Raw genomic sequence first — 72,089 nt, forward strand, 5'->3', positions numbered from 1 at the left:
GTACTATAAATTTACTAAGCATATATTCAAGAAATATTTGTTGAATGCTTGGGGAACAAATGTTGGGAGAAAATTATACAAATGTGCATTACTTCAAAGATTTAAAGGAGCATCATATCTGTAATGTTGACAGTGTTAGACTATTTTTAAAACATATCTTCCAAGATTTTTGGATGATCTAGTAAGCTATTTCCCTTATGGTCAAGTGCATGTACTAGAAGAAATATGGCCAAGGTTAAATAAGAAGTCTTCAGCTCTACAGTCCAGTGAGTATGATGCATCAGGCAAAGGCTGGTGCTGGGATTTCAGTGACCTTGGCCTTCTGATAACTAAGGCAAGCTAACATGAAACTTTCCCTGCAGGAATTAATGTGTAAAAATGAAATTGTCACAAAGTGCTTATTTGTACCTGGGTCTTCAAAATTCATACATATTAATCTGAAAGTATTAATTAATTGCTTTAAAATTTCTATTGAGTACTTACAGCTCTACGTTCTATGAATGGTTAATTTCATGTGTCAACTTAGCAGGGCCATGAGGTGCACAAATATTTGGTTAAAAATTATTTCTAGATATGTCTGTGATGGTGTTTCTTGATGATATTAATCTTTTAAAATTTCTCTGGTTATTTTATGATGAGATTAGCATTTGAATGGATAGACTATGCCAAGCAAATTGTTCTCCTTCATATAGATGGATTGCATCCAATCCATTGAAGGCCTGAAAGGAGTCAAAGGAGTAACAAAAAATGCTTTCTTTTGGCCTGTCTTGAATTGGGACATCAGTCTTCTCCCACCTTTGGACTCAAGCTCACACTGGAGTTTACACCATTGACTCTGTTGGTTTTTAGGCCTTTGGACTAGAATGATACCATTGGCTCTCCTGGGTCTCCAATTTGCCAGCTACAGATCTTAAACATCTCAGACTCTATAATTATGTCAGCCAATTCCTTATACTATATGTCTTGGTATTTGCAAGATGCTTTTCAAAACAGATCATATACTACTAACTATTATGGAGTAATCCTGAACTCTTTTCATATGTATTTATGGACTACAATTGTTTAACAATGGTCAACACTGCAAATAACACATGAGTAATGAGATACATTAAAATTGTTATTTTAACTGAATGAATAATCAAGAAAGTCCAAAGTCCTAAAGTTCATTTCAAGGTATATATAACAATTTTAGTTATCTTTGTTCAGAAGAACAGCATATCTGGATTTGAAGTTTTCTGTTGTTTATAGATTATCTCCTCTATGGAATGCCAAGATATACATTCTGAATCCAGCCGCTCAAAAACTGGTGTCCCGGAGATGCCTGGGTGGCTCAGTCAGTTAAGCATCCGACTCTTAATTTCAAGCTGAGGTCACGATCTCAGGATGGTGAGACTGAGCCTGTGTCAGGCCCCATGGTGGGCATGGAGCCTGCTTGAGGTTCTCTCTCTCCCTCTGCCCTTTCCCTGCTCATGTGTGTGCACACACATGCTCGCTCTCTTTAAAATAAAAAATAAAAGTTTTATCTTGGTATCCTGGACTGCTTTTGAGCCCGAGGTATCTCTCATTTGTATAGTTATCTCTGGCACTTCCAAAAATATTGGACACCATGCATGCACTCAGGAAATATTTCTTGAAGAAACAGACAAAGTCACTCTGTTATTAGACAAACATTGATGAGACTGTGTGCTTGGAAACTTGTATAAGGTAACTCCACTTTCAATGGAATTTAAATAATATCCTGCATTATGTTTCATTTCTGGTTAAACCAATAGCCCTACTAGGCTATTTTGTGTGCATGCCTATTGTAGTTCAATCACTTTATTCTTGATATAGAATCATATTTTTTTCTGGATTAAATTTTTTGCTACTAAAATGTTTTTTTTTAAATAACAACAACAACAACAAGTGAATTGCCTTCAGTGACTTAACTAGTAATTATGTTATTAGGCATAATTACTAGGCACCTTTATTTTAGATGCCTTGGTCCATTTTAGGGGCTTAGAGGCAGGTAGTAATTGATAAAAGAAAAATCAGCTCTCATTTCTGTCACTTATAAAGATAATTATCATTGTGAGCATTCACAATATGCCAGACAATGTCTTAGAAATATTTAATATGAAACATCATAGCTTTACTGTTGAGCACTGAGACCATACAAGACAACTTGTGCTTATGTACAATATCTGAAATTCTCACCCCAAATCATTTTAATTCTTATTCTTTTGATGATTAAATAGAAAAAAATCATAGGGGTTACTATAATGCTAAGATCATAGGGCCAGAAGTTGTTAAAAATAAGCTTGGAATATACATCCTTTTGTTGTTAAAACCCAATTTCATTGCATCATATGCAATGAAACTTCTTGTTTTGGCATTTGCTCCACTTGGATACTTTCATGCCTTCAACAGGATAGTCTGTGCTTGAATTACTGGCAGTTTTCTCATTGGAAAGCTCACCAAGATGCTGCCTTACTTGCATGGCTTTGATGTTAAATCTTTCTTTCATACCCTCTTATTTTGTTTGCTAAGCAATTAACAGATTGATCTTCTAGAAAAATATCAAAACACAAGAATATTTTTTTTAACTGCTGTGTGTTCCTCTTCCAAAGTTTTAAAGTAATTTCATCTCCATAGGCTGTTCAGGTCCATCTACTTAAATCTTTGTGTCAAAAGATTTAGAATATGCCTCAGAGGTTATACCCTTATATCTTTCTTCTGAAAAGAAAGACTGTGGCTTTGTTATTTCAAAGCAATATGCTTAATTATCTTGACCTCAGTTTCCTTTCTTGCATCAACCTCTCAGGCTATTTGAAAGGATATTAGGTAATTTACATGAATGCATTTTGCATATGACAGTCACTTAAGAAATATCACTTTGCCCTTTTTCCTTCTTTGTAGGACAGTTAGTTAACTGTCTTTGGTAGGCCTTCCTTTGTGTGAATATTTGGTTTAAAGGTGCAAGAGTATCAATATTTGTATTACTATATGGCACAGAATATTTGCTAAAAAATATTCATTTAATTTTGGAGGTAATCCTTGATGACAAGTGTCACAGCCTTCATTTTAAGGAGAAGGAGACTGTCACACAGTTCAGAAGTAACAGAGCTCAGGTTCAAAAGCACATCTGTCTGGCTCCAAAGGATTTATTTAACACACAAGATCACTCTATATGGAAAGGAGCCACAGTTTTTTAAGTGCCATACCATAATTAGCAAGTTTCTTATTTAATAAATCTTCTAGAACTATTTAAACTGAAAAGTTAGATTTTTTTCAACAAATTCTATTCATAAAGTCACATACATTGCCAGTGAAGTAGCCAGTATCTAAGGGCTGAATAGACTTCCTTCTTATCCATTAAGAACCAATAGTTTCTCTCATTAATATCAGTTCTTTGTTTAAAAAGATACATAAAAGATACATGACCTTAACTACTTATATTAATTAATTTCAGTGAGAAATATTTGTTACTTTGCAAATTCCAGATCCACTCACAAAGGAGAACTACTCTAATTAAAAAAGACCACTTAGTGGAGTACTATGTGGAGAAAAAGAAAGAATGAATGAGAAAGAATGAAATGAGAAAGACATGAGAAAGAATGAAATATGGCCCTTTTTAGCAACGTGGATGGAACTGGAAAGTGTGATGCTAAGTGAAATAAGCCATACAGAGAAAGACAGATACCATATGTTTTCACTCTTATGTGGATCCTGATAAACTTAACAGAAACCCATGGGGAAGGGGAAGGAAAAAAAAAGAGGTTAGAGTGGAAGAGAGCCAAAGAATAAGAGACTCTTAAAAACTGAGAACAAACTGAGGGTTGATGGGGGGTGGGAGGGAAGGGAGGGTGGGTGATGGGTATTGAGGAGGGCACCTTTTGGGATGAGGACTGGGTGTTGTATGGAAATCAATTTGACAATAAATTTCATATATTGAAAAAAAAGACCACTTAGGGGGTGCCTGGGTTGCTCAGTAAGTTAAGTGTCTGACTCTCAATTTTAGCTCAGGTCATGATCTCACAGTTTGTGGGTTCAAGGCCCATGCTGGGTCCGTGCTGGTGGTGCGGGTACTGCCTGATGCCCTAAGCATGAAGCCTGCTTGGGATTCTCTCTCTTTCCCTCTCTCTTTCATTTCTCTCTCCCATTCATATTATCCCTCCCTCTCAAAATAAATTTTAAAAATCTTAAAAAAACCAGTATATACCAGACGCTCTACATATATTGTTTTACTTAATGCTGAAATATTCATTTCCTCATTCAATAAATATTCAAGTACCTTCCTCATTTCCAGTCACTGTTCTAGATCATAGGGAGGCAATTATTAGCAAAAACAGACCTGGATTTGCCTTCATGTCACTAAAAATATAATAATAATAAAGACACTAATCAGATCTTTAGGCTGAAAAGTATAGAAAGCTTAGGAAAGAAATTGAAGACGACACAAAGAAATGGAAAAACAGTCCATGCTCATGGATTGGAAGAACAAAAATTGTTAAATGTCTATATGACCCAAAGCGATCTACACATTCATTCCAATCCCTACTAAAATAACACCAACATTCTTCACAGAGCTAGAACAAACAATTTGAAAAGCGGCAGGGAACCAAAAAAGACCCAGAAAACCCCAAAACCCCTGAATAATGTTGAAGAAGAAAACCAAAGCTGGAGGATCATAATTCCAGACTTCAAGGTGTATTACAAAGCTATAATTATCAAGACAGTATGGTACTGGCACAGACACAGACACATTGATCACTGGAACAGAATAGAGAACCAATGGAAAAAAGACAGTCTGGTTAGCAAATAGTGTTGAGAAAAATGGACAGTAACATTCAAAAGGACGAACCTGGACCACTTTCTTATACCATACACAAAAATAAACTCAAACTAGATGAAAAACCTAAATATAAAACAGGAAAACATCAAAATCCTATAGGATAAAACAGGCAAATACCTCTCTGATCTCAGCCACCGCAAATTCTTATTAGGCATGGCTCTCAAGGCAAGGGGAACAAAAGAAAAAATGAACTATTGGGACCTCATCAAGATAAAAACTGTATAGTGAAAGAAACAATCAACAAAAAAGGTGACTGATGGAATAGGAGAAGATATTTGTAAATGACATAATAGGTAAAGGGTTAGTATCCAAAATCCTATAAAGAATTTATCAAACTCAACACCCAAAAAACAAATAATCCAGAGAAGAAATAGGCAGAAGACACAGACACTTTTCTGAAGAAGACATCCAGATAGCAAAGAGACACATGAAAAGATGCTCAACATCACTCATCATCAGAGATATATAAATCAAAACCACAATGGGATACCACCTGACACCTGTCCGAATGGCTAAAGGCATTAACAACTCAAGGCAACAACAGATGTTGCTGAGGTTGTGGAGAAAGGGGATCACTTTTGCACTGCTGGTGGGAATGCAAACTGGTGCAGCCACTATGGGGAACAGTATGGAGGTTCTTCAGAAAATAAAAGTAGAACCACCCTATGACCCAGTAATTGCACTACTAGGTATTTATCCAAAGGACACAAAAATGCTTATTTGAAGGGGTGTGTGCGCGCGCGCGCACACACACACACATATATATATATGTATATATATGTCATATATATATTTCATATATATATGACATATATAATATTTATGCATTTGACTGTGATATATATGTACATATAATGTAATATGTATTTTAATATGTATTATATATGTATTAATATGTATATATGTATATATAATGTAATGTACTTTTACTGTGATATATATATAAGTATATATATATATATAATGTAATACTACTTGGCAATCAAAAAGAATGAAATCTTGCCATTTTCAACAATATGAATAGAACTAGATGGTATTGAGCTAAGTGCAATAAGTCAGGGAAAGACAAATGTCATATAACTTCACTCAGATGTGGAATTTAGGAACACAACATATGAACATAGGGGAAGTGAAAGAAAAATAAGATAAAAACAAAGAGGAAAATAAACCATAAAAGACTTTTTTAAATTAAAAAAAAAATAAAAACAATAATGTAGAGAGAAAGGGAGAGAGAGAATCCCAAGTAGGCTCCACACTTAACATGGAGACCAATGTAGGGCTTGACCTCACAGCTTTGAGATCATGACCCAAGCTGAACTCAAGAGTCAGACAATCAGCTGAGCCACCAGGCACCCTGATCAGAGACACTTAAACTATAGAAAACAAACTGAGGGTTGTTGGAGGGGTGTTGGGTGGGGGGATGGGCTAAATGGGCAATGCACATTAAGGAGGGCACTTGTTAGGATGAGCACTGGCTGTTATATGTCAGTGATGAATCACTAAGTCCTACTATTGAAACTGTTATTACACTATGTTAACTTGGATTTACATTAAAAAATAATAAAATAAAATATTTTTCTTTTAAAAACAAAAGATACTCCCCAATGTTTATAGCAGCACTATCAACAATAGCCAAAGTATGGAAAGAGTATAAATGTCTATCGACGGATCAAAGGATAAAGAAAATGTGGTGTACATATAAAATGGATTATTACCCAGCAATCAAAAAGAATGAAATCTTGCCATTTGCAACCACGTGGATGGAACTGGAGGGTATTAGGCTAAGTGAAATTAGTCAGTAAGAGAAAGACAAAAATCATATGACTTCACTCATATGAGGACTTTAAGAGACGAAACAGATGAACGTAAGGGAAGGGAAACAAAAAATAACATAAAAATGGGGGGGGGACAAAACATAAGAGACTTTTACATACAGAGAATGAACAGAGGGTTACTGGAGGGGGTGTAGGAGGGGGGATGGGCTAAATGGGGGAGGGGCATTAAGGAATCTACTCCTGAAATCATTGCTGCACTATATGCTAACTAATTTGGATGTAAGTTACTAAAAAATAAAAATAAAAAATAAAACAAGTTAAAAAAATTAGCAAATTTAATTAACTGAAGAACAGAGGGAGAAAAAGGAAAAAAGAAAACTTTCAGAGAGTGGGACAAGAATGGGAAAAGTCTGTGGTAAGAGGAAACAAGTTGAGCTAAACAGCAGGGAGAGGGTGGAGGGAACATTGAGGGTTGGTATGATGCAGGGAGAAAAAATCTGTTCTCTTGGATCAGAAAGGGCTTCTTTGTGGAAATGCCATTTAAATTGAGAAGTGGCATTTAATGACACCTTTTTCCTATTTTCCTTTTTTAAAAAATATATCTGTCGGAACACCACTGAAATCTTATTTCAACACACTGTGTAAGCAAACTGTGCAGTGAAAAAACCATAGGACTAATGTAATAAAAATGTGGATGTTCATAAACTCCTTAATAATACAGTGTTCCAAGTAAAATCCATGGGATTTATGTGACATTAGGTATTTTTAGAAAGCTCAGACCAACAAATGGCAAGACTTAGAAAAAGAAAGAAAGAAAAAAAAAGCCTTAAAAATAAATTCCATAGGCTACCAAGGCTGTCTGCTGGATGTTTCACTGGTCAGGAATACATATATTCTAACGGCAAATGATGGGAAAGAAAATTTCCCATTCACCTAATGCATGTCCAATACGAACTTAATTACTTTCATCAGTACAGTAGAGGAAAAAATTGAGCAGGAAGGGAAAACACCAATGTGCTTCAACCTGATAAATCTATCCCCAAGCCTCTTTCTCTCTGGTGGAGTATTGTTTAAGTGGCTAGTTTTAGTATATCATGTTGCGATATTTATATTGATATAGGTGAATCCAAAATATGAAGTGATACAAGTGGCATTTAACTTTCAAATTTTCAATTTGTTGGGACTGAGGATGTTTACAGGCTTTCTCCTCACGTACTCTCTGTAGTTCAGGTTTGGCTCCTGGACAGGAAGTTGTTCTGTACTGATATGACAGAAAAAAGTATATGTGTGTAGTTGGGGAGTTAAATGGTCATCTGGTATATGAAGAATGGCATCCACAGTCTCTGGAACATGTCTTGGAATTGAAAAAAGATGACTATCAAATCCTGAGTTCTAGCTTCTTTCTTTATAAATAAATGCTTTACAGTATAAAGATAATAACCATAGAACTGCTGAGAAAGAGAGAAAACAAGTCATCCACACCTAATTAGTCATACCATCTAGTCACAACCAAAAGAAATAATAACAACAGCAGCAACAGCAGCAATAATAATAACTGAAATTCATTGGGTACTACCATGGGCCTACTGTTTCAAGTAAATTATTTCTAATCATTATACTAACCTCCCATACTATAACCAATATCCTCCTTTTACACTTGAGGAAAACTGCTCAGAGGGATTAAATTACTTGTCAGATATATCACAGAGCCACTGAGGGCAGAAAACCAAGATTTAAAATAAGAAATACTTTATTTAGGCTTTTACTGTGGCATGTGGCTTTTCAGTCATTTTTCCCAAATATGTACTTTTTATTTGCATGTTTGTTCTATTCAGTTTTATTTCAAGCTTGTCATTACATGACACATTAATTTTCACTCCTAATTTCTTAAATCATCTATTTTATTACCTATGTTATTACAAGATTGCTATCATTATCAATATACATTAAAAAACCCAAGTATATGTACTTTATTATGTCTAACCAATAATTTATATCTTGACCATTTTGCTTGTTTTCCTTTTGTTTCTATATCATAAAAAATGATACAATATTTTTATATAAAGCTTTTTCTGCATTTTGGATTATTTATTTCAGATGGCTTTCTAGACCAAAAAAAAAATGACTCACTCAAAGGTATTAGACTTGTTTTTTAAATATTTAAAATCTAAGGCCTAAATCATAAGAAATATGCATATGACAAAATTAATACTCATATTGATTAAACTCTGTAGTTCCAGGTTTTCCCAATTCATCTACCAATTAGGCTATAGAAATTTACTTGACCAAAATAGATACGCATTTTAAAAACTCAATAGTATTAATCTGTGCTGGGCCTATAAGGGTTATCCTGTTGAAGTCTTTAAAGTCAAAGGTACTCATCATTCATGAATCTAAAGAAATGACCTATGTATTAAGTAGTCTGTAAGAAAAGATATTCTATGTTCATTTGCATTTCCACTGACCCATTTCTTTCTGCTTAATAACATTTTAAATTACTTGAATTAATACGGGAGAAAAAAATGAACTACTTAGCTGAAGTCAGTAAAATGATCAGATCTATTGCTATTACATAGTGTAAATAAATGCTTTGTCCTTAAGTATGTTTACCTTAAATAATAACTAATTTTAATACCTATTTAAAGTAGACAAATATAAAGCATATCAAACTACAAGCATTGTTTAATTTTAAATGTTTTTTCAAGAACAATAGACTGTATATGCAGAGGTATATGTACCTGTGTATGAATTCTCCCTTAAAATTTTTTTTAATGTTTATTTATTTTTGAGAGAGAAGCAGAGCATGAGTGGGGGGAGAGGCTAACAGAGAGAGGGAGACACAGAAACTGAAGCAGGCTCCAGGCTCTGAGTTGTAGGCACAGAGCCTGACACAGGGCTCGAACTCACGGACCTGAGCCAAAGTTGGAGGCTTAACAGACTGAGCCACCCAGGCATCCCTAAATTTTCCCTTTAGATCAGATTCTTGTCTTCTGAAGACAAATATGACTGTAATAATCTTCCAACTAACACCTATTTATTCATTCAGAGCAGCATCTATTCTGTCCTAGCTACTGTGTCATTTTCTGGGAACTACTAAGATAAAAAATAAACTTACAATAACAACGATTATTTTTTTTTTTGTCAAATTTGTTATTTGTAGGAGGCATTCAACTGCGTTATTCCAACCTTCATATCATCAGCACGGTGCAATAATATGGCTACTGTTCTTCCAGGTGAAAAGAAATCAAACGGTCACCTGCCCGAGATAACATAGTAAGTGGGTAAATAAAGATATTCAAGCTACAACTACATGGTTGCAAGCGACAGAAGTGTAAACTTAACCACGGGAGAAGTTCATAAACATATGTATGGGTGGGAGTATCTATAACAAGCCATCCCAAAACTTAGTGGCTTAAAACAGCAAACATTTATTATTGCTCAAAAGACTGGTGGCAGTGGTCAGAAAGGCCCTGAGGCCAAAAGACACTATTGCTGGTAGACACAAGTCAGAAAGGCATGTGCCAGATCAGTAAATGCAGAACGGTTAGGGGAAAGTACAAGAAGCACATGTAATTCATAGGACTGATTACTCTTTCAATTGACTCATCCATTCAATACAGCGGATGGAGTGTCTTTTAGACGACTAGTAAAGGTTAAAAATAAAAACAAATGATCAAAAGAAAAACAAATTAGTGGTAGTATAAGATGAAAATTTGCTGTTAGGGATTCAAGAGAACAGCTGCATATGGCTTTGTAATTGAACACTGGATGCTTCTGAGGGCACAGAAGTCTTGGGTTCTCTAGCTCATTGTTAACACAGAGAGGAAATGGGCACCCTCATTCTTTGCCACTCCAGTAGAAAGTTTACCGTGAAGAGGATGCTTCTTAGGAAGCTCACAGATAACCAATGAAGAATGCTGGCTGCCTATCCACTTTAGAAACAATAACTGTGTATTTTCACTAGGTTACTTTGTCACTTCAAATGTTAATTTCCCCTGAGTTAATACTTCAGTGTATCTCTCATCAATATTACTTTCTATCTCTTTAAAAGTAATCATATTGTAAAGCTACTCAAAAGCTGTTAAAACAACTAGTAAAACATGTCAGAATAAATGCACGAGACCATTTTATTTTCTTGGCATTGTGTAACCAATTAAGTAGTATATTAAGTAGTTCTGAAATAGTTATCACAGAAAAAATATAGAGGAGATATCTTCTGAAGGGTATTAGGCCTGGAGTCCAATTTGCTAAATCTTCCTTTCAGAGGGAAAAGTGGAAGCAATTGCAATGGACGCAGCAGGGAGCAAAGTTTTGCAGAATTGTTCTTACTATTAAAGAAACAAGCCAACTAAATTGTTCTATTAAAACAAGAGGCCAGAAAGGTTGCATTCAATTTAGGACCTGGATTCTTAGGCATTTGGACCCATGGAAAAGGGAGTTTAAATTGCTTTTACTTGCCTTGTTTTATAGGTATGAGAAATTTTTCAAGGTTGCAATTGAAGTCAGAGGTAAAACCGCAGAATTGCACTTTGCTTCACCAGGGATTCCCTTTTGGGTGATTTTAGGGTCTCAAATTTTGTTAAGAAATGAAGACAGTGATATTAGCTACTTGGTGCTTAATATGTAGTTGACAAATAACATATTCACTCTTCTGGGAAGAAGTGATGTGTTCAAAAGTCAAGAAAAGTATAGGTACTACGTTGTGTAGCAGACTTCTAGAATTTATTCATCCAGCTTAACAGAAACTATATCCATCGAACAACTCTTCATCTCCACCACAAAAACAAAGGGACACAAAGGAAACTTGGAAGGTGCTGGGTATGTCTATCCCCTTGATTGTGGCGATCCTATCACAAGTGACTGCATATACCCAAACACATGAAATTTGTACCTATTAAATATATGCAGTTCTTTGTACATCAATTATGCTTGAATAGAGCTGTTTAAAAAGTCAAAAGATGGTACATATAGTATTGCAGGAAGAAAAAGTCACTCTTTATTGAGTATATCTACACATTCAAACAATGCCAAACAACCAAAAATACCAAGAGCCTACTAAGTGTCTCTCATTGTGACTGATTATATAAATGAAGTAAAAACAGGTATTGTTCCTGCCTTTATCATTCAAAACATTTTCTCTAGAGTTAGAAAACTAAAAGTAAGCAAATTTGATCTGTTAGCATCATTCTGTTCTGATATTTTGTTAATCTTTTCTAAGAAACTGGCATGAAAACTACCGCTCTTTCAATTTCCAAGTTAGACTCTGCCTCCTTCTTCTTCACTACACCATTAGAAGCAATCTCTGACTCATTTGAACTTGACATCTCCTTCATATTATTGGTATTTTACCAGTCTGTGTTGCTTTTCCAGATATATAATCTCCTAAGTGGCAGATAGCCATGCTTGATTTATGGATGGGATCCTTGCATGGGAGATAGCTTTATTTTGCTTTTGTTTTTTGTTTACACTCACAGTATCTTCCGCTTGAATTTAGGCTCCAAGACTTACCAATTGTATAAATCTCATGCAATTACTTTTTTATAAGCCTCAGTTTTTCAATTCGTAAAATGGAGATTATAATTTTGTATGATCCATTTTTATAAGTATAAAAGGAGATTATACCAAGAGTTATTTAAAAAGTATCTGGTAGGGGCGCCTGGGTGGCGCAGTCGGTTAAGCGTCCGACTTCAGCCAGGTCACGATCTCGCGGTCCGTGAGTTCGAGCCCCGCGTCAGGCTCTGGGCTGATGGCTCGGAGCCTGGAGCCTGTTTCCGATTCTGTGTCTCCCTCTCTCTCTGCCCCTCCCCCATTCATGCTCTGTCTCTCTCTGTCCCAAAAATAAAATAAAAAACGTTGAAAAAAAAAAATTAAAAAAAAAAAAAAAAAAGTATCTGGTAGGGGCGCCTGGGTGGCTCAGTCGGTTAAGTGGCTGACTTCGGCTCAGGTCATGATCTCGCGGTCCGTGAGTTCGAGCCCTGCATCGGGCTCTGTGCTGACAGCTCAGAGCCTGGAGCCTGTTTCAGATTCTGTGTCTCCCTCTCTCTGACCCTCCCCTGTTCATGCTCTGTCTCTCCCTGTCTCAAAAATAAATAAAACATTAAAAAATTTAAAAAAAATTAAAAAAAAATTAAAAGTATCTGGTACAGGCTATTCATTCAAAGAAAACTAGACTTTTATATTAACTTGAGAACAGTAATTATCAAGCAGCACTGTATTATATATGGAATGATAATATTAATCATCATGAAGTATGTGGGCCATATCTTAGAGTATATTTTGGAATGATCATATGCTATTTATGGTATTTTTGATGCTGAGACTTAGAACTGACACTAATGAATCAATGTTCCATGATTAATGACTAAAGTAACATTTCTTTCTAGGCCCACAATCCTTATTTCCTCTTTCCATTGCACTGGAACTCCAAACATACCATAATGTGTCAGTCCTGGAGCAAACACTATATCCTGATGCCTCCAAAATTTCCACTTAATGCTTTTCTCCTAGTCTCCTCTGCCCTTCTTTCCCTCTCCCTTATTGAAGTTCATTTAAATCTCACCCTCCCTCTGTTCTCGCTCACTCTGAAGAAGAAAATGCTTCCAGTGAGCATTCGTAAATTCTTGCTTATTAATAGAGGGTGCTTTCACACTTACCCTACATTAGGGTATTATTTACATAACAGTATTCTCCTATTAATCTTGAACTCACAGAGAAGAAGGAATGGCGTCTTACTGGCCCTGTTTCCCATATTGAGCCACACGGTGTATATATAAGGTGATCTACACTGCTCAATAAATTGAATGGATACCCAGTTCATAAAGGTGTCAGAACGTGTCTGAAAATGCAGCCACTGTGACATTTACCAGCTGGCATCTATTAGCATTTAAGCAATGGATGAAAAGGAACTACCTCTGCTAGTATCACTGTTGGGTGGAATCTCTCAAGGATTGTGTACTTGCTTAGTGGTGGTACTGTTCTGCCTTCCTTGCACACATTGCTGTACTACACGAACAGATGAATACCTGTCTGGTGCTTTCGAGCTCCAGTAGATTGTTTTTGATGACTAAACTAACATAGCTTGGAAGACCTTTTTATTGAATTTCTCAGACAGTTAGAAGACTTGCCAAGGGGATTTTTGTATGAGATCCAAGGCTTTTTATTATAGTGGTGATTTCTCACATGGTCCGGCGAGAGAAGACCTTTTTAATTTTTGCTCTGTAGAAGCCACTACACAAGAAATTAGGGGATGGGAGGTTGAATAATTTCTGCTGACTTTTTTTTTTTTTTTTTGCAGAATATGTTGGGACATTCCATGGTGTTTATTAAATGTCTATATGAGCTACATACCGTGCCATCCATTTGTAATTTAATTTTATCCTCATACCAACCAAAAAATAAATAATGTTATTACAGTTTTATAGAAGAACGAAGTGAACCAAGTAAGTTATTTGGGTAACATTTGTCAGATTCCAAAATGATGCTTTTGAGTTATCTGTGAGATTTTCTAAAAAGATTTAGTGAAGGTTACTGGGAAAAAAATAAATACCATGGATGAGTCATCTCTTTAATGATTTTGTACGCTAATGTACTTGTTTTCTTCTTAAGTGCATAGTCAATGCCCAATTTTAAGAATATATAAAATGCATTAATATGTAAAGATGAAAATGATAGCGTAAACCTACCATGTAAAACTAACTGAAGATGGCCCTTATTTTGTATGGTTTCAAAAGGAATAAATTTCAGATACAATAGCTTATTAAATAACACATTGGTTTCCCAAAACAAAGTTCAAATGTCAGTTACCATGGTATATTTCCTAAAAGCAATTGCAAAAAGTACAAACTTCCCTCTTAGTTCTTCTTTTCTTTTTGTAATGTTTTTATTACATTTTATTACATTTTATTTTTGAGAGAGAGTGCATGCACAAGTGGGGAGGAGCAGAGGATCTGAAGCAGACTCCTCACTGACAGCAGAGAGTACTACATGGGGCTCAAACTCACAAACCTTGAGTGGGAGTCAGGCGCTTAACCGACTGAGCCACCCAGGTGCTCCCCCTCTCAGTTCTTGAGCCCACAAATCACTATATAAATAAATGTGCATCATGATCAATGATCAATCACATTACTTCTTTCAAAGTCTGTCCATGATTGGACCCTACACATCCATTTTCATTTCATGCATAGAAAGCAAAGCATGAACTTGTGTTGCCTCCCTGTCTCCCAGTGATGAACCCATGCAACATTTCACAAAACTGGATAATTGAAATAGAGCTAGCCAACAAAGATGGATGTGCAGAAAACAAGCAGAAAATGAAAACAGCAGAAAGGAAACTAGATATGATTAGAACATGTGAAAAGAGTGCCAGAGAGTATCGTGTAAGGAAGTATGTAGTATATATACATAATAGGACAGAAAGGGGCATCTGGGGGGCTCAGTCATTTAAGCATCTGACTTTTGCTCAGGTCATGATCTCGTGGTCCATGAGTTCGAGCCCTGCGATGGGCTCTGTGCTGACAGCTTGGAGTCTGGAGCCTGCTTTGATTCCGTGTCTCTTTCTCTCTCTGCCCCTCCCCTGCTTGCGCTCTGTCTCTCTCTCAAAAATACACAAACATTAAATAAATAAAAAAATAGGACAGAAACACTTAATATACTGTACAAAATAACTTGCAGGGTTTGAATTGAATGTAAATGGAGTTAGAGAATAAATAGCTGACCTTGGGAACACTGGCAATGCCACCATTCAAGAGACTCTGGATGTGCAGCCTGAGAATGTAGTGAAGGTGAGGTTATTGACATAAATGAAGAAAGCGGTTGTAAAGGAAAAGATGAAGATGACCCAGAGGAAAGACACGGGCAAAAGCTTCACATTAAAGGAAACTTAAAGATATTTCATGACATTGAAAATACAAAAGACAAAGTGTTGGAATAAGATCCAAACTAAGGTTTAGGGTACACTCTGTACAGTATGTTATACAACGAGAAGACATTTTGCACCTTGAAACACTACTGACAAGTTATTTTTACCAAGAAATCAAATATTTAAGTGAATATATTTGTAATGCTTTAAGTATATTAAATAAATCTCATTTCTTATTATTTTATTTTTATTTCCCCATACCTCTGTAACAGACCAGAAGAGTTTTTTTTTTAAGTTCTGACAAAAATGTTTTAAAGATTACAGAACGATCATAATTTTTCCAGTTGGTTTTTAAGATCATGTTGCAGTTTCTACTTACATGGACATGGTTATGGTTATGTGCCACTGTGCAAATTGAGGTGAGGGCTGCCTTACTAGTCTTTTAATATGTTTCTGTGTATGTACTTTTTTCTGCCCATGTAATATTTGTGAATCATTGCTGCTTAGGAAATCTAGCCAAAGTCAAAAGTTGCAAGGAAGCTATACAATTTGAAGAATCTACTCTCATCAAAATACTTTGTCTCGAAGTTGTAAAGCATCTACTCAGTTCAAGAAACTGAATGTAGCAACTCCTTATAACATGGCAAGTAACTTACTCACTAAGAATAACTAAGCCTACCCTTTGTGAATCCACTAATAAATTTGTACTACATTTAGCAGTCATTTCACTTTGTTTTCTACCTTATATTGCAATAATCATATTAAATATATTTACATCCTATGTTAAATGTAATTAAGAGATGAGTTTCAGTGGATCGATAGCTATAAAGTTACGTATTTTAGATACTTCATCACACATTTTAAAATTAATACATTGCCATATTTCCAAATTTGGTGCCCATTGAACAGCTTGCAAGTCTTTGGTTTTCAACATATCTAATGGATAAAAACGACACAGGGCTAATTTAAAATAATGTGGTCCACGTGACTATTGAGCTCTTAATTTTATCCAAGAAGATTTAATTAGTGATGGCACAGTGTTTTAAGTTATGGCTATAGAATGCTAGCTTTGGTTTAAATGATCCAGATACAGGTCTCTCTGATGCTTAGGCTCTGCATCTAACCCAAAACTAAGCTGATTATAATATCATACAGCTATAATAGCTACATTTTTCCACCGTGAAAGTGTGGACCGTTTTAAATCTCCCTTGTTTTCTCTTGGTTCCAAACTAGAAGTAGATCTCTCTCTTTTCTCAGTGCTATGTGACGTTTCCTGTACAAAGCCACCAAGCAATGATTGGCATAGTTCGTAAATAATTAACAACTCCATGAAAATTTCATGTAAAGTATATGTGATTACATAAACAAGTTATTCTGCTTGGCCCACTAAATACTATTCCATGAGCATTTATTTTCAAAACAATCATTCTTTAATGTAGATATAGTATTGGCTGTATGATATATTACATGGATAAAGCTCTTTTTTGTTAGAGCTTTAGGTGGCTCAGATTTTAGCAACTTTAAAGATGGCAGCAGGCAACATTTATCTTTAAATATGCGTTCATATTTTGGATTATTTTCTAAAAGTGACATTACTAAGTATAAAATGAAGAGCATTTTTAAAGATTTTTATGTATATTATTAAATATTCCCTGGCAGGACAGTCCTCATTTACTTAGATTTTGAAAAGTTTCTGAATGAATTTATACACATAGGATCTGAATCCTTCAGGTCATAACAGCATAAGAGTTACAAAAATGATGTAGCACAATGTTGTTTATTCTTTCACCCTGCACATGGAATACAAACATGGGTAGTGAAAGACATTCAATAAAGGGTTATTTAAAAAGTATAATGTTATTTTACTTATATTTTTGTACCAAAGGCAGAAATAAGATTTCCATGTGATATGATTAGTTACATGTTATCTCATTTTTAGTGTCAAATTCAAGAGAAAAAATATAGTGTTTTGTCTTTGTTTGTATTAATAAAGGCAATAAACCAAGGACTATTGGTAGATTAACTCTCTCTCATAGATTCCTCCATCTATCAATCGAACTGGCTTATCTGCTGTTCATTAATATATAATCTTTATAGTTGCTAGGTTCAAAGAAATACCTATATATTAATACTTACTAATACCTATATATTACGTCATTGATCCCTGATTTGAGGCTCAGGATCAATACAAAAAAGACACTGAAAACAAAATAATCTTATAATAGCAATTGGAATTTAAAATACCTTGTATGAACACTTTGAAAACATGTTGTCTTGAAGCAAAGGTATTTTTTCCTAAGGTTTAATATATATTTTCTGACTATTTACTATGTATATAAAGCACAATTCTTTAAAATATTTTTTTCTTTTCAAAATTTTATGTACAAAATCTAACCAAAGATGTAAAAGATCTGTATGCTGAAAACTATAGAAAGCTTATGCAGGTAATTGAAGAAGATATAAAGAAATGGAAAGACATTCCCTGCTCATGGATTGGAAGAATAAATATTGTCAAAATGTCAATACTACCCAAAGCTATCTACACATTCAATGCAATCCCAATCAAAATTGCACCAGCATTCTTCTCGAAACTAGAACAAGCGATCCTAAAATTCATATGGAACCACAAAAGGCCCCGAATAGCCAAAGTAATTTTGAAGAAGAAGACCAAAGCAGGAGGCATCACAATCCCAGACTTTAGCCTCTACTACAAAGCTGTCATCATCAAGACAGCATGGTATTGGCATAAAAACAGACACACAGACCAATGGAATAGAATAGAAACCCCAGAACTAGACCCACAAACGTATGGCCAACTCATCTTTGACAAAGCAGGAAAGAACATCCAATGGAAAAAAAGACAGTCTCTTTAACAAATGGTGCTGGGAGAACTGGACAGCAACATGCAGAAGGTTAAAACTAGACCACTTTCTCACACCATTCACAAAAATAAACTCAAAATGGATAAAGGACCTGAATGTGAGACAGGAAACCATCAAAACCTTAGAGAAGAAAGCAGGAAAAGACCTCTCTGACCTCAGCCGTAGCAATCTCTTACTCGGCACATCCCCAAAGGCAAGGGAATTAAAAGCAAAAATGAATTACTCGGACCTTATGAAGATAAAAGCTTCTGCACAGCAAAGGAAACAATCAACAAAACTAAAAGGAAACCAACGGAATGGGAAAAGATATTTGCAAATGACATATCGGACAAAGGGCTAGTATCCAAAATCTATAAAGAGCTCACCAAACTCCACACCCGAAAAACAAATAACCCAGTGAAGAAATGGGCAGAAAACATGAATAGACACTTCTCTAAAGAAGACATCCGGATGGCCAACAGGCACATGAAAAGATGTTCAACGTCGCTCCTTATCAGGGAAATACAAATCAAAACCACACTCAGATATCACCTCACGCCAGTCAGAGTGGCCAAAATGAAGAAATCAGGAGACTATAGATGCTGGAGAGGATGTGGAGAAACGGGAACCCTCTTGCACTGTTGGTGGGAATGCAAATTGGTGCAGCCGCTCTGGAAAGCAGTGTGGAGGTTCCTCAGAAAATTAAAAGTAGACCTACCCTATGACCCAGCAATAGCACTGCTAGGAATTTATCCAAGGGATACAGGAGTACTGATGCATAGGGGCACTTGTACCCCAATGTTTATAGCAGCACTCTCAACAATAGCCAAATTATGAAAGAGCCTAAATGTCCATCAACTGATGAATGGATAAAGACATTGTGGTTTATATACACAATGGAATACTATGTGGCAATGAGAAAAAATGAAATATGGCCTTTTGTAGCAACGTGGATGGAACTGGAGAGTGTGATGCTAAGTGAAATAAGCCATACAGAGAAAGACAGATACCATATGGTTTCACTCTTATGTGGATCCTGAGAAACTTAACAGAAACCCCTGGGGGAGGGGAAGGGAAAAAAAAAAAAAGAGGTTAGAGTGGGAGAGAGCCAAAGCAAAAGAGACTGTTAAAAACTGAGAACAAACTGAGGGTTGATGGGGGGTTGGAAGGGAGGGAGGGCAGGGTGGGTGATGGGTATTGAGGAGGGCACCTTTTGGGATGAGCACTGGGTGTTGTATGGAAACCAATTTGACAGTAAATTTCATATATTAAAAAAATAAATAAAATTAAAAAAAAAACAAAATTTTATGTACATTATAGTTAATTAACATACAGTATAACATTAGTTTTAGGAGTAGAATTCAGTGATTGATCACTTATATACAACACTTAGTGCTCAACATAACTAGTACCCTCCTCAATACTCATCACACATCTAGCTCATTCCTCTACCCAGCTCGCTCCATGAATCCTCAGTTTGTTCTTTAAGAGTCTCTTATGGCTTGTTTCCCTCTCTCTCTTTTCTACCCCCTCCCACAAGTTCATCTGTTTTGTTTCTTAAATTCCGTATATGAATGAAATCATGTGGGATTTGTCTTTCTCTGACTGACTTATTCTGCATAGCATCATACACACTAGCTCCATCCATGTCACTGAAAGGGGCAAGATTTCATTCTTTTGATGACTGAGTAAAATTTCATTGTGTGTGTGTGTGTGTGTGTGTGTGTGTGTGCACCACATCTTAAAAAACGGGAATCTTGCACAGATTTCAACAAACATGATCTGAGACCTTCACTCACAAGGACATCCTGACTCAATATTATTATTAAAGCCCCTGAATTATCTGCAGATCTGTTTTTCCCCCTCTTTTAGTCCTTTTCTCAATGTTAAATAATTGCTAAGTATTGTGTGTGAAAACCGGAATGGCTCTATAACAAGCCTCTTATTGGATAGAAGAAGATAAATTTAAATACCTATTAGAGTTGAGTATCTAGCTCAATCAAAGTTGGGTGCAGAACTATAAAGTCTAGTTTAGTTCATACCTACCCTTACTTGCCCTTAAATAGTTCAGTGTCACACCTGAGTATTGAGGGTATTTATTAGGACTCACCACCCTCAGTAGGCTCTGAGGTCCATTTATACCTCTCTCCAACACTAGGTCATTGCTGAAACCACTGCTTAGTTTTCAACCTCGACGTGATTACTTCCTTTCCATCTCCTAAGTTTCTTGATTTGTGTGGAATAAATATGAATTAGCAAAGACTTCAGGGAAAAAGGCAAGAAGTGGGTTTATATGCCCTTAATAATCAGACTTTTTTGGGGGCACCTGGGTGGCTCAGTCGGTTAAGCATCCAACTTCAGCTCAGGTCATGATTTCACCGGTTGTGATTTCGAGCCCCGCATCGACTCTGTGCTGACAGCTCAGAGCCTGGAGCCTACTTTGGATTCGGATTCTGTGTCTCTCTCTCTCTTCCCCTCCCCTGCTCATGCTCTCTCTCTCTCTGTGTCTCTCAATAATAAATAAATGCTAAAAAATTTTTTAAAAAAATAATCAGACTTTTTTTAATATTAAAGTCATAAAAAATAAAATGGAAAATTTAACCAGAAAATTGTAATCCATTTTAAAATGGGAATCATAAAACTGAAAAAGTGTAACAGTTGAAAATAAGATTCAAATTGATAGATTTCCCAAAATAGAGGACACAACAGGTTTTATAAAATAGTTAACTTAAAGTTCTGGCAAAAGAATACATTCAGGTTAAATCACAAAGAGTAAAAGTGACAGAAAGCATGGAAAACAGTATAAGAGATGAAAACGTGATGGTTCAGGTACTAATACATGTAAATTGAATGAAAAAAGGCAGAAGGAGAAAGATTTGTGAAAAAGCAGTATTTGAAAAAATAATACATTACACTTTTTCAAAACCATTTGTAGATAAATGCAAACAATCCGTTTTAATAAATTTTCAGAAATCCAAGCATAGAGAAAAAAGTATAGGGACATAACTCTACTGAATATCAGCGACAAAAACACAAAGAACAAATACAACAAAAAGAAAACAGTAACAAATATGGTAGATATTAATCCAATTATATCAATTATCAATTTGATGTCAATAAAATGAATGTGCCCATTGAAGACAAAAGATTGTCAGAGCAGATGAAAAAATAAGATCAAACCATATTTTGTCTATAAGAAAAATATGCCATGCTAACCCTAATTAAAACAATTTAGGAATAGTTATATTAATCTCAGATGGAGCAGACTTCAAAGTAAGGAAATTTATTAGGGAAAAAAGAATGGCATTACATAATGATAAAGGGGTCACTTCTCCAACACAACATAACAATGAGTAATAAGTATGTGCCTAACAATAAAATGTCAGCCTACATTAGGCAAACAAAGGTACTACTGCAAGGAGAAATAGATGAATTCACGAATATCATTTTCGACTTCATCACAGATGGCAGGATGGTCTATGTAGAAAATCTCAAAGAATAAAACAATAATAACATCTTCTGGAACTAAGAAGTAATTAAAGCAAAGTTGCAGGATGTAAAATTAGTAAACAAGTGCCAGAAATTTCCCTATATACTAGCAATGAATAAGTGGAATTTAAATTTGAAAACATTTGAATTTGAAAACATATTTTTATTAACACCCTCCAAAATGAAATATTTCAGCATAAATAAAAAATGTATAATATCTACAGGAAGAAAACTTATAAAACTCTAATGAATGAAATTAAAAACCTAAAAAGATATTCTGTGTTCACAGATAGCAAGACCCAACATTGTGAAGATGTCAGTTCTTTCCAACTTGATCTATAGATTCAATGCATCCTAAACAAAATCCCAGTGAGTTATTTTGTAGATATTGATAAACTGATTGTAAAGTTTATATTCTGGGGCAAAAAACCCAGAATAGTCAATACAATATTGAAAGAGAAGAACAAAGTTGGAAGATTGACACTAACCTAACTTCAAGGCTTACTATTAAGCTAGAGGAATCAAGACAATGTGATATTGGTGAAAGACTAGACAACTAGATCAATGGAACAGAACAGAGAGCCCAGAAATAGACCCCCGTAAATACAATTTATTGATCAATGACAAAGGAGCAAAAATAATACCATGGAGCAAAGACAGACTTTTCAACAAGGTGTGTTGGAACAAAAGGATATATACATGCAACAAAACTAATCTAAGCAGAGACCTTAAACCCTTTATAAAAATTAATTCAAAACATGATACATGTGAATTTAAAATGAAAAAAATATACATAAGATCCTTAGATCATAGCAGAAGAGAAAATTTTCAATGACTTTCTGTATGGTAATGCCTTTTCAAATATAATATCAAGGACATGAACTGTGAAAGAAATAATAAACAAGACTTCAATAAATTACAAACTCTATTCTACAAAAGATGATGTCAAGAGAATGAGAATAGAAGCTTTGGACTTGGATAAAACAGTTGCAAAAGATACTTTTGGTAAGGGATGTTATTCAAAATATACGAAGAACTCTTCCAAAATTCAACAATAAAAAAATATGTAACCAATTGAAAAGTGGGTCAAAGACCTTATCAGACAGACACCTTACCAAAGAAGATATGCATATGACAAATAGATAAAAAATGTTCTACATCATATGTTATAAGGAAAATGCAAATTAAAATAATGAAATACCCATACATTTCTATTGCAATAGCCAAAATCTGAAACACTGACATCAAATGCTAGTGAGGATGTGGAGTAACAGGAACTCTCATACATTTGCTGGTGGGAATGCAAAATGGTGCAGACCCTTTGGAAGACAGTTTGCCAAGTACTTATAAAACTAAACATATTCTCATGATATGATCCATTAATAACACCCCTTAATATGTACTCGAAGGAATTGAAAGCTTATGCCCACGTGAAAACCAGCATATGTATGTTTATAGCAGCTTTATTCATAATTGCCAAAACTTGGAAACAAGCAACATGTCCTTCAGTAAATGAAGGGATGAATAAACTGTACAATGAAAGAGTATTCAGTACTAAAATGAAATGAGCTATCAAGCCAAGAAAAGACATGGAGGAATCATAAATGTGTATTAGTAAGTGAAAGAAGCCAATCTGAAAAAGCTACATTCTACAGGATTCCAACTACATGACACTCTGGAAAAGGCAAAATTTTGGAGACAGTGAAAGGATAAGAGGATATAAGGAGTTGGAGGATAGAAAGAGAAGGTGAATAATTAGAACACAGATGATTTAAGGGCCGTAAAAATATTCTGTATGTTATTAAATGATGGATATCATTTACATATTACATACATTAGGGTAAACCAACAGAATGTCAATACCAAGACTGAATCCTAATTTTGGATGGTAAGGATGTGTCTCTGGAGGTTCAACCCTGGTAACAAATGCACCATTTATTGTTGATAAAGGGAGTGAAGGGCTATGATGTACAGGGGAGTTTATGGAAGATCTCTGTACCTTTCTTTCACTTTAAGAAGATCATCACCAGGACCTATAAGGTTAAAAATTGGTAGAAATAAAGGACAAAAATTAATTCAAAAGAAAGGTTTCAATGAGGCTTAAATGTTCAAAATTCTTACATTTCCTGGTGAATGGTAAAAATACAAATTTATATTAGACCCTAGAGAGCCAACAATTCATAGTGTAATTTCCAGAAAATATAACATAAACTAGAGCAAAAGAATGCAAATTTAAGAAGCTAATAAGAATACTGAATAGTGCAATATAGATTTAGTTAATCAAAAAGAATGGAACAAAAAATAGTTAAGGTGGGACTGAAAAAAAAGTATTAGAAATATTTAAATCAAAACCTATCAGGGATGCCTGAGTGGCTCAGTCAGTTGAGTATCCAACTCGTGATTTCGGCTCAGGTCATGAACTTAGGGTTGTGGGATTAGAGTTCCGCATCAGGCTCCATGCCTTTCTCTTCCCCTCTGGTCCTCTCCCCTCCTTGCTCTCTCTCTCTCTCTCTCTCTCTCTAAAATAATAATTTTTAAAAGTTACTTAAAAAGCCAATAGGATAAATGTAAATTAATAAATGCTCCAATCAAAAAAAAAAAATAAAGGTTGTCAGGGAAATTTACTTCAAAAAAAATGACTACATGTTCCTCCCCAAAGTCATAATCTAAGTACAACGATGAAGAAAGATTAACAGTAAAACGGTTGACCTCTGGTTTCTGGTTCAAGGTGTCCTGAGCTCAGAGGCCATCACTCCTATTGTCACAGCAAGGAAAAACTTGAACAAAATGAAAATCAACAATTCTTCTTAGACTCATAAGAATACTGAGGTCACATTATTACAGACAAATTTAACATAGACCTGTTAGTTTATTTTATTTTCTAAAATGAGAATGTAGGACTTAATAATTTCTAATGACTCAGCTGAGCACTAAATACTGTGTGTGTGTGTGTGTGTGTGTGTGTGTGTGTGTGTGTGTGTGTGTTTGTGTGCATGTATACACACATAGATATACATACACAGGTGCACATATATATGTATATGTCAACACACACATTTGTGACATATAGTAGCTTCTAGAAGACAATCTTAAAATTTAAGTCATAAAAATAGAAAGAATAGTTTCCTAAAGTTCTATAAACATGAAGAAAACAAGAGCAATTTTAAATAGCATCTGCCTTAAAGCTTCAGTTCCCCTCACCAGCATAAAATTTTTAAAAAAGGAAAATATACATACATTGACATAAGTTACCCAAAAAAAAAGGATCTCTGTGGGAAAGACTATTTACAGTGGCTGCTTTTGAATGCAGGGAGTCATGAAGCTATTTATTTTTCCTTTTTCTTTTGTTCTTTTTAAAAGAGTTTTTAAGAAGCAATGATATTACTATATACACTTAACACCCATATGCACCCACAGTACTCAAAGTGGAGGAAAAACAATCTTTTCAGAATACCACAAAGCAGTTGAATATTAAAAGTAATTCATTTTTTTTTCAAATATGCTTGCTTTTAACTAATGATTTCCTTTATTTTTAAAAAGCTTTCTTTGGTGCAATGAATTTCAATTGTAGGTTGATGATCATTTCACTGAGTCAATTTTACTCTTCAGTAAGAAGCTACCCCTGTGACTCAATGAGTAGCCACATCTTTTGAGAATGATTTTGTTCTGAATCCTTTTTGGTAAATAGAATGTATATTCTGACTTTTTTTTTTCCTGTTACCATCTGGCCTTGGTGTAAGAAATCAATTCCACAGCAGCCACTGAACTTGGGTGCACTGAAAGGCATGTCCAAACTGTGCTTCTCTAAATATCTTTAGCACAACTGACCTTTTGTTCTTGCAGAAACAGGCTCAATTGGAACAAGAAGGAACCTGTCATGCCATTTTCCTGCTACAATATTCATTAGTTGGGGGCCATGATCTTGTGTGTCTCTACAGAAGATTCTTGTTAACAAGCCTCAAGTCAGCAATCTGCTCTTTCCCTGTGCCTCAGTAACATTTTTTTCAGGATAACTAATTCTTAAATGAGCCTTTTCTCATGGCACAATCTCCTAACACTTTTGGACACTGTTCCCTTCAACAGTTACACTTTGATGACAGAAAAGACTATACTCTTGTCGCATAACATTTAAACACTCACAGGCCCACCTTCACTGCTGACTCTGCCTTCTGGGTGCAGCAATTAGCACAAAGTAGAAGCTTAGTCACTAGAAACTTCTGCAGCTCTGGCTTTGATGTGTTTGTACAGGAAAATTAGGTCAAGGTCTCTTGGATCCACATCTTCTTGGATAAAGATTGTTTTTCTTTTTTTTTTACACTCACCAAATATTTGAAAAGTGGATTTAGGCTCTTCACAAATATGTAAAAGAGAATATCAAAGAATGAATTTCAGGTCTATACATACTTCAGTGAAAATAATATTTGCATTTGAGAATCATTATATATTTATATAATGGATTATATAATGCATATATATTTTACATCTATATATTTCTCTATATTACGTTTAAATAGGCTACATTGAAGGAAGGATGTAGGAACACATATGGTTTGAAGGAAGATGACTGATTAGGAATACATTTTAAGTTGTGAGGTTTTACAAGAGATTCAGCCCACTAAAGAAATAGTGACCAAAAGATCAATATGTTGAATATATAAGCATGATACTATATTTCTGGAATACATTTGATGAAAAAAATTATAAAGTGATATACTTTCTCAAATTTGTGCCACTGGAACTTGGGGTGTCTTAATGTATCCTTTTGGGAAGTAGAGTTTATGTCATATAAGGTTACATTAGTTGAAGAAGCATAATGGGACTAGATTTTCTCTATTTCTGATATCCTTCCTTTTCCCCATGTCCACATGTTGTCTAGCTCTTAATTTAGAAAGCTGACTGAGTGACAACAGAGAGGATAATGCCTTTGAAAGAAGATTTTTATTATTTGTAATTCCCAAGAGATATGGGCATGCCATCCATTGCAGGACCATAGAACGAGCACCATGATCTAGTCAGGAGGCAGAAGCAGGAACAAGAGGAAAGCCAAGGCCACACCCTATACTGATGTTCCCGCAGGAAAAGCAAGGCAGAACAGGGAAAATAGCTTAGCATTAGACAGTCTTAATAATGTATGTGGGATCTGGGCTACATGGGTGGTCCCTAATTGTCTGGTACCTCATCCTGGGTTGATTTAGAGGAGAGGAAATATTGATTTGGTGTGTGACAGTTAGATAGAAGGGTCTTACAGTGTATATACTTTGGGTTGGTTCATTTATATACAAAAGGCATACTCCCCTCAGCCCTTTTCTTTCCCTAAGAATTGGCTAGTCCTGGAGGTCTCTGGGTGGCTCATTCAGTTAAGCATGTAACTTTGGCTCAGGTCATGATCTGTGGCTCATGGGTTAAGCCCTGCATCAGGCTCTGTATTGAAAGCTCAGAGCCTGGAGCCTGCTTCAGATTCTGTGTCTCTCTCTCTGCCCCTCTCCTTCTTGCACTCTCTCTCTCTCTCTCTCTCTCTCTCTCAAAAATAAACATTAAAAATTTAAAAAAAATAAATGCTGCTAACATAATTGATTTTTATTATAATCTAGAGTTTTCTGGTATCAGAAAGAGACACATTTGTTGTTGATGGAGAACCAATTATAGTTAATATGGAATAATTGACCATTTTGGTTTATCTTCCATGACAGAGCCACAAACCTTGAGAAATTTCTCAAGAAAGGGATACCCTAGTTGTTGAGGAAATGGCAGAAAAAGAGGAGGGGAGCAGGGGAAAGGACAAGAAAAAGGGTCATCAGAAAGAAATGAGACTCGTAGACATCCATTATGAGTAGAGCTAATGCTCTTAAAAGTTATTCATGCTCTGTATCATCTCAAACCTTGAGTGCTCATAATTAGCTGTAAGCAAAAGTTTTCAACCTGAAGATGTACCACCCATTGGTACCTTTCTTTTTCTTTTTTTTTTTTAATTTTTTTTTAAAAAATTTCATTTTATTTTCCATTTTATTTTTTTAATTTACATCCAAATTAGTTAGCATATAGTGCAATTAATGATTTCAGAAGTAGATTCCTTAGTGCCCCTTACCCATTTAGCCCATCCCCTCTCCCACACCCCCTCCAGTAATCCTTTGTTTGTTCTCTGTATTTATGAGTCTCTTATGTTTTGTCCCCCTCCCTGTTTTTATATTATTTTTGTTTCCCTTCCTTTATGTTCATCTGTTTTGTCTCTTAAAGTCTTCATATGAATGAAGTCATATGGTACCTTTCTATGTGTTTGGTGTTCCTGTAGAATTAAGGAAACAGTCACATCTTAAAAAAACAAAACAAAACAAACAAACAAAAAAACCCGATTAGATTGTCACATATAGCCATATACAATAGTAATAAGTCCTCACGGAAAAGTCATAAGAGGTATTCACTTTGTTGGCTGAGTACTTTTAAAAAGAAGCAGTATTACTTTGGGAGAAGGAAAAGCTCTAATACCAACATCTTTAGATGTTCTGGAATTACTCAAGCTTGAACTGAGACAGTCGATAGAGCAACCTCTAAATTTCTACTTCTTTATCAGAGTTTTGACATTACTTCAGTACTTTTTATTTAATTTTTTTGTTTTTATTTTATTTTTGAGAGAGACAGAGTGCAAGCAGGGGAGGGACAGAGAGAGAGGGAGACACAGAATCTTAAGCAGGCTCTGAGCTGTCAGGAGCCATGAGATCATGACCTGAGCTGAAGTCGGATGCTTAACCAACTGAGCCACCCTGGAACCGCAGTAGCTTTTATGTATATGTATATATATGTGTGTGTATATACGTGCAAATATGTGTGTATATATATATATATATATATATATATATGTATATGCATGTACATATACACGTATATATATGTATATGTATGTATATATATACATATACACGTATATATGTATATGTATGTATATATGTACATATACACGTATATCACACACACATACACACACACACACACACACACACACACACACACACATAGTATGAGAATTTTTTTACCTCTTGGGGACAAAAGAAGGCATAGCTAAAAACCTGTGGGCTTTTGTGTCAAGAAAGAATAATTACTGCTTAAAAGTGTCCTACGCTAAAGGAAAAACTGTGAAAATGTCATTGTTGAGAACTAAAAAAAAAAAAAAAAAAAAAATGCAAGATCTCTTTCTCTTAAGAAAATGTCTTTAATTCAGCCAGTCCTGTTAATTTCCAAAGACAGTTAAATTCCATCAGAATCAGTAGTGCCGAGCAGCTGGTTAAGGGCAAAGTTAAGTGACTTACTACCTATAAAGGTCTACTTTTATTATGTCTCAAGAAAGCAATATAATATTTCTAATTTAATCAAAACAAATCAGAATGTGTTCTTCTTCATTAATATAAGCCAGGTCCTTCTGGGGTTACAGCTCTTTAAATGAATCTGGTACTTGGGTTTATGTATTAGAAATAAAAATCCTAAAATGCAAGGTGTTGTGTGTGTGTGTGTGTGTGTATGTATAAGAGATATATATAGGATATCTTACAGATATAAGGATATATAGGATAGCTCTTAAGGATATAAGAGCTATTAGCAATTGATGTAAATTTTTAGCTGAAAATACTTGGATTTTTTTCTAATGCCACATAATAACTATAATTTTACCTGATTGAAGGTAGTTTTGTGCTCACAAAATTTCAGCATAAAAGTAGAAACTAGACATGGGACAGAATCCAAAAACCAGCTACCTGCTGTTAAGGAAAAATTATACCTAGGAAGACATTTTATTCAACCTACCAATTACATGCAAAAGATTTGGGTCAGATACTTCCCATCTGAATTAAGTACCTGAATGTGACAGGCTGCATTCAGGCATAATATTATTCTTTAAAAAACAATAATAATAAAAATATCTTAAAGTGTCATAGCTTAAAACTTAAGATAGCAATGTCCAGGAAAATGAAGCAAAAGGATGGCTTTCCCAAGTGTTATTTCTATTTTTCTATCCTTTGTCCTTCCACAAAATTATGTCCCAACCTTCACCTGTAAAGCATATAGAATTGAAGTGAAAGGGAAACAACATGGGATCATTTAGTCATTCATGTATCACGGAGCACTCATCGTGTTCTAGATATATAATAATGCATTATCTCACTTCCACAATTTTTTCAAGGTAGTCTTTTTTTTTTTTTTTTAAATCAACCCCTCTTTTGAAGATGGGAGGAATTAAGTGTTTGAAGCACTAGTTCAAGGTCACAGTATTGTGTGGAATAGCAAGGATTTAACAAAATTTTGTTAGGCTCTAGATTTCCACTAGTGCTGCTAATGAGTTTCCATAAGTTCTTCTTTTGAAAAGAAAAAGGTGAAAACAAAAAAGAAGTCAGAGAAAGAATATGAGAGTAGAATATAACCTTGTGACTTTGTCATCTAATTTTCAGCCCGCACAGAATCCCTCAGTAATTCTAAAACAATTATTCTGTATTTAACTATAGTTAATGCCTAACCTGAAACCATCCTACTTGTAATTATTTTTACTTTAGTCTCTTTATTTCCTTAAAATAGCTGGGGGACTTTAAGCTACTGTTGATAGAATATTACATCTCAGTTTTCCTTCAAGCCCTAGACTTTATCATGGTCATTTTAAAAGAGATGTCACTGAGAAACGAAGTGGATACTTTTAATCTTTGTTTCTTATTCTCATCTGATGGCTGGCTTTATCAGCTGGCCTATATCCTGAGGGAATGGCCTGGTTAAGTACATCCCTGAGATATTTTATAACTTTGTCTACTCTTTGACTTCTCCATGCATTTGATGAAACATGGGCTTATAATCATGCCATCAACTCTATATGTTTTCCAGTAGAAGATAAAAATACTACACTTTAAAGGTGAGAGTCAGGAAGGGCGGTATACTGTGGATTTCCACTGCAGACAATGGAAGTTTTGAAGGGTGGGAGTCATCTTCCAATTCGGGATGTGCGGATGGATGTACACATTAATATCCTTAGTTTGTCATATGTAAAATGAGAATAATATAACCTACCTCATGGGATGGTTGGAGGATTGAATTAGTTAGTGAAGTAAAGGACTAAGAATAGTGCCTTTTACATGAGTGCTATGGAATTATTGAACATAATTGTAATTCAGGGTAAACAAAGGTCTGTGAATTCAGAGGTGTGTAGAGTATTAAAAAGGGGACAGGTAAGATTGGTTTCACCTTGTCATTTACAGAATGGTTGTTGAGAGGATAGGAGAGACTGGTTTTAATGATTCAAACTGAAAATGAATTAAGGAAAGCAAAATTTCAAGGATGGTGAACATTGGGAACAGGGAGTCAGTCTATGCTATTTTATGCATACGTGGTTTTAAAACAAAAAGCGCTGTGCCATTTCTGCTCTAATCCAATGTATCTGCATCAATTCCATGTTTCACAAACTCCACAACTCCACTGTGTAAAATTGTTCAATAATTTCCTATTTCTCTTAGAATAAAGATCAACATATTTAGTGTGGCCTACAAGTCGCTATGCAACTGACTTAACTCCCCAGCCTCATGTCTTAACATTCTCTGGGTTTCTGTGCTTTATCCATTGCTCTCTGTTTTTGACAAACACCATGTGACCTTCCTCCATACAGCCTTTGTGTCTGCTATTCACACTTTGAGGAAATCTTTTCTCCTTTTTGTCTAGTTACTTATTTTCATTATTCATATTTAAGATCTAATATCATCTCAAGAGGCAAGACTTCTCAGACACCTGAAATAAAGCTAAGGTCCTATGTGTTCTTATTAAACACTGACACTTTGTAGCAGTTACCATAATTAGAAATCATTGTTTGGGGTGATAATTTGAATAATAAGTTTCCCGTTTACTCTCTACGGTCCCTGAAGGCAAAAGACCCATAACTGTGTATCTGTGTTTGCTGAACATTATAATCTCATTATAGTGTTTTCCCATCATAGATGCCCCCAAAATAAATAACTATATATATGTAATATATAATATATATCATAGATATATAAAATATATATTTACTATTAAAATTTTATTTATTATTAAAAGTATATAATTAATTTCAATTCATTGACTGATGAATGTATAAAGAAGATGCGGTATGCAAATACAATGGAATACCAATCAGCGATAAAAAGAATGAAATTTTGCCATTAGCAACAACGTGGATGGTACTAGAGTGTATTATACTAAGCAAAATAAGTCAGAGAAAGACAAAATCATATGATTTCACTCATACGTGGAATTTAAGAAACACAACAGATAAAGGGAGGGAAAAAAACGAAAAAAAACGAGAGGGAGGCAAACAATAAGGAACTCTTAAATACAGAGAACTGAGGGTTGCAGGAGGGAAGATGGGTGGGTGGATGGGCTAAATGGGTGATGAGCATTAAGGAGGGCATTTGTTGGGATGAGCACTGATTGTTATATGTAAGTGATGAATCACTGGATTCTACACCTGAAACCAATACTACACTGTATGTTAACTAATTTGAATATAAATATTAAAAAAATATTTTATAACTAAAATTACATAATTATTAATTTTAAATTATTTAAAAAATCAAATTAATATCTATTCATATATTGTTAAAATTATGTATTATTAAAATTAAAACATTATATATAAGGTATATTATATATAATATATGTACATATATGAATTTATACAAATATATACCCATATATATATATATGAGTTTATACAAATATATACCCATATACCCATATACATATATATATATATATATATATATATATATATATATATATATATATGTTGTATGTATATACACATCAACCTTGAAACATGCAGGATTTATTATTTTTAAAATATTAACTCATGGGGCACCTGGGTGGCTCAGTCAGTTGAGCATCTGACTTTGGCTCAGGTCATGATCTCGCGGTCCATGAGTTTGAGCCTTGCATTGGGCTCTGTGCTGACAGCTCAGAGCCTGGAGCCTGCTTCAGATTCTGTGTCTTTCCCTCTCTCTGCTCCTCCCTCGCTTGCTCTCTGTCTGTCTCTCTCTCTCTCTCTCTCTCTCTCTCTCTCTCTCTCAAAAATAAACAATAAAACAACAACAAAAAGTGGAGATTCCACTCATGGCTGCCTCTGCAGTTTTGGATGCTGTACTTTCTCACCTTCAATTCTAGGTGCTCTAATTGGCACTGCAGCCCTGAAAGCACTCAACCAGGGAAATTCATCTAAAGGTGGTCATGACTTTGTTGTTGGCTTTTTCAAAATAACTAAATCCTGCCTCTTCATGGTATCTACTTTTGTCCAAAGATAAGCTTTAATATACAAATGAAATTACCAAGAGTGGAATAAATTAAATAAGGGGTTGAAATAATTTGTATGGTATCAGACTTTCCACTAAAAAAAAAAAAAAAACAAATAAGTTATTAGAATAACTCTGTGTCATATCTCTAAGAGCTCTGGTTACTTAAATTTAGTACTGAAAAGTTGATTACACTTTATTCATGAAAGTTCAGTGAGGCTGTTTTGGGTGCTTAATACATATTCAAATACCTATTTCAAAATGGATTAACATTTTTAAAATAATAAATCCTACATGCTGAAAGGTTGATATGTATACACCCAAAGTTTGATATATGTTTGTGTGTGTGTATATGCATATATATTACCTGTATATTATATATAACACATATGTAATTAATATATAAATATATATGTAATATATAAATATATTTAATATAAATATATGTGTAATATATATGCATATATATGTAAAATCCAGTGGATAAAACATCTTTTATAACAAAAAATGAATATCCAACAATAGATTGGATATACTCCTTCAATAGAAATTGTTACAATCACTCTCCCCAGAGCAAAGCATACGTAAGGCAAAATACTTTACAACTGCAAACATTTAAAAAGTTTGTACTTGGGACTAATCACCTATGATCATTCTATTAAGTCCTCTTAATTTGACTATGACAAAGTCTTAAACTGCAATGTCCAACAAGGTAGCCACTACTCACATGTGACTATAAAGTGCTTGAATTGCCAATAGTGTGCCTGAAAAGTTGCATTTCTCATTTTATTTTTATTTTAATTATTTTAAATTTGCATTTAAAGGTGAAGCAGGGTGACTTCTGGTTCCACTGAAACATTCATTGGAATACTGACATAACTTTATCGCTCTATCACAACTGCATTTCACTTTATACAAAGCAACACATAAGATACTCCTCCATTTGGATGTGCATGTTAAATGGTTATGTGATTTCAAGTATTACCCCAAACATATTACTGATCTGGTTGGTGTCAACAGAATGATTCAGTTCAAATGCCTTTTTCTATGTATTAATCTACTATGCTGTAATGTGTTTACTAGAATGCTTTATGCAAACAATATGAGCTACGAACACGCTAATGCAATTGTTGCTGGTAATTAAATTGAAATACTTATAATAAATAAAATATCTCTCGTACAAAATAAGTAAGTATGAACAAATTTCTGCACTAAACACAAAAGCAAACAAATGATGCAGAGTTGAATGTAGATGCAGCAGAGTGGCTTCCATACATCAAGGAGAGTGAAAGGGAAAAAGGAAACTGGAAGTAGGTATGTTCAAAAATTTCATATTGGATGATGAATGTGATTATCTGTGGCAGAGAAAAAGGGAGGTTCCATTTGTTTATTGTATAAAAATATATTTTTAAAGAATAAGTATTACAAGATGTTTCTTTTTAATTAAGAAAAAAAAGAGGGGCATCTGGGTGGCTTAGCTGGTTGAGCGTCTGACTTCAGCTCAGGTCATGATCTCACAGCTCATGAGTTCAAGCCCCACAGTGGGCTCTGTGCTGACAGCTTGGAGCCTGGAGCCTGCTTCAGATTCTGTGTCTCTGTTTCTCTCTGTCCCTAACTCACTCACATTCTGTCTCTGTCTCTCTCAAAAATAAATAAACATTAAAAAAAATAAACAAAAATAAATTAAAAAAAAAAAAAAAAAAGAATTGACATTTTCTTCCAGTTTGGTATACTTCATGTTAAGGAGATTGGAAATTGCCACTATCTCCTGACAACAAATAAATAGATGAACAACAAGTAAATAGATGAACAGGCTAAAAAATCAAGAACTCTTCTCAGATCCATGAGAAAAATAAGGACACAGGCAAATCGTTGCTCCCAAAATTGGAGAGATGGACAGGTGAATGCAGGGAGTCATGGCTTACCCGAGCAGAGACAAAAGAGCAGAAACCTCCATAGGAATCAGTGCAGAGGTAGAAAAACTTGAACTGTAATTGATGAATTGCTGGAGGCTCAATACAGACTGTCTGAGAGTTAAATATTCCAGGAGAACCTGGTCATAGTGGAACTTTCATATTTTTGTGAGTTTTATATGGTTTTATCAGTCTGGTTCTCACAGTAAGTATAAGAGAGAGAAAAAAAAAAAAACAGGCTTCCAGAAAGGTAAAAGGAAAAGAAATTTTTAAATATGCCAGAACAACCTGTTTTTCTTAACAAGGGCTGCCCTCAAGAGAAAGCAGTTAACCTGAGCCTAAGATGCTTGGGGAAATGGGAAATACCCAACTCCATTCGCCACTAGCGTTCCAAATGGAAGGGAATAACGCAACTCCAGCCCACTCCAGCCCACTTTATGCATCCTGACCCATCTCTGGAAGAAAAACTCCACCAAGAAACATTTGCAAAGTTTGCAGTCTAGAGGCATAGGCTCACAAAAAGACTGAGACCTAATCATAAGATGACATAATGCTTATTTTTCCCCCATATCTGACCACTACACTATTACAGGCATATTGATGTCAGTTCCTTTTACCTATTATGTCATCTTCAGCTATGAAGAAAAAGTCACAAGGCATACCAAAAGGAAAAAGGTACAATTTCAAAGACAGGGCAAACATGAGAGAGATGTGGAATTATCAGACCAAGAATTTAAAACAACTATGATTAATATGCTAAGGGCTCTAGTGGATAAAGTAGAAAGAAAGCAAAAGCAGATGAACAATGTAAGCAGAGCTGGTAATCCTAAGAAAGAAACAAAAAGAAATACTGGGAACAGGGGGAAGTGCAATAAAAATGAATAAGACATTTGATGGGCCCATCAGTAGACTGGAACTGGCAGAGGAATGAATCTCTGAGCTTGAGAAAGACCACAACAGAAACTCCCAAAATTGGAAAGCAAAAAGAACAAAGGTTGAAAAAAAAAAAAAAAAAAAAAAAAAAAAAACAACAGAAGATCCAAAGCCTGTGGAATAATTACAAAAGGTGTAGCATACACACAATGGTAATACAAGAAAGAGAAGAAAAAGAGAAAAGGACGCTAAAAATATTTGAAACAAAATGACTGAGAATTTCCTCCAAATTAATGTCAGATACTAAACCACAGATCCAGAAATTTCAGAGAATACCAAGCCTGATAAATGCCAAAAAATACTACACCTAGGCATATCATTTTCAAAATCCAGAAAATCGAAGGTAAAGAAAAAATGTTTTTTTTTTTAATTTTTAACTTTATTTATGAGAGAGAGAGATACAGAGAGAGAAAGAGAGAGAGAGAGAGACAGCATGAGAGGGGGAGGGGCAAAGTGAGAGGGAGACACAGAACCTGAAGGAGGCTCCAGGCTCTGAGCTGTCAGCACAGAGCCTGACGTGGGGCTTGAACTCACAAACCGGGAGATCATGACCTGAGCCAAAGTCAGATGCTTAACTGACTGACCCAACCAGGCACCCCAAGAAAAAATATTTTTAAAAAAGCCAGGGAGAAAAAAATGAAATGAAACAAAACAAAACACCTTATCTATAGAGGAACGAAGAATTGTATGCAACTTCTCACAAACCATGCAAGTAAAAAGAATGTAGAATAAAATAGTCAAAGTGTTGACAGAAACTGAATCATGAGCCTCGAATTCTGTACTCTATACAATTATCCTTCCAAAGTGTAGGAGAAATACTCTCTCAGACGAATACCAAAGAAAGAAATTTGTTGCCAGTATATCTGCCTTACAAGAGACATTAAAGAATTTCTTTAAAAAATTTTTTTTTTAATTTTTACTTATTTTTGAGAGAGAGAGACAGAGTGAGAGCAGGGAAGGGGCAGAGAGAGAGGGAGACTCAGAATCTGAAGCAGGCTCCAAGATCCTAGGTGTCAGCACACAGCCCAATATGTGGCTCAAACCAACGAACCACGATCATGACCTGAGCTGAAGGTGGACATTGAACCCAATGAGCCACCCAGTTTCCCCTAAAGAATTTCTTAAGGGAGAACGAAACCAATAGATGTCAGAAGCTTCTTTCTACGTAAAGAAAGAAAGAACAAAAGAAGAAATAAGTGAAAGTAATAAAATAAAAACTTCTATTTTTATCTTCAGAAATTGTTCTTATCCATAAAAGTTTGTTCAAAATACTAGAAGAAACAATGTTTGATTATATATTTTTTGCATGTATCCTGTGTGTGTGTGTGTGTGTGTGTGTGTGTGTGTTAGTCATACTACCCACAGAAGAGTATAGAGTTATTTTAGAGAGAACTTAAGTTAGTAATAAATGTATAATGCCAATTCTACAGCAACCATTTAAAAAGAAAAATATAAGTGTAACTGATATGCTAAAGCAAGATTTAAAAATGAAATATAAAATGCTCATTTAAAACCACAAAATTCAGGGGTGCCTGGGTGGCTCAGTTGGGTAAGCATCGGACTTCAGCTCAGGTCATGATTAGCAGTTTGTGGGTTCAGCCCCATGTTGGGCTCTATGCTGACAGCTCAGAGCCTGGAGCCTGCTTCAGATTTTGTCTCCCTCTCTCTCTCTGCCTCATCCCCACTTGTGTTCTGTCTCTTTCTCTCTCTCTCTCAAAAATAAATAAACATTAAAAAATTTAAAAAAACCCACAAAATGCATAAAAAGAGTAGAAGATACAGATAGTAATAAAGAAAGAGGGCAACAAAAAGACAGAAACAAATATAGTGATTATCAACCTAACTATACTGATCATTTTGAATGTCAATAAAATAAAACACCAATTAACAGATGGAGATTGTCAGATTGGGTCAGAAAATAAGACCCAACTATGCTGCCTATAAGAAACATGCTTTAAACAAAGACATATAAATTGAAAGTAAATGGATGGGCTTAGAATATACTATGCTAACCAAAATCAAAAGAAAGCAAGAATAGTTATATTAAAATAGTTTGAGCAGACCTCAAAGCAAGGAAAATTAATAGGGATATAAAAGGGTATTACATCATGACAAAGGGACCAATTTTCAAAAAAAAAAAGAAGAAGAAGAAGAAGAATCCTTAATATTTAAACGGCTAACAAGAGAATGTCACTCTACATGAAGGAAAAACTGACCAAATGGTAAAGACAAATAGACTACCCCATCACTACAGCTGGAGTCTTCAACATCACTCTGTCAGAAATGGACAGATGCACCAAGCAAAAACACGGTAAGGAGAGAGTTGATCTCAATAACACCATTAATCAGATATATAATGGATACCTACGCTACTTTATTCAACAGCAGAATACACATTTTTGTAAAACTATATACAATTTTCACCAAGATAGAACATATTCTGGGCTATAAAACACATCTTAACAAATGTTTAAAAATACAAGTGATACTGGGGCGCCTGGGTGGCTCAGTCGGTTGAGCAGCCAACTTCGTCTCAGGTCATGATCTCACAGTTTGTGAGTTCGAGCCCCACATCAGGCTCTGTGCTCACAGCACGGAGCCTGGAGCCTGCTTAAGATTCTGTCTCCTCTCTCTACCCCTCCCGTGCTCATGCTTTCTCTCTCTCTCTCAAAAGTAAATAAACATTAAAAAAATATTAAAAAAATAAAAAATAAAAAATAAATAAAAATACAAGTGATACCACATCTGCTTTCAGACCACAATGGAAATAAACTAGAAATCAATAACCAATAAATAACCAATAATCAATAAACCAATAATCAATAGTAAAAAAGTTGTAAAATACCTGGAGATTAAGCAATCCACTTCTAAATAACACATGTCTCAAAGAATAAATCTCATAAATTTAAAAAATATTTGAACTAAATAAAAATGAAAACACATCAAAATTTGTGGGAAGCAGTAAAAGCATTGGTTATAGGAAATTTTTAGCACTGAATACATATAGTAGAAAATAAGCAAGATCTAAAGTCAATCATCTAAGTTTACACTTTAGGAAACTAGAAAAATAAGAAGAAAAGAAATAATAAAAATTAGAGTAAAAATTAATAATATGGAAAACAGGAAATCAATAATCAACAAAAGCAAATGCTGTTGCTGAAAAGATCAATAAAATTGATTAGCTTTTAGCTAGGCTAACTATGAAAATAGAGAAAAGACACAAATTACTAGTATCAGAAATGAAAAGGCAGCACTACAAGATACCATGGAAATTAAGGATGACAAAGGAATATTGTGAATGACTCTGTGCCCACGTATTTCATAACCTAGGTGATGAAATTTGTGAAAAGACACACTATGCCAAAACTAACACAAGAAGAAATATGTGATATGAATAGACCTATAACTATTAAATAAAATGAATCAGTTATGAATAATCTTCCAAAACAGAAACATTAGGCTAAGATGCATTCACTGCTGAATTCCAACAAACTTTTAAGGAAGAAATTATAACAGTTCACCACAATATCTTTGAGGGAACAGAAGCATAGAATCATAACATATTTTATGAGGCCAAGATTACCGATATCAAAACCATAAAAATATTACAAGACAATTAGAGATAAATATTACTCATTGAACATAAATGCAAAAGGTTCAAAAATATTAGCAAAATTAGTCTAATAATGTATAAAATAATTATATGCCATGACTAAGTGGAATTTATTTCAGGTATGTAAGACTGGCTCAACAAGAAAACAATGCAATCATTACATCAAAGGGCTAAAGAAGAAAACTCACACAATCATATCAATAGAAGAAAAAAATAAATTGAAAAAATCCAACATCTATTCACAATAAAAACTCTCCATATAATAGAAACAAGGAGAAATTTCTCCATTTGATAAATAATAACTACAAAAAGTGCTAAAGCTAACATCACACTTAATGGTGATAAACTAGAACCTTTTCCATGAGGATCAGAAACAAGGCAAGAATGTGATCTCTCACCACTCCTTTTCAACTTGTACTTGAAATCCCAGCCAATGTAATAAGAAAAGGAAATATATTGTATACAGACTGGACAGGAGAAAAAATTTAAAATAATGTCTTTGTTCACAAAAAAACAGTTTATATAGAGAATAAGAAAGAATTGACAAAAATACTCCTAGAACTAACAAATAATTATAGCAAGGTTTCAGGATACAAAGTTAGTAGACAAATGCCAATAATTTTCCTCTATACAAGCCATGAACAAGTAAATTTGAAATTAAAAAGAAAACACTATTAATTAAGCACTCAAAATATGACATACTTAGGTACAAATCTATTACATACTTAGGTATAATAATAAAATAAAAATCTCAGCTTTTTAAAAAAAGTTTCTGTGAAAATGAATGTTGTTCCAACTATATCAAGAAAAAAAAAACAAGCAGAATAATTCTAATTTAAATTAGAAAACTGAAGTTTCCTTTATTAAAGTTTCATTCCACTGTATGGTACTTATTGATAATACATGTGCTCAGTTTTCTAAAAGAGACTTTATGAAAAGCTTCACAGATACAATTGTTCATGTGTTTCAGCATATATATTCAATGAAAACAAATAATTTAATGGTCTCATGTTCTTTACTGATCCTCATTGGTTTAAATGTTAAAGATACTCACAAAGATTTACCACACTGTTAATTCAAATTCAATACTTTTTTTAAAATTATATTTATTTTTATTTTTATGTTTTTACTTTTTTAAATATGAAATTTATTGTCAAATTGGTTTCCATACAGCACCCAGTGCTCCCCCCAACAGGTGCCCTCCTCAATACCCATCACCCACCCTCTCCTCCCCCCCCCCCCCCCCCCCATCAACCCTGTTTGTTTTCAGTATTTAAGAGTATCTTATGGTTTGGCTCCCTCCCTCTCTAACCTTTTTTTTTTTTTTTTTCCCTTCCCCTCCCCCATGGTCTTCTGTTAAGTTTCTCAGGATCCACATAAGAGTGAAAACATATGGTACCTGTCTTTCTCTGTATGACTTATTTCACTTAGCATCACACTCTCCAGTTCCATCCATGTTGCTACAAAAGGCCATATTTCATTCTTTCTCATTGCCACATAGTATTCCATTGTGTGTATAAACCACAATTTATATCCATTCATCAGTTGATGGACATTTAGGCTCTTTCCATAATTTGGCTCTTGTTGAAAGTATTGCTATAAACATTGGGGTACAAGTGTCCCTATGCATCAGCACTCCTGTATCCCTTGGGTAAATTCCTAGCAGTGCTATTGCTAGGTCATAGGGTAGATCTATTTTTAATTTTTTGAGGAACCTCCACACTGTGTTCCAGAGCAGCTGCGCTGGTTTGCATTCCCACCAATAGTGCAAGAGGGTTCCCTTTTCTCCACATCCTCGCCAGCATCTATAGTCTCCTGATTTGTTCATTTTAGCCACTCTGACTGGCGTGAGGTGGTATCTCAGTGTAGTTTTGATTTGTATTTCCCTGATGAAGAGTGACGTTGAGCATCTTTTCATGTTCCTGTTGGCCATCCGAATGTCTTCTTTAGAGAAGTGTCTATTCATGTTTTCTGCCCATTTCGTCACTGGATTATTTGTTTTTCGGGTGTGGAGTTTGGTGAGCTCTTTATAGACCCCTTAGATACTGGGAGTTTGTCCAATATGTCATTTGCAAATATCTTTTCCCATTCTGTTGGTTGCCTTTTAGTTTTGTTGATTGTTTCCTTTGCTGTGCAGAAGCTTTTTATCTTCATGAGGTCCCAATAGTTCATTTTTGCTTTTAATTCCCTTGCCTTTGGGGATGTTTCAAGTAAGAAATTGCTGCGGCTGAGGTCAGAGAGGTTTTTTCCTGCTTTTTCCTCTAGGGTTTTGATGGTTTCCTGTCTCACATTCAGGTCCTTTATCCATTTTGAGTTTATTTTTGTGAATGGCATAAGAAAGTGGTCTAGTTTCATCCTTCTGCATGTTGCTGTCCAGTTCTCCCAGTACCATTTGTTAAAGAGATTGTCTTTTTCCATTAGATATTCTTTCCTTCTTTGTCAAATATTAGTTGGCCATACTTTTGTGGGTCTAGTTCTGGGGTTTCTATTCTATTCCATTGATCTATGTGTCTGTTTTTGTGACAATACCATGCTGTCATGATGATTACACCTTTGTAGTAGAGACTGAAGTCTGGGATTGGGATGCCTCCCACTTTGGTCTTCTTCTATAAATGTCTATGTGCCGAATACAGGAGCCCCCAAATATATAAAACAATTACTCACAAACATAAGCAACCTTATTGATAAGAATGTGGTAACTGCAGGGGACTTTAATACTCTACTTACAACAATGGATACATCATCTAGATACAGGATCAATAAAGAAACAAGAGCCCTGAAGGATACATTGTATAAGATGGACTTGACAGATATATTTAGAACTCTGCATCCCAAAGCAACAGAATATACTTTCTTCTTGAGTGCACACGGAATATTCTCCAATATAGATCACACACTGGGTCACAAAACAGCCCTTCATAAATATAAAAGAATTGAGATCATACCATTCACACTTTCAGACCACAAGGCTATGAAGCTTGAAATCACCCACAGGAAAAAGTCTGGAAAACCTCCAAAAGCATGGAGGTTAAAGAACACCCTACTAAAGAATGAATGGGTCAACCAGGCAATTAGAGAAGAAATTTAAAAATATATGGAAACATACAAAAATGAAAATACAACAATCCAAATGCTTTGGGATGCAGTGAAGGGAGTCCTGAGAGGAAAATACATTGCAATACAGGCCTATCTCAAGAAACAAGAAAAATCCCAAATACAAAATCTAACAGCACACCTAAAGGAAATAGAAGCAGAACAGCAAAGACACCCCAAACCCAGCAGAAGAAGAGTAACAATAAAGATCAGAGCGGAAATAAACAATATAGAGTCTAAAAAAACTGTAGAGCACATCAATGAAACCAAGAGTTAGTTTTTTGAAAAAATAAACAAAATTGATATACCTCTAGCCAGGCTTCTCAAAAAGAAAAGGGACATGACCCAATTAGATAAAATCACGAATTAAAATGGAATTATTACAACCAATACCTCAGAGATACAAGCAATTATCAGGGAATACTATGAAAAATTATATGCCAACAAACTGGACAACCTGGAAGAAATGGACAAATTCCTAAGTACCCACACACTTCCAAAACTCAAACAGGAAGAAATAGAAAACTTGAAGAGACCCATAACCAGCGAAGAAATTGAACAAGTTATCAAAAATCTCCCAACAAATAAGAGTCCAGGACCAGATGGCTTCCCTGGGGAATTCTACTAGACATTTAAAGCACAGATAATACCTATCCTTGTCAAGCTGTTCCAAAAAATAGAAAGGGAAGGAAAACTTCCAGAGTCATTCTATGAAGCCAGCATTCCTTTGATTCCTAAACCAGACAAAGACTCAGCAAAAAAAGAGAACTACAGGACAATATCCCTGATGAATATCGATGTAAAAGTTATCAACAAGATACTAGCAAATCTAATTCAACAGCATATAAAAAGAATTACACACCATGATCAAGTGGGATTCATTCCTGGGCTGCAGAGCTGGTTCAACTTTCGCAAGTCAATCGGTGTGATACACCACATTAGTAAAAGAAAAGATAAGAACCATATGATCCTGTCAATTGATGCAGAAAAAGCATTTGACAAAATTCAGCATCCTTTCTTAATAAAAACCCTCGAGAAAGTCAGGATAGAAGGAACATACTTAAACATCATAAAACCCATTTATGAAAAGCCCACAGCTAATATCATCCTCAATGGGGAAAAACTGAGAGCTTTTTCCCTGAGATCAGGAACACGACAGGGATGTCCACTCAAACCTCTGTTGTTTAACATAGTGTTGGAAGTGCTAGCATCAGCAATCAGACAACAAAAGGAAATCAAAGGCATCAAAATTGGCATTGATGAAGTCAAGCTTTCACTTTTTGCAGATGACATGATATCATACATGGAAAACTAGACAGACTCCACCAAAAGTCTGCTAGAACTGATACATGAATTCAGCAAAGTTGCAGGACACGAAAGCAATGTACAGAAATCAGTTGCATTATTATACACTAATAATGAAGCAACAGAAAGACAAATAAAGAAACTGATCCCATTCACAATTGCACCAAGAAGCATAAAATACCTAGGAATGAACCTAATCAAAAAGGTAAAAGATCTGTATGCTGAAAACTATAGAAAGCTTATGAAAGAAATTGAAGAAGATATAAAGAAATGGGAAAACATTCCGTGCTCATGTATTGGAAGAATGAACATTGTTAAAATGTCAATACTACCCAAAGCTATCTACACATTCAATGCAATCCCAATCAAAATTGCACCAGCATTCTTCTCAAAGCTAGAACAAGCAAACCTAAAATTTGTATGGAACCACAAAAGACCCCAAATAGCCAATACTTTCTTTAAATAAAGGAATGTTTGCTAAATATCCAATAATCAAATATAAAAGTTGCAGAATGAATTATGAATTATGTTATCTCATCAATATTAAACTACATATGAAAGAACTAAATTAGAAGATCCACAAAGGGCGGGGGGAGTTAATCTGTGACAGCTACACAGGTAAGGGAATTAATGTTGAAATTGTAAGTTTTCATATAATAAATCATTCACTATGTTTTATGACATTTTCTAAAATAAGTCAATATGCAGAAGATTTTAATTACAAACGATAGCGCCATGCAAACTGGTCATACAACACACACAAAAAATGAAGAAAACTTTTTGATAATGATAAATTTAGTGTTTTCATTTTAGAAAACACCCCTTTGAATTTGATGTTTAAAATAATGAGTTGACTCAAGTGTTAGTCAATTTAGTTAACGTGGACAGAGGTAGTTTTAAAATTAATATGGTTTTGCTTCAAAGTAAAATCGATCCTTCTAAAAATGATGAACCAGTTTTGTCAATGTTTATATGAGTATTAAAAGAAAATAATTTTGGAGAACTCAATTCAGATATTGGAAAACTATTAAGTATGGTTGGAACACTGGAGCGTGTGAATTTACCTTATCAACTGTGAATGTTATGAAATCTAAATATAGATGAAGTGTTTTCAATGAAAATTTAGCATCTTGAGATGTGCACAATTTTAAAACACATACTGCATATTCAAGAACTAAAAGGAACAAAAATATTGTATATACTTTTACATATTTATTGCATAATTCAAATAATTATTGGATATTCTGGGCTAGATGCAGTATATTGTTATAATTAGTTGCATATGTTTCTTTTTACCTCTTTATGTGGCTACTAATTTTTTTAATTACTTACGCATCTTGCATTATTATTTTTATTGCTCAGCTACCATCTAGACACTATTCAAAACATCTGACTAAAATATGACAATTCATACCTAAATCATTATTTGGCAATTTACACATTAAAATAATTTGTTCATTTGTAAATATTAGTTTCATTTTAGATCAAATTTATCTACAATTCCACCAAGATTACCAGATTGCAAATTCCATTTTGCAATTTTATTTTTTTTTCCTTTTTAAAATATTGATCCTGATTATTTAACCCTTCATTTCATCTGTTACAACTGGGCGGGGGGGAAGACATTTAAAAATATAAAGGGGATGCAGTAGACGTAGAATTTGTGTATACATATATAAAATTGTCAACAAGTGGCTCAAGTGACACACATCTTGTTCACTTCTTCTAACATCACAGCTAGCTGAAGCCATTCAGTGTATCTTTAAATAACCAAAGTGAATCAGGTATGTGATTATTTCTTTGTATGATAATGGACTTTGAAACTGGCTAGATCTTCCCTTTTTGGGTTTAGTTTGAGAATCATTTTCTTTTCACAAGAATAGGAGATTTGATTCTCATCATCACCATCATTCAACTTTTATTAAAGAATTATCAAGTTATTTCTATGTGTTGGGCTTAGTGCAAGTACTTTAAAGGAATTTTCTCATTGAATTTTTACAACTCTAGGAAGTAAGCTCTCTTATTACTCTCATGATACAGATAAGAAAACAGGTTGGAAAATGTTGAGTCATTTGTATAATAACCAAGAAGCTGAGAATATCAGTGGTGGTATATGTCGACTTACTAAAGGAAAAAAGTGCCCATAGATGGTACTATCTGTAATTTTTCATCCACACTCTTAGCACTAATGTTTGCTTTTTAAGATAACTATGCCAAATTTTTTTCACCTGCCACCTAGCAAAAGATACCAAAAATGAAAATATGTTACAAAAAGAATTATCCATCTGTGACTTTAATCTTATATGGAGTAATAAGGCAAATGCCTTTAAGGAAGGTGGAGCTGAATTCTGCCACTTTGCTCTTCACCGGATCCAAGGAAGATATAGTACATTTTGCTGTGTTACTCTTCTGAGCTCCCTGCCTTAGCTGGAATGTTTCTTCATTGCTAGCAAACATCAATGGATCAGAGATGGCAATTAAGTCAGCATTCATTTGCCATTCTTGACCCAATATGACAGGTCCATCAAAAAATTCTGGGACCATTTAGAAGAAAGGAAAGAATAATGTAAAAGTAGTAAAGCAGTAGGAAAAGTCAACACATATCTTGCAAGGCAAGAGACCACTGCAAGGTTTCATGACACTCTTTTTTCTTCTTAGAACCTTGACAGATGAAAAAAGACATGACAGGGCAAGAGTCAATAGCCCAATGCACTACAGAGTCTAAAATACTGAGGTATCCTAGCAACACAAAGGATTTCTCTTCAGTTTTGGTGAGAGGGTGTTAAAGGCTAAAGCCACGGCATATATGTTGCTTGCCCCCTGGCCCATATGCACTCTGTCTACAATTATGAGAAATGGCTGTCCTGAGAGTAAAATTCAACTGCCTTTGTCCTTCTCCAGGGAAGTCAACAGTAGAAAGGCTACTTCAATACCTCTCATATACTGTGAATGTGTGTGTATATGTGTGTGCTTTATGCCAATGCCATTTATGTTTTTGGATTATTATATTTGCTGTTTCTTCTGCCTGAAATCCATTCTCCCTATGATCTTTACAGACCCCAGATTAAATGTCACAGCAAAGCTAATCATAATCTCCACAACACAAAAGGTCTTACTTGTCTTGCTTACTGATAAATTGCCCTGTGGCTAGCCCGGTGCCTGATATATTACAAGCCCTCAATTATTTAAAAATATATTAATGACTACATTAAAGTAGGACACTTGTCTGGATGGTATTTTTTCAGATTCCAAAGCTCTTGTAATATATGAAAAATTGTTTAAAAAGCCTTAGGAGATTAATACTTTATTGTCCTTAATTTTCAGTTGAGGAAATGAAGCCTCAATTTAGAACATGATGAGTCTAAAGTAATTTAGTAGGCAGGTAGGAGCACAAAACTTCTGATTCTGTGTATGCTTGATAGTCTTTCTACTACAACACAGAAGTAGGAATCAGAATTTTGTTTGGGCCTACTCTGTAGATATGGATTAAGAAGAGCTGGAAATTGTATGATCTCCATCCATGATTTGGTACTTGTTCTCAATTGTGATATTCTCTTTTTCCCATGAACCCTGAAATCCTAAAATATTAAATACCTGTAGTTCTGAAATGTACCCTATGTGTTCTATGCTTTTATAGTTTTACATACATTATGACCTCCTTCCAGAATGTCCTTCCTCCCTTTGCCTGTCATTCAGTACTATCTCAAGATATCTTTCTCTAGATACACTTCCTGAGTCCTTCAGAAAGAATCAATAACTACCCTTCCCCATGTATCTCTGTCTGCAGTGCCAGATACCTATTCTTACCACAGGATTTTCATGATTTATTTTGTCCATTTACCTACCTGATCAAAACAAAATGCATGCTCTAGATATTTGTGAACACACAGTAACTAGCATTTCATGTTAAAAGGTTGACCTTGGGAGCATGGCAAAAGCCCAAAAAGTGATTATGATTTGTGGAAGTTCTTTTTTTCTTTTCAGTATGTAGAAAACCAGAATAATTCTCAGCAATTGAAGGGAGAAATCTAAGACATCCTCACTGAGTAACCAAAAAAAAAAAAAAAAAAGGTGGATGCAGCAAAATAGAGAAATTATATAGGATATAAAGTAGTAATTAACCTCTTCATATGTGTGCCCAACAGCAATCTTCTAAAAGGGTCAGGCAATTTGCAATGAAGATGAAGTTTAGGACATAAAAGGAAGAAAGACTGATCTCAGGAAAGCTCTATTTCACAAACACTTTTGGGCATTTTCAATCAACACAGGTTGTTAACGTATGCATTTTTAATTTTTATTTCTTTTTTATAAAAATAGAAATGCTTTTTAAAAAGCAGTCTTAAAATAACAGAAGAAAATGCAGCCATATCTTATTTTAAGCAAGGTTATACTAGGAGTCTTGTTTATTTAATTACTGCTTGAAAATATATTCTGGAAATGTATAACAAAACTCTAGAGAGAAGGGTGTGAGAGACTCAATGGCAGGGAAGATATTTTGAGTTCATCTGAATTCTTATCACAGACAGAAGGAAAAAGAGACAGACATAAAATCATACTAGGTTGAATGATATATCAAGCAACTCTGGGTCAAAACACTAAACAATACTTACAACTCATACAAACAACCTGATTCTGTAAATTTCTTTCTAAATTGAAAAGTAGATTCCTGCAGGCTTTGAAAGGGAATTCTTTTCTAAATTACTGGGTAATTTTCTCCACTCCAATTGAGCTATATAATCAGACATGGTCAAAACATTGTACTAGGAAGCATAACAGAAAATGAATTCAACAAAACCATGACTTCATGGACCCACAGCTGCAGAAAGGGGTCAGAAATTGAAATGGTAAATGTATGAGCTGGACTTTAGCTGGTTTTTAGTTGAAAAAAATTCATTGTTGTATTGTATTCATGGAGCTTTCAAATTATTGTGAGTAACTGAAAATACATTTTAAATTATATATTTTGCCATATTAGACACTTAGAAATCTGGACCCATAGTGCGATGTGCTCCACATGCTCTTTATTTCTCACCCCTAATACTAATTAGAATGAAATGAGGCCCATGAAACTGAGCAAATTACTATAGCCAAAGTGTCCTTCATAGTAAAAAATTAAATCTTGCTTCCCACCCATGCTTAAAACAGAACTAACAGTTCCCTGCAGATATATTTTGCTTGATGTCAGCTGTCTTAAAAAAATTAAAGTACACAACCCCCACTCCCACCCAAAAAATAACAACTGGTTTTCATAAGAGTGTGTATTTCAATGCAAGCTAAGTATATAAACAATTTTTGTTTTTGTTAAAAATGTTCATTTGTTCCCAATTCTGCTGTCTATGAAACTGGTTACCTCTACTGTTTTGGCCTCCAGAAATGAGAGAAAATTCCAAATTATGCCCTGTACAATCGCTTGGCCTGATATCCACATATTCTTGGCCTTGGAAAAGGATGGAATAGCCAGATTAATGGCTAAGTAAATTTTTTAAATGCTCTTAATGAAAGAAATACCTCTACCCCATCCCCTCTTTGAGGAGGGTAATACACTTAGTATCACAGTGTATCGAGTTGTTGACAAGGCCTCAGTTTACTGGAATACAGCTGGCAAGTACCATTACAAGGGACAATTTTCATTCATTCATTCATTCATTCACTCACTATTTTTTGAGCACCAACTGTGAGCCACACAATATTCTAAGCCCTGATAGTGCAAAGGTGAACAAAACAGAGAAGTCCTCTGAAGACCTGCATCTATTTTCTGGGAAACAAACAATGAAGACTTAAGTACATTGTCTCCATGCGAAGATTTTCTTTTTGTTGTTGTTTTTTACACTTAGGTTTCATTCATTCATTCAAGTAATCTCTACACCCAATGTGGACTCAAACTCACACTGCATGCTCTTCTGACTGAGCCACCCAGGCACCCTGATTTTTTATTTGTAAAATTTTCTTTATAACACTTATTAGAGATTGGTATATTAGGATAAAGTAGTTATAGCAGACTTCCTTGGAATGTAAGCTTTGAGCTAACAACCACAAGATGAGACAAGAGCTGGCCATATGAAGGGCAGAGAGTGGAGGTGGAGAGGGTAGGGGGGAATTATTTCAGAAAGATCACTATTAAAGCAGATATTTCTTCACAGAAAATTCTTATATGTCAAATCCCAAAACATTCATGAATTTTACAGATATATGTACACTGAATTTGCTTTAATTTCTTTATTATGCATACTACCTTACCTCTTGGACCATACACATAGTATTGTGTTGGCTTTCTCTTGCTTATACATTTTCCTACCTTTATTTTTGGCTATATATACTACTCTTATTAGGTTTAAGTTCAAATATCATGCACTCTGGAAGGTTTCTATGACTCCTGAGTATAAGGATATATGAGTCTTCTTTTTATTCCATTGACCTCATTTTTATATTTAAACTGTAGATAAATATATCACCATTTCAAATAAGTAAGTAAGAAATATTAGTACTCCTACATTCACTGCAGCACTATTCACAATTATCAAGATGTGTAAACAACTTAAATGTCTATTGACAAATGAATGGATAAAGACAATATGATATAAATATGCAATGGAATATTATTCAGCCTTTAAAAAGTAGGGTATTCTATAATATGCGACAACATGGATAAATCTTGAACATTAAGCTAAGTGAAATAACCCAGTTACAGCAAGACAAAGAGTGCATGATTCCACATAAATCAGATATCCAAAATAACCGTATTTATGGAATCAAAGAGTGGAATGGCAGTTTGCAGAGTATGGAGGTAAGAGGAAATAAGGAGTTACTAATCAATTGGCATAAGATTTCAGTTAATCAAGATGAATAAGTTTTAGAGATCTATTATACAACACTGCACCTATAGTCAATAATACTGTAGTGTACACTTAAAATTTTTGTTATAAAGATAGATATCATGTTGTGTTCTTATAATAATAATGATGATTATGATTATTATTATTGACAATAATGCAAATCAAAGATAACTAGTTCCAGGAAAAGTTAATTCCAGGAGCAGAGAGAAATCATCACATGCGTTTACACAAAATAATCTTGTAGAAAACGGTTCACAGTGAAGGGCAAAATAAGACATTCATTGAGAAATCTCAAGAGAAGATATAACAGCAGATCCTTCTTCTCTGTTTCTTGGAATCTGACAACACTGGACAACCCTACTGGTGATTAGAATGTGGTGATCGGCATGAGAACAAGAGTAGTTATGGCAGATTGTATGGTGACTAGGCACTGTAGTAATGATATGTCTGGGGGTGGAATTCTAGTAAAGGAACTATAGGTAGGCAAGGGACTTCCTGATATCCTCCTGCCTACAATGGAATTACTTTGCTGGACTGGTTCACTGCTCTTTAACATGGTGAGTTAGGTATAAGAATTGAACAAACAAACAAAAGTGGCTTCATGAAAAACTTTGAAATATTCCATCCACCCTACCATAGCCACCAATCCAGAATAGCACTGTTAGATCTGTACATAGAAAACCTTACATGGTCTTCCAAACATACCTACAAATTAAGTGTGATTACCATTCCCAAGTCTACATGAGGGGAAGAAAGCAGAAAGGGGTTTGAGAACTTGCCCAAAGTCATGAAAGCAATTAATGGTAAAGCTGGGATAAAAAACACAGGCACTGATTTTAAACTCTTAAACATATTCCAAAGCTGAATCAAGAAATAAATAAATTACTGAATATTTAGGAATGATAAAACATGCATCAATGAGGCTATTAACCTATGTGGATTAAGATATTATGAAAGAGACATGTGTGTAGGCAAATGGTTCTCACTGGGAGCAATTTCATCAATTTTCCCAGGGGATATTTCACAAAGTCTGGATATACCTTTGCTTTTTGTATCTGTGGTCAGAGGCATGCTACTGGTGCTGAGTGAGAGAGAGGTCAGGGAGCCTACTAAACATCATGCAGTGCCTAGGATAGTACCTCACAACAAATACTTGTTGGACCGAGCAGGTCAATAATACTGCTGAAGAACCTGGTTGTAGCTCTTATATGAATCATCTCAATTTTTCTGAATCTCAAATTTGTCATTTGCTAAAAGGGAGAGTCATATCTATGTAGGAGTCATGACAACCAAAAGCAAGATAGATTGTGACATCCATAAGAATGCCTGACATGTAGTAAAGAGCTTTAACATTTTAGGCTTATTGGGCAAATTATATGTTCGTTGTGTTTTATTTTATATATTGTTTTAGAAAAATCACTCTGATAGAAATGAGGGGAATGAATAGATGGATTGGTGAATTTCAGAGGGGAAATGAATTGCAAAGATAATACAATAAACTAGGCAAGAAATAATGCACCTTTGGACCTGGGAGGGTGGTACTAGAGGGATATTCAAACCCATCTAGCACAAGTGACTCATTGCATTGATTAGAACATGAGGTCGTTTTTTTTCATTTGTTTAGTTTTTGTTGTTTGTTTGTTCTTAGTTTAGTTTTTTTTGTTGTTGTTTGTTTTTTTTACTTTTGCCACTTCATCTCTATGAACCTGAGGATAATGTGAATTTAATCTTTTCTTTCCAACAACGATGCCTCATTTCTTGTATCTAAAAAACAGTTTAGTCTATGAAATGAATTATATGTTCACAAATCAGACTGTCTTCAGGTAAGCTGTGTGTGCATGCACATACACGTGCATACACACACACACATACATACACAACAAATCCAATTTGGAGCTGTGAATTATTATTTGAAAGGTGTAGGTTTCACATGAGAAATTTCATCATCTGAAATTGCCTTGTCATTGAGGATAATAAGAATTAAATTCAGCTACTGAAAGGAACAAAGACAAATATTGAAAGATGGGAGACTTTTCTAATCCACTGCAGAACTGTAGAGTCTTCTATGAGATTAGACTGAGGCACCATTTGCAGAAATCTCTAACTGTTTCAGTTTATTAAAAGATTAACAGCAAATCTATTTGGGTAATATGTGGTTTGCAAGACAAGAAATCTCCCCAAAATCAATGCTTTTGCTTTTTTATTTCCTCTCAACTCACCAAGAGGTAATCAACGTGGGAGTAGCTCTGATCATACTAAGAGAACATTCTGATCTTCATTAGTGCAGGGTCGATGCAGGAAATTTTATTTCACATCAAATCTAGAGACAGTTCCCCTAAAATTAAAACCCTCTTCTGTTTCAATACATCAAGCCTCAGGGTTTCATAATCCCCATAATTAATACACTACTGTGCACACAACTTTCAAAATAGGGCTTTGGAAGGTGGAAATGGAGGCTGCATGTTTGAAAATCAATAAACTGAGATATTTATCTTCCTTTTTACTTTTCATTTTTTTCACTTCCTTTTGTGGGATTAGAGAGGGGTGATATGTGAGATGATGGTAAGGAAATGTCAGAAAAAAAAAGACTACTTTTCCTTAGCCTTTAACTAAGGTTTAATGTTATCTTCTTTATATGCAGGAAATGAAATGCAAATTGTTTCCCAGTGATTTTGTTTTGGCTTATTAATGCATTGGTGAATCTATTCTTTTATTTAGTCAATAAAATGTTACTTGAGCATATATGCTAGTTATTATGTTGGACATATAATGTCAAACTAACACAGGATCCATTTCCTCCAGGAACTCAGGGTCTTAAAAGGAAGCAGGCATAGAAATACAAAAACACAAGAAAAATTGTGTGAGAAGTGCCATGATTAACATAAATACATGGGGCTATAGTAGCAATGAGGAAGGATTGAGCCTGTCCCTTTCAGAGTGCTACTGAGAAAGATTTAGGAAAGCAACGAGCAGTTTTGAAATGGGTGTGCTCAAAAAGCAAGAGCAGTCCAACCCTTCCCAACCCTCACCCCCACCCCTGCCAAAAAAAGCAACCCAAGAGCAATCCAGTAATTGGGTAACTTACTTAGTAAAGTTACCCAATCACATATGTCAATAAAGTTACCCAATATATATAGATATAGATATAGATATAGATATAGATATAGATATAGATATAGATATAGACATAGACATAGACATAGATATAGATATATAGATATAGATAGATAGTTATAGATATATAGATATATATAGATATATATATATAGATATATAGATATATAGATACATAGAGAGAGAGAAGGTGGGAGAATTTAACTGTGACTAGCCATTTTTGTTATGTTCCTAGAGTTTACAGAATTTCATTTCAAGAAACTGTAAGTTGGTTAATCAAAAAACAAGGATGCTTACTTATTTTTGTGTTTGCACGCAATTCTTGTTCTCTCTCCTTTTTGTGGTGATTTCGGAGCGAACTTCTCTCTCCCTTGTTCCATCATGGTTATATAGTGGCCTGTTTGAGTACTGTTCATATTCTGTAAAAGTTCTTTATGTTCATTAGGGAACACTGCTGACCTATCAACTCCTGTCTGTCATAACCTACTGCCAACTATCAGGACCATTTTTCAAAATGTATTATCCCAGCACACTACATGTCATTGAATTACTTCTATACAAAGATATTTATATTCTTCCTATCTTATTTTTTTTTACCATATACAATACTATAGTGAATATCTGCAAAAATATCTTACAAAGATGTAATTTCTCAGAATTAGGGATATAAATATTAAGATTATTAGATACTGCAAAATTCCTATTCAACATTCCAGAACCAATCACTGTGCAGAAGTTCATGTCAATTTATATTTGTCCAAACCATCAATATTGACAGTAGTTTTGTTTGCCAATCTAATTATAGATATAGATATAGATACAGAGATAGAGATAGATATAGATATAGATATAGATATATAGATATATATTATATATATGGCACACTGTGTATGTGTGTAATTATCCATAAACATGTATACATGTGTATATATATTTCTGTATACCCATATACGCATGGGTATGTATACTGTATTGAAAAGCTTAATTACCTTGGTCAAGGTTATACAGCTGATAATGAATGAGAGGGTTAATTTTCCACAAACAAAATCACTGCTTTCATTGTCACCCCTATGAATAAGTCCTCATTCATATATTGATTTTAACACTGTAATTTTTCTGTTCTGTGAAGTGCTTCTTCCTTTATCCAAATTTCCTTTGATTATTTGTCTCCATACTAATTTTTAAATAGTTCTTATATTTTATGGAAGAAAACAGTTATTAGCAGCTAGTGTCTCCATTTAGTATGCTATCAGCTGAAGCTGATTTATATTATTTTCTCATGGAGATTTTTTGTGAAGGCACATGGATAAACAAGGCACAAAGTCTGGAGGAAAAAAAAGCATAAATTTAAAAATACTGTTAAGGGAAAACCTGATATCACTTACATAGATAGATAGATAGATAGATAGATAGATAGATAGATACTCTATTGAGTCCTAAGATTTAATTTAGTTTTCTACTTTGTACTTTCATAAAGCTTACCAGATAAAATTTACTCCATGACATTGTGCTGAACTTTTGCCCATCATCATGTACATATTTCTTTCAACACTTCCTTGATTTATCTACTATACTAGAAATTATCTCTCTAGCTTTAAAAACAAGGTATTCTGTGTCTTTACATGAAATGAAAAGTTACAGTTTATTTTGTATTTTTCAGTGTTTCACGTGTGGAGTAGATGCTGAAAAAAACAGAATAGATGAGAATAGTTGAAATGTTAATGTCCTTTACTGGCAATTCCTTTGACTACTATTTCCTTTGGAAATCACTTCACAGTGGACAGAAATAATTTTCCATACATCTGTTTCATTTAGAGGCAGCTGACCTTAGACTTCAGAGCAAAGCCATTCTGGTCTTAAAAGCTAACTCTCTCATTATCAGCTGCATAACCTTGACCAAGATAATTAAGCTTTTCAATATTCAGTTTCCTCATCTACAAGAAATGGGGAGTTGTTATGTACACTCCCAGTAAAGTGTTTATATGGAAATGCAAGGAGGCCTTGAGTGCATTACTTGTCATCCCAGGATATAACAGATGCAACCGATATCTGCGACTGTTCTGATTAAGGCTAACCATGTACACTTCCTTTAAAAGTATTTTTTTTTTCCTGGTTCTTACTATAAGAGATCATAACTCAGGAAAACTGGATGAGGGGGGCACCTTACAGTCTATTTTAAAAATAGTGCCTTTGGAATCTACTGTTTAACTATTTGAACAAAGCTATCTGCTTTTTTGAGAAATTGCATTTTAAGAAATATAAATCTACTTTCTGATTAATATACTTCTTAGTGTAACTGATACCCAGTTTTCTTTTATTTTTTGTTAATAAAATTCTGATATTATTCAGACACCCTTCTCCCAGAAAATGTGAACTAACTCATCTTTAATTTAGAATTTATAAACTTCTAAATAAATCATGGAAAATCCTCTTCTCTTTGATAGTATGGCCCACTGTTGTCCAATGAGATATAAGATAAGACCTAATGTGGGATTATAGTAAAAATTTTCATTTCTCTCTCTCTCTTTTTTTTTAATGTTTATTTATTTATTTTTGAGACAGAGAGAGAGAAAGAGTGTGAGCAGGCAAGGGGCAGACAGAGAGGGAGACACAGAACCCAAAGCAAGCTCCAAGCTCTGAGCTGTCAGCACAGAGCCCGACAGTGGGCTCAAACTCACAAACCATGAGATCGTGACCTGAGCTGAAGTCCGAGGCTCAACCAACTAAGCCACCCAGGTGCCCCCAAAATTTTCATTTCTCTTAAAAATAGACTAAAACGAAGATCATGCTTCCACTTTTGGTTACTGAAATGCTGAATGTGATTTATAAAACCATTGCAATCAAGTATTTCCTGTAGAGACAGTTAACGAGAAAAGAAAGTTCAGATACTGAGGACAGAAAATAATGGATATTCGAAAATCTATGAGGTAACTCACCTGTAAGCCAGGCTTCTGTTCTTTTGAGTAATTATTATGTGAGTTAATGCTTTTTTTTTTTATTTTGATACCTCTTGATTTGCAATCAAAACCATTTCAATGGTTTATAAAATAAATGTTCCATAATAATCAGCACTTTCAATCATTCACCCACCCAGTAAAAAATTATTGACTGTCAGCTATATACCAGGTGTTAGCTAAGAAAATGTTAGGTCAAGATGTTATATGATGACATACAAGAAGGAGAATGCATTCTCTTCCAACTCTCAGAAGAACATGGTTCTAACCAATGACTACATGCAGCATTTTCTCAGAAGAAAATCATTCTACCAATAACTACCCTTACAATTTCCTCAGAGGATAGAGCATCACAATTGTGACAGGTAAGGTGAGGCTCCAGATGTGACATGGAATTGTAGTATCACAAGGTGGATATTCTTATTCATTTTATGATATTTAGGTCTAATTTCTTAAACAGTGTAAACATATGTTTCAGCTCACAGGACACTTGGAATAGTGATTGTCTAATTCTATTTATATTTTATATTTATATTTGAGAAGTTCTATTTATTAGATCATTACAGAATTAACTAAATTAAATGTGTTTTGTTTTTTTATTTGGTTGTTTGCTTTATGTGAAATATAGAAATGAGAATGAGAAAAAAATGTCTCTGGAAATGAGGAAATTTAAATGCAATAGTATAGTCTGGAGAAGGGAAAAGAAAGAAAGTTACTCTCTTTGAGTGCTTATCATACATCAGGCAATTAACTTATTTAAATCCTCAAAATAAGCATGCATTTTTATCTCCATTTTATATATGAGAAAACTGAGATAGAAGAAAAAGAAATGACAGCCCTTCAGCATGAAAACGTGAATTCACATATGTCAATACTTAAAATCAAAGCTGCCTCCTTTCACATCAGGTTGACTTAAAATTCCCTTCACCTGGAAGGTGGGATATTGTCGTTTCACGGGATACCTTGAAACTTTTCTTGGCACTTTGAGGAAACAAATAAGAAAAATTATTTCTTAAGTAAGTGAAATCTCAATGGGAAAAATTCAAGACAAATTCACAAATTAAATCCTCGAAAGATCAGGAAGGCATGTGAAATGCATGAAGGTACACAAAACAGTGAGGCAGGGATCTTGGTTAACTGGAGAACACGTGTACCAGCCAATTACTGCATTAGAGAAATGAGAGTTCACTGTTGCCAGATGTTAACTTTTTTCAGAGAAGCCAGAAATTTGGGTTTCTATATGATATCAGTGGACAAGCAATTCAAATTTATAGAAATGTAAGGCAAAAAAAGCTACTGAATTCTGAGAGACATATTTAGAAAGATGCATATCATACAGCCAAGAATTTATGACAAGTATAATTACTATACACCAGCAATTCCTAGCTAACCTATTTACAAAGCATTTAGACAATATTTCCAAAAACTTCATTGATTGCCAAATTATACTATGCAAACTATTTGTGACCTAATTACTGTCACTGCTTACAATTAAATTGACTATCTAGTATCTTGTAAAAGGGAGGCAAGACTAAAATTCCTTTCAAATGTAAAGTTTTCTATCCCTATTCATAGAAATCAATGAGGTAATACTAGTTATTTATTAGATACAAAAAAAATATTCCTAGCTCCGCTCATGATTGAAAGTAAGTTAATATTGTATCTGTTGATAAGTATTAATTTCTTGATTTTTCACATTTTATTTGGAATTATTTTAAAATAATTTCACACTTAAACATAAATGTTGCAAAAATAATACAAAGAACTTGAGTATACTTTTCCCTAGTCTCTCTTTCCCTTCCTCTATCTCCTACTCCCTTCTTCCTTCTGCCTCTTACTATACACACCCCCAAATATTCATACATAATTTTTTTCAAATCACTTGAAAATACATTACATGCATTGTGTTCCTTCATACTTAAGGAATTTAGATTGAATCTCCTAATAATAAGGATGTTTGTTCTAGAACAAGCAATCCTAAAATTCATATGGAACCACAAAAGGCCCCGAATAGCCAAAGTAATTTTGAAGAAGAAGACCAAAGCAGGAGGCATCACAATCCCAGACTTTAGCCTCTACTACAAAGCTGTCATCATCAAGACAGCATGGTATTGGCACAAAAACAGACACATAGACCAATGGAATAGAATAGAAACCCCAGAACTAGACCCACAAACGTATGGCCAACTCATCTTTGACAAAGCAGGAAAGAACATCCAATGGAAAAAAGACAGTCTCTTTAACAAATGGTGCTGGGAGAACTGGACAGCAACATGCAGAAGGTTGAAACTACACCACTTTCTCACACCATTCACAAAAATAAACTCAAAATGGATAAAGGACCTGAATGTGAGACAGGAAACCATCAAAACCTTAGAGGAGAAAGCAGGAAAAGAGCTCTCTGACCTCAGCTGTAGCAATATCTTACTCGACACATCCCCAAAGGCAAGGGAATTAAAAGCAAAAGTGAATTACTGGGACCTTATGAAGATAAAAAGCTTCTGCACAGCAAAGGAAACAACCAACAAAACTAAAAGGAAACCAACGGAATGGGAAAAGATATTTGCAAATGACATATCGGACAAAGGGCTAGTATCCAAAATCTATAAAGAGCTCACCAAACTCCACACCCGAAAAACCAATAACCCAGTGAAGAAATGGGCAGAAAACATGAATAGACATTTCTCTAAAGAAGACATCCGGATGGCCAACAGGCACATGAAAAGATGTTCAACGTCGCCCCTCATCAGGGAAATACAAATCAAAACCACACTCAGATATCACCTCACGCCAGTCAGAGTGGCCAAAATGAACAAATCAGGAGACTATAGATGCTGCAGAGGATGTGGAGAAACGGGAACCCTCTTGCACTGTTGGTGGGAATGCAAATTGGTGCAGCCGCTCTGGAAAGCAGTGTGGAGGTTCCTCAGAAAATTAAAAGTAGACCTACCCTATGACCCAGCAGTAACACTGCTAGGAATTTATCCAAGGGATACAGGAGTACTGATGCATAGGGGCACTTGTACTCCAATGTTTATAGCAGCACTCTCAACAATAGCCAAATTATGGAAAGAGCCTAAATGTCCATCAACTGATGAATGGATAAAGACATTGTGGTTTATATACACGATGGAATACTACGTGGCAATGAGAAAGAATGAAATATGGCCTTTTGTAGCAACGTGGATGGAACTGGAGAGTGTGATGCTAAGTGAAATAAGCCATACAGAGAAAGACAGATACCATATGGTTTCACTCTTATGTGGATCCTGAGAAACTTAACAGAAACCCATGGGGGAGGGGAAGGAAAAAAAAAAAAAGAGGTTAGAGTGGGAGAGAGCCAAAGCATAAGAGACTGTTAAAAACTGAGAACAAACTGAGGGTTGATGGGGGGTGGGAGGGAGGGGAAGGTGGGTGATGGGTATTGAGGAGGGCACCTTTTGGGATGAGCACTGGGTGTTGTATGGAAAGAAATTTGACAATAAATTTCATATATTAAAAAAAATAAGGATGTTTGTTACATCACCATAGGATTATCAAAGTCAGGAAATTAATACTGATGGAGTAGTATCATCCAATCTACAGGCCTTATTCAAATTTTGATGAATGTCCAGCTATTGTCTTCGGTGCAAAGGACAGAAAAAAATCTGTCCTGTTATCAAATTCAAGGTCACAACATGCATTTAAATTTCATATCCTTTATGGTCTCAATCTAAAAATTTTTCTTTGTCTTTGTCATTCATGATCTAGATATTTTTGAAGAATGCAAATATTTAGTTTAAAATTCTCTTTCAGTATGATTTTTTTTGATATTTTCAAGTTTCTTAACATTAATACATAGCTGACCTTTAAGCAATGCAGGGGTTAGGGGCACCTGCCCCCATACAATTAAAATCAATGTATAACTTTGGACTTCCTCAAAACTTAATTACTAATAGCCTAGTGTTGACTGGAGGCTTAACTGATATCAACATACACAGTCAATTAAAACATATTTTGCATGTTATATGTATTATATACTGTATTATTAAAGTAAGCTACAGAAAAGTAAACATTATTAAGAAAATCATGAGGAGAAAATATAATTACAGTACTGTAAGGTATTTATCGAAAACCTTCTGCATGTAAGTGGATCCGTGCAGTTCAAACCCGTGTTATTCAAGAGTCAACTATAGTTGGATGCATTAATATTTTTTTTCCCCTATGGTTAAAGCTTCTTATTTAAGTACACCTTTCTTATCTCAAGGGCATAAAGATATTCTCTTATGTTTTGTTTAGAAGCGTTATTTATTTTTTAATCTTTCAAATTTAGATTAATAATTTTTTCAAATTATGTTTTTGTCTTTGGTATATTATAAAAGTCATTATTTTCTTATGCATGTATATGCATGTGATAATATATGTAGATAAAAAGGCTATATAGGAGTGTGGGTACATATTAGATATACATACATATATATATATGAATAGTTAGATAGTAGGTAAATATGGAATTGTATATACATATTTGATATGACACCATTTATTGAAAAGAGCATAGTCAAAAATGTTTATCAAGGGCTTGTCAAGGATTATATAAGGAATATGCCAATCTCATTTATATTTTCAAATTTAAGAATATGAAATCATGAATATTATCAAATTCATTAACCTCAAACCTGAGTGATGAGCTCTATTTATGGTCTTCTCCCTCTTTAACATTTATTTATTTTTGAGACAGAGAGAGACAGAGCATGAACGGGGGAGGGGCAGAGAGAGAGGGAGACACAGAATTGGAAGCAGGCTCCAGGCTCTGAGCCATCAGCCCAGAGTCCGACGCGGGGCTCTAACTCATTGACCATGAGATCGTGACCTGAGCTGAAGTCGGACGCTTAACAGACTGAGCCACCCAGGCATCCCGTCTTCTCCCCCTTTAAAAATTTTGGTAAACTGTAGTAGTAGTTTTAGTAGCAGTCCATATTATTACTCTTTCCAGCAACTAGCCAAAACTAAATAACTTTGGATCTCATATGACCTCTATTTTTCACTCTTTTCCATTTAATCTTGCTCTTACCTTTAGTATTTTTTTCTTATACATGCTTTGAAATTATTTTGCTATTCTTTAACTTTTTTTTTCTTATGGTGAGTTCATTAGTTTTGTTTTTTCTTTCATTCTTATAATATACATGAAAGGCTTTAAAATTTCCCATAATTATTGTTTTCAGTAAAACTTACTTTTTTGATATGTTTTATTCTCTTTTAGATCAAAATATAAACTATTTTTACTCATTTGCTATTTTCACCCATGGGTCATTAAGCAATGAATTTCTAAATGACCAACAAAAAGCAATGTGAGCTTTATTTTTATATTTGAATTTTGACTGAATTGCACTATTGGCAGAAGACACACTTTGAACTTTTGGGGAAATGGTTTATGACCAAATACATGGTCAATTTTTTGTAAATGTTCTGTGAATGCTTCAAGAGAATGGTGAGTTTTGTGGTACTGAATGTAATGCTCTATAGATCTCAACATGTTGAAATCATGCTATTTGATTATTTTATATTATTTGTAATATTTTCATATTGATTTTTCAAATATTCAGTTAAAATATAACCATTAGAATTTGCATATTTCTTCTGGTACCTCTGTCCATTCTTATTTATACAGTGTAAGGCCATATTAACAAATAGAAAATGGTAATTAAAATTTGTGATTTTTACTTCATTATCAAGTAATGGCCACCTATATCTCTGATTTTTGCATTAACTTCCATTTTTCTGTTACTAATATAGATATACGAGTTTAAATTTGGTTAGTTTTGGTATATATCTTTCATTTGTTTGTAAGTCTCATATTGTTGCTTGCTTGCCACTGCCCTATAACAACTTTGGGGTATTCCTAGAAACTTTGGTACAACTTTTTCTAGAGAAGCTTTCCATTTGCTCCTGCTGAACACCTAGGAGAACCTAGGGTCCCTTCTGTTTGGTACTGCCTCCAACCTTGTTCCAAGTGTAAAGGTCCCAAGATCATAAAGGCTATGAATACTCAGGATAGAGAAAAATACTATGCCCAAAGCAGGAGAGGTGGCAATGAGAGATAGAGCTTTCTCTCATGGTGAGAACATAGCCTTATAAGACGCCAGATTCTTATGGGATGGTCCTCCCATTAGACTTTCCTTTGTTCAAACCCTGAGTCCTAACCTCTGACTCTTGCTCAGAGGGTTTTAGAACCAAAAACAAGAACAAACAACAACCAAACAGCCACAACTACAAAAAATTATTTGTGATGTATATTTTAGGTTATATGGGCTTCGGTGCTTTTATATTTATCATGACATCCTGATTATAGGGTTTCTTCCCAGAATTGGTCCAGACATTCTGCAATACTTTTCAGATTTTCAGACATTTGTTTGTTTTAACTCAGTATTTAATAGCTGTTGTTTCCAGAGCCAGTGTTGTTCTGACTCAACCTAGTCTGCCACTACTACTATGATAAACTGAAGTCCTTCCATATATATTTTCCATTCCATGTTTTCTTCACTCACTCATGTAAAAATTGAGATTTTATATGATGCTAGCTCATCAACTCCAATATCTTCCTTCATGTTTACAGCCCCCAAATAGTTTAACTAAAGGAGGTGTGAATTATGTAGGAGTAGAACTATTGACTTACTATAGAAAAAGCCCACAGAGGATTCATAAGTGAATTAGAATTCTTATTTTAAATTTGGGAGAAATTATTTCTACTTCCTTATACCTATACATATTCACATTATCACAAAGTTTGGCAATCAAATCCCTCTTTCTGATATCTAAACCAATACTGTTTTCCCCCCAGCCAGCCGCTAAACCTGGAAAGTAACTCTAAAATGTCCACCTACACTGTTTTTATGATGAAATAAATCAATACATAGCAAAATGTGTGGCTCATGCTAGACTTTTAATGTATGTTTGTTAAGTGAATCAAAATGTCAAATTTTACTTGAAAATTACCTTGCCTATGTCAGATAAAATTTTATGATCAGGTAGTTAAACTGTTGTCTGATGTTTATAATGCATTTAAGACAATGGATATACCAACAAAAAAACCCAGTTAAGATTTGTGCAAATATACATTTATATCTCTCTCTAGGCATATGTATTATGCATATATCCGTGTATGTGTGCATGTGCATTCCACAATGTAAATCTTTGGCAATGTTTCATTATGTTTTTACATGACTTCTTAAAGACACGAATTAACATTGAATGTAATGTCTCTAAAAGTGAAAATTGAATTCTCTCTGGGGAATACGTTTATCCTTTATATTAATGCTAAGCTTTTATTTATTTATTTTTTAATACATGAAATTTATTGTCAAATTGGTTTCCATACAACACCCAGTGCTCATCCCAACAGGTGCCTTCCTCAGTACCCATCACCTACCCTCCCCTCCCTCCCACCCCCATAAACTCTGTTTGTTCTCAGTTTTTTCTTATTCTATTTTATTTTAATTTTATTTTTTTATTATATGAAATTTATTGTCAAATTAGTTTCCATACAACACCCAGTGCTCATCCCAAAAGATGCCCCCCTTCAATGCCCATCACCTACCCTAACTTCCCTCCCACCCCCCATCAACCCTTAGTTTGTTCTCAGTTTTTAAGAGTCTCTTATGCTTTGGCTCTCTCCCACTCTAACGTCTTTTTTTTCTTCCTCTCCCTCATGGGTTTCTGTTAAGTTTCTCAGGATCCACATAAGAGTGAAAATATATGGTATCTGTCTTTCTCTGTATGGCTTATTTCACTTAGCATCACACTCTCCAGTTCCATCCATGTTCTTACAAAGGGCCATATTTCATTCTTTCTCATTGCCACGTAGTACTCCATCGTGTATATAAACCACAATTTCTTTATCCATTCATCAGTTGATGGACATTTAGGCTTTTTCCACAATTTGGCTATTGTTGAGAGTGCTGCTATAAACATTGGAGTACAAGTGCCCCTATGCATCAGTACTCCTGTATCCCTTGGATAAATTTCTAGCAGTGCTACTGCTGGGTCATAGGGTCGGTCTATTTTTAATTTTCTGAGGAACCTCCACACTGTTTTCCAGAGTGGCTGCACCAGGTTGCATTCCCACCAACAGTGCAAGAGGGTTCCCTTTTCTCCACACCCTCGCCAGCATCTATAGTCTCCTGATTTGTTCATTTTGGCCACTCTGACTGGCGTGAGGTGATACCTGAGTGTGGTTTTGATTTGTATTTCCCTGATGAGGAGCAATGTTGAGCATCTTTTCATGTGCCTGTTGGCCATCTGGATGTCTTCTTTAGAGAAATGTCTATTCATGTTTTCTGCCCATTTCTTCACTGGGTTATTGGTTTTTCGGGTGTGGAGTTTGGTGAGCTCTTTATAGATTTTGGATACTAGCCCTTTGTCCGATATGTCATTTGCAAATATCTTTTCCCATTCCGTTGGTTGCCTTTTAGTTTTGTTGATTGTTTCCTTTGCTGTGCAGAAGCTTTTTATCTTCATGAGGTCCCAATAGTTCATTTTTGCTTTTAATTCCCTTGCCTTTGGGGATGTTTCAAGTAAGAAATTGCTACGAATGCTCAGCTTTTAAAAGAGAATGTCAATGTCATTTTGGAATGTGCCAACGTATGTGTGTGTGTGTGTGTTTGCGTGTGTGTGTGTGTGTGTATGTACGTGTTAATACATGTCAAAATGACAGATGAATTAAGTAACAAATCATTGTATTAGGCATGGTTAAAAAAAAAAGAGTTTGCTCTGCTGGGTGTTTCCCATGTGTTCTTCCATATTTACTTTCCTCCCACTGTCCTCTGCCCTGGGAGGCTGGAAAATAGACTGTACTCACAGTCTCCCTTGATACGTTGCTTTGGTTTCGATTTCAAGGAGTTGAGGTACTGGTAGGAGTGGACAAGGGAAGACAGTAAATGTACAGTTTGTCCAGGTTGTGTCCCTCAACCAAAGGTCACTCTTTTATTAAATTTTCCTCCATTTATACTAATTAGAGTTGTCTATTTGCTTCCTGTTGCTACCCTGAGTGATGTAGGTTGTTGAGCATGGAAGCAGGGGAAGGAGTTGCTGGCGACCTGAAAGCCACAGAAACTAGCCTACATCATTTAGTTAGTACTTAGTACAAATATATATATTACTAAGCACAAAGTACTTTATGACAAAAATATGTACTATATGACAAAAAATATTACTGTCAAAATAATTCAAATAACTCTGGGCCACTGATTCCCCATAATTAATATTAAAATGAAGATTCTGTCCTCTAACAAGGAGTCAGCCAAACAAGCTTTGAAAATTGTTTCTGCTCATTTATCAGTACCATTAGAGCAACGTTGTAAAATATAAATGGTTTAAATTAAAATTTCAGTATAGAGTTCAGTTCTTATATATTGTTGTACTTAATTCAACTTATTTAAATAACAGCAACAACACTTCACACATTTCTCCCACCCCTGACTCCCTGGCTCTAGCAACCACCAATCAGTCCTCTGTACCTATAAGCTTGGTTTTATTTTGTATTGTCGGTTGCCACATATAAGTTAGATCATATGGTATTTGTCTTTCTCTGTCTGACTTATTTCACTTAGTATAATGTTCCTGAGGTCCATCCATGCTGTTGCAAATGTCAAGATTTTACTCTTTTTTATGGCTAAATTATATATATATATATATATATATATATATATACACACACACACACACACACACATATATATATGTACACACATATATATACACACATATATATACACATAAATATATATATACACAACACATACACACACAGATATTATATATATACACACATTATACGTATACACTATATATTATATATTATATATTATATATATATATATATATATATATATATATATATATATATATATATATATACCATTCCATTGTGTGTCCAATTATTCATCAACAGGTACTTAGATTGTTTCCAGATGTTGGCTATTATAAACAATGAATGAATATGGGGGTGCATATATCATTTTGAGTTAGTGTTTTCATTATGTTAAAGGTTTTAAAGTTTCATTATGTTAAAGTTTTAAAAGGCAAAGGTCTTACAATGCTCACCTGTATAAAGAATTCCTTTCAGTCCACACAGTATCCAACCTTATTTGTTTTTACTATTTTAAGGGAAATTTTGTAAAACAAAATTAATTTTAGAAAACTGTCTCCAAGATCCAGAGACTACTATAAATCAAGACCATACATTCGTCACAAAACCTAACTCAAATTTACATATATACCAGAGAGACTTAGTGGATTCACATAACTAAAATTTCTAGAAGCTTCGGGAAAGGTGAGAGCTTAATTCAGTCATCAAGATTTGTCTTGCTCCATCTCTCGGCTCTGCTTTCCTCTGCCATTGCTTGACTCACAGGGCAGCTTTTCCTCTGAAGACACAAGACTATTTCCTACCTCTTAGAAAGAGGTTTTTATTCTTCCTACCTACCACTGCTGCATAGAAGAAAGCACTACTTTCCAAACAGTACAACTGATAGTTCTGAGGTAGACTATCATTGGCCATACCTGGACTATCTTTCCATTCTTGAGCCCCAGCCAGGTTTATCTTAGGCTCTAATTTAAAAAAAAAGGGGGGGGGGAGAGAGAACTCTTACTTTGTCCACATGTAACAAAAATTCTGTAACCAGGGGTGCCTGGGTGGCTCAGTCGGTTAAGCATCTGACTTCAGCTCAGGTCACGATCTCACGGTCTGTGAGTTTGAGCCCCGCATCGGGCTCTGGGCTGACGGCTCAGAGCCTGGAGCCTGCTTCTGATTCTGTGTCTCCCTCTCTCTCTGCCCCTCCCCCGTTCATGCTCTGTCTCTCTCTGTCTCAAAAATAAATAAATATTTAAAACAAATTTTTTTTAATTCTATAACCAAAAGATGCTAAACTGGCAATTAAAAACAAAATAAAAGAAAAGCATGCCCACCATAAGGCATTCTTTGTTGACAAATAATTCCTATTAGACATATCTCTATGAGATGTTTGGCTATTAGGTTGTCTTATTCTACTTCATTAATTCCATTTTGAGTCACTGAATTACAACTATAACACCGTGGGGCCAGATTCCTTGTTAGTTCTTCTGAGCAAGGTTATCAATTAAGTTTCCTAAAACTGCATGGAAGTATTAAGGGGTTCCTGAGGCATACAATAAGGAAAACACAACTGATGCCTTTTACTTTCAAATCCAAGTTCTGTTCATGCTCCTTAAACCTGTAGTGAACCAGTAGCATCACTAAGTCAGCAGTCTTGGAACTTCTAGTCTCAGCTTCAACATGTAAAGACCTTGACAGTCATTACTCCCATCCCTAACACCAGAAAAAAATGAACAAATTGGAAATCAATTACTTTTTTTAGTAATATTCTGACATCTGGGGCACCCAGATGGCTCTTTCTGTTCGGTGTCTGACCCCTGATTTTGGCTCAGGTCATGATCTCACAGTTCCTGAGTTCCAGCCCTGCATCAGGCTCTGCACTGACAGTGTGGCTCCCTCTTGGGATTCTCTCTCTCTCCCTCTTTCTCTGTCCCTCCCCCATTTGTGTTGTCTCTCTCTCTCTCTCTCAAAATAAATAAATAAACTTTAATTAAAAAAACATTCTGAATTCTGGAAAGACAGGTGAATTCAAGGAATCACAATAGAGATCAGGCTATTTAGGGTGAATGCCACTAGAACCATAAGCCAAAAGAATATCTAAAAGGTAATTTTGACTAATTGTTAGATGCTGAGTGTAGACTTGGGTGACAGTGAGGCACTTTTGGGGGAGGCAGTCTGAGGGAGTCTCCCAAGTTTTCCTGGGATTTACCTTCAGAAGCCATACCAGGTTCCCATGGCAAGGAGTCAAGGAGACTAAACACTGTCAAATATTCCTGGAGCATTCTGTATAAAAAAGGGCTACTTTTTAGGGAAAAGGCTTTACCAGAGCCTAATCTCCGAACCACTACATTCTACAGTAATGGGAGAAGGACCGTCCTACCATTACAGTCTACAGTAACTTTCCTGTCAACAATGATGGACAAAAATAAGAACTACTTGTGAAGGCCACCGTCTAGAGGTGCAGGTCTACTAAAGACTGAGATTTAATCATGATATAAATATTTATAAAATAATTGTAACATTTATAAGGAAATGCAAAAAAAAAGCCACGACAATTTAGAGTAACCAACAAAATACTGAAAAAAGGAGGAAGAGGAAGAGGGGAAGAAAGTTGCAGGATTCACATATTATCCTTTTTCAAGACTTACTATGAAACTATAGTAATTTAGACAAGGTAGTATTGGTGAAACAATAGGTGCATATATCAGTGTAAAAGAACAGAGACCCCAAAAATATACCCATATGTGTAATGTCTGATGAAGGAGCCAAGTCCACTCAACAGAAAATTTATAGTCACTTCACAAAATGGTGATGGAGCAACAGTACGTCCACATGCAAAAAGTAGAAGCTAACATAGACTGCATACCTTTCACAAAAATGAAACGAAAATGGACCATATATCTAAATAAAAATGGATAACTGGAAAACATTCAGAAGGAAACACAGAAGAGAATTTTGAGGACCTTAGGTTCGGTAATAAGATTTGTACACAGCAGCAAAAGCATAACGTATGAGAGCAAAAATCAATATAATGGACTTTATTATCACAAATTCTGCCCTGTGAAAGACACTGTTAAAAAAATGAAAAGAAGTAATAGACTGGGACAAATTATTTGCAAAATCATATCTGACAAAGGGCACATATCCACAATGTACACATAACTCTTAATAATGAACAATAAGGGGGGGGGGATGGGCAAAATACATGAACAGGTACCTCACGAAAGAATATATGCAGATAGAAAACAAGCAATGTTTTTCATTAGGGAACGGCCAGTTCAAACAAGAACTTCACATCTAACAGAATGCCTGAAATCCCCCCCTCACCCCGCCAAACTGACAATATCTACTAATGCACAGGAGGAGAAGCAATACTAACTTGCATTCATTTGCTGTTGAGATTGCAAAATGGTAAAGCTTCCTGAAAAATAGTTTGAAAATTTCTTATAAAGCAAAATAGGGTCTTAAGAACCAGCAGTCATGCTTTTCATCCAATTAATTTGAAAATTTACGTACACATAAAAACCCATACAAAAAATGTGAATGAAGCCAGTCTAAAAAAGACTTCATCGTTATGCTCTCAACTGCATTCCAGGAAACTGAAAGAATAGTAAAATAACAACAACAACAGCAGCAGCAGCAGCAGCAGCAGCAGCCACAATCAGTGGTTCCTATGCACTTGTGAAGAGTGGGTGGGATAATATAGATGAGGCACAAAGAATTTTTTGTGTAAAGCTCTTCTATACGATACCTTAAGGGTGGTTTCATAACACTGTGCTTTTGTTAAAACCCACAGAATTTAGAACAGAGAATGAAAATTAATGTATACAAATAAAAAAATCATTTAGAATGTCATGGGATCCTTGGATGGAATAGAGAATATGACAAAACAGCCTGACTATATCACAAATATATGAAACAACCTCAATGAAGGATGTGGGGTTAAAGGATGTTGACCTAAGTAACTCTGGAAATGAGTGGAGTCTTCAGTCTAAAAGCAAAAGAAAGTGAACATAAGCAGTGTACTATAGTTCCCACAAGGGCATAGGTTAACAATCATGATACTGCCTTACATGTATACTGAAAATGAACAAGTATGTAAACAAATGCCCAATGGTGGGAGCCAGATTCCTCACTGTGGGACAGGGAGGCTAATGACAAACAAAGAGAAGAGGCTAGAATGATCCTTGTGTTAATGGATTTGAGTTGGAAAGATCAGTATGAAGTCAAATCTAGCTATAGACACTGGTTTAGTATACACAGATATATCTTCATGCTTTATCAGCTGACAGCATGTGGAAGTATTTTTAAATTTTATTTATTTATTTTGAGTGAGAGAGAGCAAGTGGGAACAGGGGATGGGCAGGGAGAGAGGGACAGAGAGAATCCCAAGGGGAGCTTGAACTCATAAACCCATGAGATGATGACCTGAGCCGAAATCAAGAGTTGGATGCTCAAATGACTGAGCCACCCAGGCATTCCTAGAAGTATTAATACTGGAGCACCAATGATCACATCTACCACCCAGAACTACGTTTCAAATACCATTCTCCAATATAAGAAACAAAGACTCCTTGGAGGAAGTACTGATTCTGAGACATGAAAGAAATCATACAAGATGAGATTCAAACAACTTCTTGTCGTAAGAAAAAGAACGTGCTGAAATAAATTTAGAAACAAAAAGGCCCTCAATGATGATAGTATTTCAAAGGGAAACAGGAGTCAAATGAAAGAGTCCCCAATGGCCAGAGCTAGAATAATTTAAAAAATAAAATAAAAGAGGACTGGATTATAACCCAAAGTATAAAATAAAAATCAATTAATCCATATTTATATAAATAAATCACTGATTCAATAAATAAATTGGAGAGAGGAGACAAATATCCTACACAGAAGAATATCAAATAATTTATAGATACTCTACCCTCAAGGATGTGGAAATAACTCCCCATTCCCTTAAATGTTGGCTATACATAGCCCCTTCTTTCCAAATAGTACAGTATGAAAAAGCAGAGGAAAAGAGACCCTACAATGGGGAAACCTACCATACTACCTCAGCCAGGTGATCAAGGTAACACCAGTGGTAATAAGTCATGTTTACATGTGACCTTGATGTACGATTAAAATGGTATTTACCTTTGGAAATTCCTCTCCAAAACCCACAGTCCCAGTTTAATCATGAAGAAAATATGAAACAAATCCCAATTGAAGGGAATTCTATAAAACACTTGACCAGTACTCTCCAAAACTCAAGGTCATCAAAAATAAGGAAAATATGAGAAATTGTCACAACCAAGATGAGCCTAATGTTGCCTTATGAGCAAATGTAATATGATATTCTGATGGGATCTTAGAACAGAAAAAATAATAAATAAATGAAAGAGAAAAAATTAAGAATAAAGTATCGACTTTAGTTTACCTATCAGTATTGATTCATTAATTGTGCTGTAGTAATATAAGATACTGATAATCAGAGAAACTGGGTTTAGGGTTGTAGGTTCTCTCTGTATTTCCTTGGCAATTTTTCAATAACTGTAACACTTTTATGAAATTAAAAAGGTTACTTTAAAATGTTAGTGGATAAGTACTGAAATCATTATGATACATGGTGTGCAACTAATCA

The sequence above is a fragment of the Panthera leo genome, chromosome E2 (genome assembly GCF_018350215.1).
Source record: "Panthera leo isolate Ple1 chromosome E2, P.leo_Ple1_pat1.1, whole genome shotgun sequence".
Lineage (NCBI taxonomy): Eukaryota > Metazoa > Chordata > Mammalia > Carnivora > Felidae > Panthera > Panthera leo.